The sequence below is a fragment of the Megachile rotundata genome, chromosome 4, assembly GCF_050947335.1.
Source record: "Megachile rotundata isolate GNS110a chromosome 4, iyMegRotu1, whole genome shotgun sequence".
In the NCBI taxonomy this organism is placed as follows: domain Eukaryota; kingdom Metazoa; phylum Arthropoda; class Insecta; order Hymenoptera; family Megachilidae; genus Megachile; species Megachile rotundata.
The window spans coordinates 1,287,281-1,359,369 of NC_134986.1; the positions used below are offsets into that span (position 1 = coordinate 1,287,281).

Consider the following 72,089-nt stretch of genomic DNA (forward strand, 5'->3'; position numbering starts at 1 on the left):
ATTATTTATTACAAATCGTTGTTTTTATAATAAATGGTATAAAAGTAGTAAACCATTGATTTGTATCTAAATGAAGATATTGAATAACTGTAGGATCATATAACTGTTTTCAAGAAACGACAAAGAATTAGAATATAGAGCAATATAAAATGAAATTAAAGAAGAGATCATAATAATCTTTTACACAGAAGTAAAGTTATGAATTTTGTCCCAAACGGTTCACTATAGAACATATCAATTTCTATGATAGTACGCTATAAAAGCACTCATGAACCAAAGGAATAGAAAGAGAGAAACGTGTTTGCTCTAAAATATCCACGTGCACGCGCACTTTATGCATCATTTACGACAACAAGGGACATGCACACATAATGGTCGTATATTTCTGTCACTGACACGCGCTCATTAGTCTAGTCGTTTCAATCGTGGCATTGTTGCCTTGGGACTGAACGATGTCAATAGGAAGTTTAAAAGAAAAATCCAGAATAAAGAATCCTCCCTATCCATGTCATGAATGGCAAACCTACAATCTGCTACCGAAATGTCTTTTAATGGGGACGCCAGTGTCTCGTTTCTTTTTCGCGCTGGCACACTAAGAAAAGTGAAAAATAACTTGTCCCGGACAAAACTAATAGGAGGCCTGTTACGATCGATCCATTAACGCGTTGAAATATTTGCTGCCACGAATTAACTTCGGAATCTCTGAAATCTGTATAAAGAAATCGTTAACTATACCAATAAATATTTTATAGGAAAGTTTAACGCGATGAAGGAAAACATATATTGACGCGATTAAGGTTTGTTTGAAAAAATCAAACATTTTGGTAAAGTATTTAAAAAAATTCAATTTATTTTAAAATAATATTTACTTATATACATACATCTTAATGTGCAATAATTATCTACTTATATTATTTACCAATTTATTTGGTCATATTACATTATGTCATTATAACACACTCAATAATAATATTTAGTAACAATAAATTGCACGTTGTCAGTTAACGTTATCATCCCCTTTTAGTCAATCATTATGAAGTAGGAAGATGGTTGTGGTACTATTTGACGACCCTACATATTTAATAATATAAATGTGTCGAAGTAAAATAACTTTTTCTACAAACTTTGAGCCCTATTTTATATAATATGCAAAAATCATTGACTATAGCGTTACAATTCTCATAATTAGATGAAGTTAGATGAAATTATTCCCTCATTTACTTAAATCATTATGAAGTAAGTTTAAAAGCGATGATTTTACACAACATTGTACAGTAACATATTTGTGTGATATAAGTATTCAATTGTAAAAGCCTATAATTATACTGTTATTATTAATAAAATTTCCACTCAATTATTAATTATCAAATGCATTGTTGTTTGCATGAGCGTGTATATTACAATATTGCGTAATGAGTATGAAAGTTGAAAGAAAGATAAGGCCTATTCATACTCCATTAATAATGCTGAGGAGATCAGACAATGTATTCGACAGGAAATGTCTAAAATTATAAAAAAGGACATAAGTAATGTGTTGTGCAACGTGAAGGAGCGATTAAATGATTAGATTACAATGGAGTGCGGAACACTTGCTGAGAGACCGAAATAATTCGGAGAACTATTAGCTGTAATAAGTTCCTAACGAATAGATCTAGGGCATAAGTATGTTTTATATGTTTATGTAGAGCACAAGAAACTGTATCGATTGGTGCAGTCAAAAACATAGGTTTCCATTTAAAAAATGAGTACAGTTACATTTTTCTGATTACACCGATACTTAAAAGTGTATAAAATTAGTTGCACATTATGCATAACTTAATACCATTTAACTTCTACTTATCTTCTTGTATTCTCAGCCGGTTAGAAGGTACATACACCTAGTACATGTATATACATATATTAACCGTTAAAATGTTTCAAGTGTGCCTCTCAAGCACCGCCGAGAAAAACTCGTGACACGTTACAGTTCAACTGTAACAAAACTAAATCGTATTGCATAAAGATCGAGTTTTGAGTATGGTACCAATTGCAGTTTATATAATTACTGATCGATAAATCCAAAATATACCTAACATTTCAACATTCTTTATTTACCTTAACGTTGCAGTAATAATTACACAGCTTTGACTGACGCACCTGCCGAAAAATTTATAGGCTAAGGGGTTAATACACATAAATGTTGTAATAAAAATTATATTACTTCTGAGATAAATAAATTGTTTCTAATTGACTTTAATATTGTTATTTACACGTCATTGTAGCATTTAAAATCTGAGATTTAAAAACTTGCAAGTTGAAATACGATGAGAATAAGTAGGAATTGCCGATCGATATTCATAATTAAAAGTCAGGCATTAAAGGTTCATAAATAACGTGACTGCTTCCTCAATCATTTGACCACTGGAACCTTTACCTTATATAGAAACAGATATATCGTGCTCAATAAAGGGTTAAGCAATTTATTCTAAATACCTGCATTTTGGATGTAGTATAAAAGAGGTTGAAAATGTGAAGTACAAAGTTAATCAGTGAATTTCTTTTTCACTTGGATACGTTCGTCAGCTTCAATTTCCTCACGGTTCAGAAATAAACGAAAATTCGTGCAGACAGAAACGAGCGCAGTCGCGCAACTTTCCTGACTTTTCTTCGCCGAATAGTCCGCGCACTTGCTGTTTCCCTTTAAACGAATTACGACGCTGTATTAGCTTCACTATTCAGAAGTGAGCGTGAATCGGGAACCCTTTCGGATTGTACGTGAATACAGCAATTAACGCGTATACTTCGGATCGGCGGAGCCAGGATCCTAGGGACAGAACGGCAAGGTTGGTAGTAGCGGGACGCAGTCGGGTAAATATCCAGTAAATAAGCGTGGCATACGCGCGTTAATAGGGTTAAACGGAACCGGCGCGACCTCTCCTCTCTTTGAAGTAACGAAGTTATTCGAAGTAACTGCCGGAGCAATCCCGTCTATAGGCACACACAACTTTATATCTACGAAACATCCTAAAACACTTAATACATCAAACCATAGAGACATGATAATGGTTTAAGATTTCTAAGCAAGATAATAAAAGTAATCTTATTATTTATTAGAAAGACAAACATTCGTGTCATTATGCGAAAGGTCATTTGTCATGCTATTTATTTGTCAGATGTGTCAGGCACCACTAACTATCAGGCACCACTGTTACAATATTAAAATAAATAAAGAAAGCTAAAATATTATTGATTATGCGTATTATAATTCGATTTAATCTTTACATTAAAGCGTTTTAAAAATTCGAGTAAGATACATCACATTTGAACTATCAGTAGACCAGGAGTAAGACTCGTCAAAGGAGTTAACCGTAGATGATTCCGTGTAATACGAGGTATGACCCAAAAGAAACAAGACTCGATGTGTATCTTAAAAAAACAATGGAATTGGCAGCAATTGTTTTTGTGGCATCATCCCACATACCTCCTCTATCCATGTTGCAAATTTCGATTGAATCGGTCATACCATTTGGAAGTATTGTGTTATTTAGTGAACACGTGCAACTGTATTCTGCCGGAAAAATGTCTAACGTAAAAACCGAACAGCGAATAAACATCAAGTTTCTTGTAAAATTTGTTGAAATCTGTTGTAACATGTGATGAGACATGGATTTTTACCTATGACTCACAAAGTAAGCGCCAGTCGATGCAGTGGAAATCTTCAGGATCCCCAAAACCCAAAAAAGCACGCATGTCAAAATCAAAATTCGACATTAATGGAATTGTAATGATTGAGTGGTTTCCCAGTGATCAGACTGTTATCCAACACTATTACATTGAAGTACTAAAAAGATTTAGTGAAAAAATTAGGAAAAAAAGGCCACAGTTGTGGAGCGATGGATGGCTGTTGCACCAGGACGATGCACCCGCTCACACGGCACTGTCTGTCAAGCAGTTTTTGACCAGCAAAAATATTACTGTGATGGGGTATCCTCCTTATTCACCTGATTTGGATCCATGCGACTTTTTTTTATTTCCTAAAGTTAAATTTTGCTTAATGGGAACCCATTTCACCTCAGTTAAAGAGGTTCAGGCAGAAACGGAGAATCTCTCGAAAGGACTTCCAAAAACCTGGTTCCAGAATTGTTATACCAGCAATGGCAGCGCCGAATGCATAAGTGTGTGAATGCTGAAGGGGACTACTTTGAAGGTGATAATGTCACGGAGAACTGATTCTACAGGTACAATGATTTATTGGACCAGTCTCGTTACTTTTGGGTCACTCCACGTATGTATATCATACATGCATTATATGATACAAGTATTAGGGTAGTTTTAGATCTCATGTTGCAATTGTGTGTTGTACAACGATACAAAGTAATTTATCGTATAATACATGCGATAGGATTTCGTGGTTTCCTGTAAAATTTCGTTTTATTTTTCTGTAAATTTAGAATTTTGAGGATTTAGGAACCTGCGATTTTTCGATTGTAGAAAGAGAATTTACAGAATCAAATTTTTGGAAAATAGAGTTTTAGCGATGTAACTTGGGAAGTTAGGAATTCAAGAAAATATAGAAAAATTTGGAAATTTTCCGATTTTAAAAATTTGGGAATTTTGGATTTTGGAATTAAAATATACAAAAATTGGAGCATTTAAAAATTTTGTAAAATAAGGACTCAGAAATTAAATAATTTAGAAGAATAAGTATTGGGGAATTTAAGAATTTGATAATACTGAAAATTCGGGAATTTTGAAAAATAAAGATTCCATCATTCGAAAATTTGTGGATATAGGTATTCGGGATCTCTGGAAAACAGGAATTTGGATTTACTTAAATTCAGATATTTCAAAATATTAGGTCCTTTAGAAATTTGGAATTGTAAAAAATTGGATATTTAAGAATATGGGAGTGTGGTAACTTGAAAATTTAGCAATTTCATAATTTTAAAACTTAGAATATCAAAAAATTTCAGAATTTTGAATTTCAGAAGTTTAGAAGTTTGGAAGTTTGAAAGATTGAACGTTTAAAAAGTTACAAAGTATGCTTAACATTTTTACTATGATTTGATCATTTAATTATTTAAGCGAATGAAATTATAGATATCAATAGAATAATTGTTGTTTATTATCAAGTTCGAAAGATATTATAAAAAGGTACTGTTTAATGTAAAAAATGTTTAGAAAAAGTTTCGGAAGAATACATATATGTTATTTTGTTATGTATGTTATATGTGTATTCGTCGTTTTTCTTATGCATTTAGTTATAATTACAAACCAATAAAAACATTTTTGTTATATAGTTTTTATTGTTGGACATTTATTATTATATCTACTTTGTGTGCAACAATCATTCCCACTTTTAATTTTATTACTGTTCCTTATCATAACAACTCTTATTTGATTTTACTACCATTCTCATTGTTTATCATTGTAAAATCAATTATTCAATATCATTGTAATCGCTATTGTTGTCCATAGTTTTATAAAATATCAAATGTTAATGTTTTAGTACCTTTAATAAATCAAAATAAATTTTTTGTTAAATATCATAAAGTCACAATTGACAATAAATATCATTTTGGCAATTTTCGAGATTAAAAATTTCGTATATTTTTTATATTTCTTATATTTAAATTAAATTATTCAAATAACTAAATAATACATAATACGTAAACCAGTTTATACGATGAAGGTTAACATACATTTTGAAAAAAGCTTCTTAATAATTTTCGTAAATAAAAGTAAGAAATCTAAGATCCACCATTTTGGTGGGTTTCGTAGGCCCATTGTTAAATGAGTCACCATCTTAGTTTTATAATGCACAATTAAGTTAAGAATTAATTAAGTATGATTTTAATGATTACAAAATTACATTTAAGATTTTCTGCAATCCCATCTTGCAGAATTAATTTAACACAAATTTTCTAATAAACAATTTTGTTAAGGTTCTTAAAAATTAGATTTTAGTGAAACAACGAATGCAATATGACAGGTATGAGAAAGTTTACTTTCAGTTTAGTTCAGTTTAATTTAATTATTTTTTAAAAAGTCTTCTAATCTTCCAGATTTTGTAATAATTCCAAATCTAAATGCTTTAATAAAATCATGTTTTTCTATTTTACAAAAAATATGTGTCCAATATTTTCAATACTTGATTATTACAAGGAGGATCAATTTATGGTTTTACTTATGTCTTGATTAAGTTTTTAGTGTAAATTTATATATTATATACGAATAATTATTATACAAACAGAGAAAATTTTATTATTTCAAGCAAATATTTATTCTATTAATATTCTTATCGACATATCCAACATACACAATTTTATAATATGAATTAATTCTTTTTTATCAATCATAAGAAAATAAAATTTCATTTTAAATATTAGGATCGAGGTTTTTGATAAAGTATGGTGAAAATAATACATTTATTTGGAAGATGTATTTAGGTAAAATTATTTAGTTATGTATTCTGTTTTTCGTCTTTTACTCTAGAACGTATACATATGTATATCTTTTTCTGATATTAGATGAAGAACACTTTGTATTTAACACTTTTCCACAAATTCTAGAAAAAATTTATTTAACTTTTACTTATACTATACGTAAGGTACATTAAACCATTGACACTAATTTTTAATCATATAACACGTTACTCAATAAGTCCCCGGTCTGACACATATATGGCGATACTGGTGACAGACCCACGTTATTTTCGAATAATACTAACCTTCAAACAGTACGTGTCAAAATTTCAGGGTATTCTGACCAGTAGTTTAGAAGTTACAGTCATTTTAGTACCCCCAGTTTTGTAATTTTGAAGACAATGGATAGAAAGGAATTTCGTGTGTTGATTAAACACTGTTTTTTAATCGGAAAAAATACTGTTGAAGCCAAAAAGTGACTTCATAAGCATTATAGGGACTCTGCAGCAGGGAAATCAACTATCATTGACTGGTATGCTGAATTTAAACGCGGTCATACAAGCGCCGATGATGCTGAACGCTCTGGTTGCCCAAAATCAGCAGTCGTTCCGGAAAACATAAAAAATGTCCACAAAATAGTTTTAAAGGGCCGTAAACTTAAGTTGTGTGAGACAGCTGATGCCTTGAAGATATCAGAAGGTAGTGTCTTCACTACTTCAAATTGCTTTCAAAGTGGGTGCCGAGTTTGCTGTTTCACGAAGGCAATGCGCCGTGTCACAAGTCGATGAACACGATGGTTCAATTGAATGAATTACGTTTTGAATTGTTTCCCCACATACCGTACTTCCCAGATTTGGACCCCAGCGACTACTGGCTCTTTGCAAATATGAAAAAAATGCTCCAGGGAAAGAAATTTGGCTCAAATGAAGAAGTAATTGCGGAAACTGAAGCTTATTTTGGGGGCAAAGACAAATCGTTTAATATAAAGGGAATTGAAAAGTTAGAGGTGCGTTGGAATCAATCTATCACACTGGAAGGAAAGTATATTGATGATTAAAGTGGAATTTCTAAAAAAAAATTTGTTTTTCTTAGTTAAACCGGAGACTTATTGAGTGATGTGTTATGTATAATATATCTATATAAAATTGATGAACTCATGAAAATTATTACTGTTATTATTAAATAATGTATTAAAATATAACATATACATCTATGATAAGGTACACATTGAATTTTTATCTTTTTAATGTGTAAGCAGCATTGTTTTTTACGGAAAGTTATATCAGTAACAATAAGATAGAACGTTCAGTATGCTTTACAGAAATACAGTCAAACTGTTTATCTTAAGAAATGACTTACATATTTATGCAAATTAATTGATGAAGTACAATTACTGGATAAATGCTAATCAAACCTCTGAAACCTTTTTTATACTTCTGATATGAATTCAAAAATTTATTTTCAAGAACAAGTTTAAACAATCTTGACAATTTGTGTTCGTTAATTATGAAACAAAGAAATGAAAATTATAAAGTAAAATATTAAAATAATGATCTCTAAAGTGCGTCAATACCTTTATTTTAAATTCAGTACCAAAATTCTTATTTTTCTGGCAACTTCCACTTAAAATTTAAATTGATGCTAATCAGTGTAAAACAGCATTAGAATTTATCCAACTACCTGTTTAAGATCGTTTAATCAAACTCAACAGAATCAACCGAATTGAAAATGCGTAAGAGAACGTTGAAAGAGAATGTAATAAAATTACCGAGTTTAACCCCTTTTCAATGAACCCTTGTTGTTCGTAACGATGAATCAACTGGATGGCGTACAGTCAATCCGATCAAATATGTGGGAAAGACTTTAAAGTGAGACAGAAAACATTTCTCTGTTCGTCGCATGTTTATACAGTAAGGTCTTGTTCATTTATGGGGTGCTGTCATGTAGTTTCGGTGAGCTCTCACATTTATATACATACGGTATGTCCATATTAAAGGGTTAGTCCACCTTGGCCGACCGAACATTGTAGGGAAGATTGGGGCAAGTTGAATACGAAAGAGATTGATACAATGAAATTATCTCGACACTGTATATATGTAGCTTAATCTGAGCAATACGTATGAAACTTGTTTAACTGTTTCCTACTATGATGCTTGGTTTACATAAAATCCTGGAAAATTTGATACGAGTATCAAGGTAACACTTCACAGTTGCACTACTACGAAAAAATAAATATTTATGATAATTTTTTACATAATATAATTACGATTTCTTACTTTGTTTGTGTACCTATATTTTTTTTATAGAAAATTTTGTACACGCATAATGGTCTTATATCAAATATGTTGAGATGTCTTTTTTGGAACATGTTGCAATGTATTACGATAGATTCTTTTCTAATATTATATATATATTTTCTTAAACAATTGTGTATTTTCTTTACGCAAGTCAATTTATCTCATTATTCTGTGCATAAAAGTATTAGGGTAAGATTATTGAAAAATGAATATTTTGTAAGATATTTTGTAATTTGTCAAAATATTGGAACTTTCAAACCTTAATAACTCAAAAAGTTTTTAATCAAAAAATACTTTATCATAGTGTTTTAGAAAGCTCTCGAAGTAAGCTACAAGAATATGCAAAAATATATAGGGTGTTCCATTTAAAAAAATTGATGTGACCTTCACGTGACCTTCCAGTGACTCTTCAAGGTCAAAATGATATTACCAGTAAATAGAACTTTTTAAACCCTACAACTTTTGTCTGAAACATTTTTTGATAAAACTTATATTTTTCGAAATATTCAAGGGTTCCGACCTTTTTTTACACCCTGTATGTATAGAGTTGAAACTTGATACACAATATCATTTTTTTAGTAACCTATCAAACGTTCTATTCCAAAGTAAATTCGGTTCAAGGACACTTTTAATCACCATATTCTGTTATAAACTTTATTAAATACAAATGTAATCTAACCTATTTTCTTAAAAACAAATTTATTTTAAATATGTTTTTGTTTTAATTATGTATTTATTTTGTTGCATAATTAAATGTCTCCAAATTAGCAAACAATGTGTTGTGTTTCCAATTTGCATTTACATTTTTTAAATATACCTATCTTAACACTCTGTTTTCTATATAAAATAATATAATAAATAATTAATAATATATAGTGGATGATCACAGTATTTTATTGAAACAAAATTCCAATTTTATAACTTTAACTGATAAAATATAATAAATATTTGTATTGTAATGGTACAGCATGTTATTTTTAAAATATATAATATATTATACAACACAAACCACAATGATTTAATATTTCGTCACTCTGCATTTTTATTTACATTGCTAAATACATAAAAATCCAGCACCAAATCAAGTTTCAACGTCATTTAAATTGAAATCGTGGTTTTCGTCCATCCACTAGTAGAGGCTTGAGATATAGGGTACTTAACATAATTTATATCTAAATTCGCCTTTTATTCTAGAATGTATCAAGTATCAGTGACATTATTAAACTAATTAAAGTGTCGTCAGTCATATATTTGTACAAAGAAATTGTTTAAACATAGTAAGAAATTTATTAAAGTATGAACTATAATTCAATACCATATATGTATATACATATATGATAAATTTCATACTTATTGAAAATAAATTATATTTTGACTGAATATTGTAGTTTTTCCATTGCGAGCTTCTCTTTACTTGACAGAGGCCCAGACTGGGTCATAAAAGCCATGGATCCGCTGACCGTTCGAAGAAGCCAAGTACTATAATAAATGTTTTACCACGTTTTAGTTAATTGAGCTACAATTCTGAATTGAGTAACGAGTTTTCACTAAGGTTTTCGCCTCCGTGTACTTCATTTTTATCAATAAACAGTTGTATTAATAAACATTTTCTTGTAATCGATTGAATGCAAACTTTATGCGCTAATCAAAGATCCTCAATACTTCTGCTAAAATGGTACGCAAAGGCATACATTGACTAGCAAGTGTATACATTTACTAAACTCTACGTTTGTACTATGGCCTATACATTGCGTAGGCCTGGGTCATGCTTAACCTGGCCACCGCCCTCAAAGTAGCAGCGTAGGCATTTCAGAATGTTAATCATTCTGAATCGTGTGCATTACTCAAGGATTCTACCATGTCAACATGTGCTGTTTTGAAAATATCAAAGGTGGAAGTATATGAAGCGTGTGAAGTATCTTCCTTGCTTCTATGTCATTTAGCTAACATTCTTCTCATCTCTATATACGCTGTACTTCACGGAATGCACATCCCTCTCGTTCTGTCTCTTTTCGTTTTGTCCATGCGTTTCTTGTGAAGCCTCATCGAGTCAAACAAACGATTTTGTACTTTGGTGGCACACTATAATGGGCCGAGTCCACGCCGTGGCCTATGAGTCAGTTTCTGGCTTCGGCAGTATGTACTAGCGCCGTCTTGTCGCGACCACATAAACTCATGTACATACCATATATATATGTGTCCAAATATATTTACACCATTACATTACACGTTTTTTACGCTAGAACGTGTACGAGCACACGTCGTCGACGCCAGTGCCCAAGGCGGGGTAGGGTCATTTCCTTTGATGTCTTCTGTTGATTTTGCCTCGCGGACGAGAAATTGCATTGAACTTCCTGTGTATCGGATTTCGATGTTACCGGGATATTATGTATATCGATACACTTTAAAGGTACGTTTCCACGAACAGCAAAAACTAGGGATGGGTTTCTCGAAACGTCGAAACTTCAAAAACACTCGAAACATAAAAAAGTTTCAAGTTTCGAGAATTCGAAATTTTACGCTTTTTCATGACTCAAAACTCTTGAAAGATACATAAGAAAACATGTAACATTAAAAATAAAGAATTAATCGCAATGTGCCCTGGGAATAGTTGATCCATATATTGTGTATCCTGAATATTTGATGTGCTTAGCGAATGCTCGACGATTAGTTTCTATTTTTAAGGATGTAAGCAGATTGATACTCGATCGTGATCATAGAACTATAAAGCAAATGCGGGTGATACATATGTATGATGTTGGCAAATTTTGTTAACATGGATTTTTATAAGATATTTCAGGTTGCAAAGCGAAAGTGCCACTTTAAATTTTGAGAAGTTTAAGTTCCAAGAGTATCCAGAGTCTCAAAATTTTATGAAGATTCGGAGCCATATTTCGAAAGTTAAAACATTCAGTTTGAACATGTTCCTAGCAGAAACCATGACATATTTTATATTCTGTCATCATGAAAGTTGAAAGTCACGAAATCGAATTCATTTTGATTTTTAAGCGATATTTGAAGGCAGCGTTATGTTTTACCTTATTTTCTTATTTCCCATCTTATAGCAAACACATTATATTCTATTTTAATTACGGATTTCACAATCATAATGGCAATTTTTTATAAAAATCAAATATAACAGTTCATTTACTGGTGAAACGTCTCAATGTTTAGGTACACTTTGCTGGTTTACAATATGAATTGTGGCATTACTTACGCCTTATCATTTATACTATTTTGTTTTCCTAATTCAGTTGTATAGTGTACAAAGAGATATCATAACTTCAACTGCAGTTTAATCCACTACATAGATCCTGATTTCGTGAACATATAAGCTCGAGTTGTAAGTATTTTAAATGTATTTTCTGATAGTATTTAGGTTAGACTTTAGATATAATTCTAAACTCTATAAACGGTTCTACCATATATCATTAATTTTTTATTTGATACTTATTTAGTAATTAGTTTACCATGTCAATTAGTTTAGTAAAATATAAATAATAGACTTTATCAGTTTTCAATGTTCAATTATTAATTTTTATTGTTTCAGGTAAATAGACTAAGTAATAATTAACAAAGTGTTTGAAATTCCATCTCAGCAGTAAAGGGTTAATCTTTGACTGATGAGATACTAATAATTAAAATTTAATTCTGAATTAAACATTTCTACCGTATTCAAAATTTCTATCATAATTTCTACTTTTAATTATAGACAATATTATTTGTAGAAGGGTTGATTTTTCAATAATAAATTTCGTGCAAACTTTGTTTTTATAATTTGCAATATAGTTTAAACACTGATAATTTACGTATTTTGCTACATTTTAATATACAGATCAATTTGAAACAAAGTTTAAAGTTAAATTATTTAAACGATAAGAAATGATGGCTCAATCATTGTTCAATAAATCTACGAAAGTCTTTATAATAGTTCATTCATTACTACGATAAACAGGAGTACGTTCTACTTTCTATTTCGTTTTGAAAAAAATGAAAATTCATTACTAGATTATGATTTTTGACCATTTTTATAAATCGCACCTACAAAATTAAAAATAAAAATAATGTATTTCAGTTTAGCATTTAAAACCAATTGTAAGTTGTAATTGCTCCTATATATATATTATACACTAGTCAAAAGAATTAAGGGAACAGAAAAATTCCTTAAATTTTTAGGTTATCTTCAAATTGCTCTGCCTCCATTGAAATTCATCACAGGAGACATCAAGAGGAGACGTCAACGCATTAGCCGCGGACAGGAACAGTAATGGCATTTTCTTAACTCTTTTCGTACAAATTTCAAAGTTTGAACCATCGGGTCATAGGGAATAAAGAATCGAAGCCATTTGAAACTTCGCATACTTCTTGTGGACACTATGAGCTTAAAAAAAAACCTAGGCATAATCATTGCGATACCTATTTACAAAGATACCCGTAACTTTTGTAATTTGAAGACAAAACACCGTTTTTTTACATTTCTTTACATCAATATTACGCATCAAAATAAAACATTTAATCAAAAACTGATATACCCATCTTAAAGGGTACATTCTTCGCTTTCTGGAACCGTCCTTACAATTTTTGTTCAATGATGTGTTCATGAGATAATGACTATCAGAGGAAAAAGCGTCATTTCGACTTTGGTAGCTCATAACTTTGCGACCGATCACCGAAACGAGCTCCATGGACGCGCAAATTATAGGGGAAGGAACAGGGAAGAGCAGACTAGAAGTGGCATTAATCCAAAAAATTTTCCTATGTCTATATAAGCCTTAAAAGAAAGAAAAAAAATTCTAAAATTTTTTCTCGCGATTTTTTGTATGTTTCATTCGTGATAAAAGGCCCAAAAAATTTTTGAGATAAAGGGTCGAAAACTAGAGACCTAAAGCTTCAAAATGACTATTCTGGATGTCTCCTGTGATAAATTTCAACGGAGGCAGAGCAATTTGAATATGACCTAAAAATTTAAGGAATTTTTCTGTTCCCTTAATTCTTTTGACTAGTGTATTTTCGATTTATGAAAATATTTATTATAGTTTAAAAATTTGAATGTGTATCTTTCATCAATTTATTGCATTCGTTTCGAAGATTTGGATTGTCGTTCACCAGATTTTATTAGAATGATGTGCTGCTCACATTGTCTGTGGCCATGATTTAATGGAATAACACCACATTGCATGAGGACAATTGCCACATACCACGGAAACAAATTTTCTAGAGTCCATTGTTAAACGTTTGGATTCTCTGAACGTTCTGACACTGTACTAGCAAATTTTCAGCTAGGAAAAGCATTGAAGGGGAAAGAAAAGCGTTGAATGCAGGAAGCTTCGTTAATCTAGTCGGAGGTTGGCCGGACACGTGTCATGCACGCGTCGAAATCGCAAATTTTCTGCCTTCTATGGCGCATTGTGCTCTCTGTTGTGCCGTGCCCCCGTCGTTCCCATGATGAGGCAACCATACACATACATATATATACAACCCACCACGTACATACGTACACTGATTCACGATATTCGAGCCCATCTCCTAGAAGTCCCTGTGGAGAGGATCACGTACGCTACTCGGTAATCGCCGAAGACCAAATGTACGTACTGTAAAATGAGGTTTGGCCAAGGGTGACGCTGCGCTTCGTCACCTTGTTAATCATAGCTGCGTGATAGAATATTGTTTTACCGTGTAAGCCAGTTGACATACGATTAAATTTCAGGTAAAAATTACACGGTAAGATAAATGTCCTGTTCATCAAACGGGTCCTGGTAATTAATAGATGAATGGGTATTTAATAATATTTTTCCTCATTTTAGACGTTTAAACCAATCCACATGTGATAGCAAAATGCATTAGCTTTATATGGATGTATATCAATTATAACGCAAAAACACTGTTGTTCAATATTCTAAGATTCAACATTTTTAATTAATTAATGTTATATGTTACAATTTTTTGAATATTCTTATTAATTTTGTTCAAACATTGCAACTAAACATTGTATTTTTCTACTATCAGGTGAAAGCATGACACTGGTCATTTATTATACTGTGATTTTAATCATTTTATTCTTTACATTATCTAAATGTAATACAAACAGCAATTATCTTAACTACTGCCTTAATTGTTTGATCACAGTGATATTTACTTTTAAGTAAAAATATTCTGATGAATATGTGCAGTTGAATAAATCCTATTATCTTTTAATTAATTCCTCTGATTTTATATATGTATTCGTTTATTTTACGAAAACCTCCTGCATGGATTAGAAACGCATATGTGTTTTACGTAAAATATCAGAATGAGTGCAGTAATGGATTAATGAACTAAAGTATTTGGGCACTAATGGATGATAAACTTTAACGGTAAACTGTGTTAATTATGGTGAAAGAAAGCTCAGAATTGTTTTTACCGGTAGATAATTTATTCTATTTAGAGACGTGCATATTTATTTTGTTGTCTAATATAACTGTACTATATTAAATTTAAATTTATTTCGATTATGGCGTGCGCAAAATGTTTACACTCTGAATAAAGTTAATACTTGGAGTACATCATTGTTTGTTGTATGGGCAATTGTATGTTGCCTTATCACCCATCAGATGGTGGAATGTATAATTCACGTTACTTCTCTACGATAAGAAAAAATCTTCATTATAATGTAACCAGAAATATTAACATAAACTATATTTAGTGTACAGTGAAAAGTTAGTCGTGTAAAGTTTCGCAACGCTCCTAATAATCTTTGATGTTTCATTATTTTTGGGAGCAAAATTGTACATTCATACGTAACTGAAAATAATCATGATCAACTCTCTACGCAGAAAATATCGTTTGTAGAATCTTGGAAATCACATTGATTATTGCTAAATAAAATAATATATTCATTCAGTGATACTTTATTATTCTGATGATTTATAATTTATTAAATTTTGTAATATTTTTATTATTATTTTTTGTTACTATTGCTGGGTAAAAATTATCCCTTTACATTACGATTTAATCTTCAGGTGCGTAATAAACTATTGACTGCTATAATATTAAACTTGAAGGAAATTAAAACACATATGCCGACTTTTACTATTCAGAGATCCTTGACTTTGAAAATACAAGCATACTAAAAATATGATAAAAGTTCATAATACTTGGACTACGAGTGTGTCACGAGCACAGCTTGTTATTGTGGTGCAAAAGATAAAACTTCAAGTAATTGCATCTCTCCCTTATAATGACAATAAATGAAATAAAACACCTTTATAAATGGTTGTCATATCTCCATACGAAACGAGTCAAATTTTCGTTACATTAAAATTTCTTCAAACTTATTTTCTGCAAAGCTAGTCGGTTCCCATGAGGAACCGATGAGTCCCGGTCTGCAGAAACATTCGAGTCTCAAATAATACGGGGTACTGGTCCCCATGATAAATACTGGCACTGGGTGCATCTCGATGACACCGCTTTTTAATTTCGTTTAACAGTAATATTTGCAGCACGTGTCGGTGCGCCTCAAATGGAAACACACCACTAGACGTGGCTTCCTTTTTATGGGGATGCACAACGCGACGAGAGCGAAACACCGACCATGTAAACCAATTTGCACACCATGAAGCCCCTTTGATAGCAATCTGTTAGACGCAGGAGGGTGAAGATATTTCCCACAGGAATTGGTGGTTGTGCACATCGCTGAGGAGCGTGTTCCCACAGGAGCGCTGATTCTATGGGAACCCATGGAGATCGAAAAGTACCGTTTGAATGCCTCAACGGGCTCCATAAAACAAAGGACGGTCCTTATAATTGAAAAGCTCATGACAGACCGCACTAAGATGCTGATGAGTACGCCGGATGATGAAAAGATACTGCTTTCCGACACAATCGGGGATGGAACTCATTTAAAAACTTGCTTTTCCGTTTCTGTTCTTGACAAACGATCTGCTCATTTTCGGCTAATTGCTACATGAAACCCGGACTTTTAATAAGAATATTAGTTCTCCATTATATGTTTCATTTTTTAATATTAATTAATTCCCATCATTGTACATTACATAGGTACTGGTAATCAAATGTTACACAATATTTCCGATTTAAATGTATGTGTCATAGTAAAAATGAAGTGTTTAGTAAATATACATATATCTACACTTACAAAACAATATTTACATATATTTATTACAACATATCAGTAGTAACATATTACTGAGCATATAATTTTGTTATCTATATTTAAGGGAATAAAAATAAAAACATCTTGATGAAACATACCCATTAAACATAAAAGGAAAGTGAATTCTTGAGAAAGTTACTATGTGCTACTAGAAAAATACAATACTTAATTTCAATATTTGAATAAAATTAGTAAGAAATAAGGCTGATTTAAATTCTCTGCTTTCTAATAAATCTAAAACAGTTTTGCTATTTAAAAAATTACAATCCCTGACCATCGAATTACGGCCTCGTACGAAAATTTCGCTTTTATGGTTATGTCATTATGTCATATATGAAAAATTGTCTTAGGTCATCCAAAATTATTACTAAATGCATTGATAAAGATATGTACATAGCAATTGATTTGTTACTATCGTGATAATAATAAAATTGTGTAGGTGACGAGCGATTAAGTATCAATAGCGCGTAAGGTGAAATTTGGTGAATACCATAGAAAATATCTGAAGTTTATTCAAAAGACTAAACACCACATTATCTCAATTGAAAACAAGAATTGCAGACATTTAGGAAAATAATGGAAATATAAAGCATATGATCAAGTAATTTATACGGAGCATGCCGGAAAGGGTACAAGCTGTCACCAAAACAAAGAGTGAAAATACAAATATTAACATGTATTAATAATATTATGTACAGTAGTAGTGTATTATGTTAGTAGCTAATAAATTATATCATTACAAATTAAACAGGCCTTTTAATTTTACGGAAACCGTGCAAAATATTAAAAATTTATAGTGGTCCTAATTCGATAACTAAGGACTGTATACATAACGTTAATTAATCACAAGTTAAGCTAAAATACTTTTGCGCTTACTACAGTTATTATAAAATATATTTAAAAGCATAGAATTTTGAAGTATTGTGAAATAGTGTTTTTGTGTGATATAAACATTAAATTATAAAAACTTTTAATTATATCTAAATTCAAAATTAGCTGAAATGTTATTTTTAACAAAATACCTACTTAATTGTTAATTACCGAGACTTATTTGAACTTTAGGATATTTGTCTGACTAGACACAAATGAGTTAAATAATGCTACAGGACCAAAGTAATGCAGATTTAAAATCCATATTCACTTTCGAACCTTAAAGATATCGTTTGTGCTTATCGTTCAATAGGCTTACAACGAGAATTACATTTCAGATAAGACGTCGCGACGCTGTTCAATTACAGGGGGGAATGGTTTAACCAGGCAATCGCTGGCCCGGATAATGCTTCAACATCGTTCGAAATCGCTGTTAAAGTTGCAGTCTTTTCCCGTGGACCCTCTCCATCTTTCGTCATGTGCTATTACTAATTGTTACCACATAATTATGTGACATTATAGCGACATTCTGCTTTCTATGCGTGTGCATTTCGCATAACCAAGCGGAATACATTACCCATGATTAAGTATTTTAACCATACAGTGCCGTTCTTTTACATCCCTCGAATACTGTCGCTTTTTGCCAGTTTTTTTAATACGCGTTTAATCCTATCGCCGATGCAGTATGCACGTACGAAGAAATGTGCGTGCTTGGTATGCCAGTTTGATATGAAATAACTGTGCTTTTTAACTGAAACTGTGACTCTTAAAATGCTTACCTCTTTTATTTTTCCTTTTCTATACTGCTCAAATAGTAATTGAATTTCTTATAAGTTTTTTAAATTTGAGTTCTTTTAACTGAAATGATTTTATGGCTATACAATACAAGTAATTAATATACAAATAATTAATGTATATATTGGTAATATAATTTTTATAGAAGGGAATGTCTGATTTTAGTAGGAGTTATGTATTATATTATATAATTGTAACCTTTGTAAAATAAGAATAATTCACATCCTTTTCAAATTTGTATTTGTTCATTAAGAAAAAATGTTATTTTAAAATTTGACTACCAAGGTATCTATGTCCTAATTTCCATAAATATCCCTAAATCCACTAATTTACAACTGATTCTCATAAACGATCAAAAGTTTTTCATAATAGACAAACCTCAGTTATTTGACTGTTTGTTATAGACAATTATGGTCCATTCTCATATTAAACGTTGCGACCATCTCTTATTCTTACGACGACGTATAAGTCGACATCGATTCATTACATTTTAATTGAACTTTTAATCACATAAGTCCCTAGAATTACTTATATCATCCTTCTCGTATAAAATTATGTACTTCAACACATCAGTAGCATTAAGCAATTGAATATATCTTACAATCAGTGAAAAGAGCATGTTACGAACAATGCTGGTCTGGTATTTACCGTTGGTCAAATATGTATATATCAATTGATAAAATAAATTTCATAATTCAATTATATTGAAATATAATTTTGATAAATATTGACGATAGAGGACCCACCTCCAATGATTTTGACATATGTTGTCGAGGTCATCATCCTAAATAATTTTTCTCTATAACTTAATTATTTTTTTAATTAGCTCGTTATTTATTACAAAGTAATCAGCAAAAATATATTTGGAAAATTTTAATCTAAACTAAAAATATTAATTTAAACTAACATAGCCTAATATATTTTATAATTCATGGTACTCATTTTCCCACATTCATTTTTAATTGTACTATAAAACATGTTAAGCTGCATTAAAATAGTAATTCCCCAGTAGTCGCAACCCTAAATACTAAATCGCTATCAAAATTGTCGAATTTTTCGTTACGTTCGATATATTACGTCAGATTACGTATAACATAGAATATACATACATATAAATATTCTATGGCTAAGAACTTTTTACTGAAGAATAAGTGACGATCAAATTACGGGGAAAAGTTATTGAAAAGGACGTCTTTAATAATAGAATCTTTCTATCACCAGTTATCAAAATTTATATTGCAGTATCAGCCTCAGAATTAGTGATTTATACCTTATGTTATATATGAAAATAACAACATCGATGAGTTCTGAAAACAATTCCTTTCATTATTACTCTACATTATAATATTTATTGTTACACCTTTTATAATGTGTTTCAATAACTTACACTTAAATAACCAAGTCGAATACCGCTCAGCTGCAATTAATGCTATAATTAAGTTGTAATAAAATGATAGTTTAATGAAAGACTAGTACAGAGAACAACGGAAGTTATTAGCTCTGTCCCTCCAAACTTCAACTACCCACATCACACCATTTCCACATGCCATGTTTGTTTCGAATGACCTAGAATATGCTAATCTAATATGGGTTGAAAAGGTTAATTAAGTTTCAGTTATTCTTCTATTAAAAACCATTTTTAAACTGTAAAATTAATTGGTCAATTTAAGATCAATTCTTAACATAGTTGAAATATTTGTATTTAAGAACAAGTGTAAAAAAGGCCCAGTTGATTATGATTAAAACTGTTTGAGGTTTGCAAGTGCCTGACAGAAAAATATTTCCGACGTGGAAATATAAAATATTTAAAGAATGATTACTACAAAATTTCGAAGGCACTTACATCTGAATAAGATTTGTATTCATCGATTTAACGACTCTTATTACTATTCGGACATTATAGCATGCCATCAATTACTATATACTACATATTTGTACATACTGAAAATTTTATTTATTTAAATTTAATTTGTCGTACAGCAAATAATATACATATTAGAAAATATGGTATTCTTACGTTGCAAAGGTATTTGAACATTTAATATTTATCCACGTTTCTTGACTATGCTTCTTCATCGAAACAACACACATTTTATATAAAATATTTTTCGTAATGTGAATAGTTCGAGAAATAACTGTGTATTTAAGTTAAGAGCAAGCAGTCAATATATTGTAATGAAGTCAATAACATCGAAGTAATTAACAACAAAAACACTATCAGCAAAATTAAGAATAAAAATTACCCAAGAAATTAAATGAACTAAAAAGTAAGAGAAATTGTTTGTCGCAAATGTACCAAAAACAATATTATATTTTATAAGTCTGTAATTAGAAAGCATATTCATGATTTAACACTACACCTTCATGAATATAATGTAAAATTAAAAATAAAATTTATTATTTATAAAAAATAAAAATAAAAAATAAATAAAATACAAATTAACATACCTATAAATATTCATCTTGATAAAATCTCAAGTCATCTCAAAAAATATTATGTCCAAAAAATAAACTTGTGAACCGATCATTAATCGCTTTGGTAGTTTTACAATAGTAGTAAATATTGTCGATGATAAGCAAATTCACCATTAATTAAATTAAAAATACAATTTTATAAAGGTAAATAATATAAAATTACTTATTTTCAGTTCAAATTTTGAACTGATAACCTTGGAATTGTTAAATAGTTTTCCGAAGATTAAGTGTTACATTTAAAAGATGATTGTTAATTTTAACCGATAAAAGTTCAGGGATTACGTTTTGAAAATCAGACATTTTCGTCTGCAGGAAAGAAAACTTCTTTCGACAAAAATTCGTTACTCATAACGACTTAAATCTAACAAGATGTCCGTGTGACGTCATTAAACACTTTTTCAAGTGAAAGAATCAATTCCATGACCTTAGAAGTGACGACTGTAAAAGCCTAACCAAAGTACTCACTTACGGAGGTACGTGTATCGAATGAAAGGGCTATCACAAGCAACGGCTAACACGAGCAGTCAATTAGCAAATTCTTAGGAAATTGCTTGGCATTGCAACCATTGCACGTTCTGCGTACGTAATCTACATGCGAGGGCGGACTATATTATTCGCGCTTACACTTCAGACCTATACACTGTAATTTATTGAACGAGCTGATGTAGATAACAAAAAAAGGATAATATCACAAGCTATGCTATCGCCAACTATAAATACTGCCTAACCCAGAAACCTGGTATTAAAGCGACGAATGAATTATTTAAAATGATTATTAAAATCGTGAAATCATCTGATTTCTTAATTACATTTTTCTAAACTTCCCAATACTGTTATTAATACGAAAACGTGTCTCACATAGTTATTTGGTCCAGAAGGATGAATAATTTCAGAATTTTTTTAAGCTTTATATTGAGTTTTTAACATTAATCATTTTTTCAGTAATGCTGACATAATTTTATTATGACCGACAAGAAACCTTTTTAATTACCCTATTTACGATTAACTGGTTAGATAATAGAATTTTTTAGTAATTAATAATAACAATAACATTGTACTTAGTAACTGTAGCGAAATTTCTTTTCTAATAACCTTCTTTGTTCATTCTCCATCTTCTTAAAAAAAAATCAGATGTAAGAACACATAAAAAACGCAGACGAGAAACAGATACATAAAAAACTGTAGAAATACAAATTTCAATCCGCCATATTCCCTATCCCAATTTCATTCATACGAATTTTAATTATAAAATTAAAAATTACAAATTTTATAATTTAATTTACAATATCAAATTTCTGATGTGAACTAAGCCATTGACATTTACAATAATTATCTTATGTCTTCAATTGACTAATCATACATCATTTTGAATTTTGAAAATTTAACTTTAAATTCATAACCAAAAGGAGATATGGTTCGTTCTAAAGTCATATATTTACTAAATGAAATTAGCAATTGTAAGGATGGCTTATAGAAATATACAAAAAAAAAAATAGTAACCTCCTCCTTTTTCGAAGTCGGTTAAAAAATCGGCGTAAAGCATGTTTATTCAAGAATCCGTTAACGATGGACGACCGACTTCCGGTCGTCCGTTCGCTCGTGCGTTAAAACAAAAGACGCTCGGTACGTTTGCGCAACAATTCCTACAATGTATAAATATATCGCATACCGCACGCTTACACAATCAAATTGAAAATTCGAATTGGAGATCGATAGAGACTTTAAAAGAATGTGCATTAAGTAAAATTGCATTTCATCATAGGCCCTTAAAGTTAACCTATTAATGTGTAATGCACCTATATATTTGGACAGATTTTTTAAAATTAAACTATTATGATGTTCATATAACGAAAAGAATAATAAAAATCAATGGTCGAACTACAACGACCTTAAAAAAATAATACATTGTCTAAATTACTATTAATACAAGATATTCTAAGATATATTTGACAAATTTGCCTTTTGTAAAACTTGAGTTTATTATTTTATGATATGAAAGTTCTGAAGTGGCAAACGACAAACATTTTCGACGACGTTATTTAAGCTTTTAAAATAATAAATAGCATTGTTTTGCTGATTAAATAACTGCTTCACGAATAGCCTGGACAAAATATTATAGTATGGATCAATTTCTGTGGAGAGTTATGTTTTAGTACATTTAATATATTGTGAACAAAGTTGTAAATCATAAAATGCGATGCATGATATGTCGGCGTTGGTGTGGACTATATCTGATTTCTCGACAGCCGTAAGGTGGACGGTTACGCTGCTAACAAGTAATTTTCAACGAATTTATTGATGTATGACACGTACTTTATATTATTCATGACTTTACATTTTGGTTCTTGTACAGTTCTTAGTAATCAGTGCAGGAATAAATGGAAACTGATTAGTAACTGTTGTGTTGCACAATTTAATTTGGGGAAAGATTTAACTTCATATTTAAAATAATATTTGTGGAAGAATAGTTACAAGCAACATGAACGGATTAATAAATTTTTTGAAGAAGTAATCGAATTTCAAATATCTTTACGCAAATTTAAATATCGCTATACAACAATATAAATGAAAGTGCAATTATGTCGGTATAGTGAAAATACAGGCAGTATACCTGTTTTATTTTTTCAGAGATTGTTAAGGCCTGATTACTGATTTTTATTCCTTTATTATAATATATGTGATACAACAAATTAATTAAAGGAAAAGATCATCAAAATTCATAAGAACATTACGTATTGATACCTTCACCACTCCTAATATTGAAAATAAAATCAAAATATTTGAAGGAACTATCGTATGCACGAAAGGTCATAAAATCATAAGATACTACTTTAGACGAAGAAATTAAGGAGCGAAAGCGGCAGAAATTCAGTTACGATAAATCGGTTAATATCAGATGCATTCAGTTCATATCGGCTAAATACCATTGTATAGTTGATATCACGAGAGTTAATGCGATGTTCTGTTTATGCAAACTTGGAGATGTTTAACTAAACTTAAATAACTTACCCTAACTGATCTTTATCTAACAAGGAAACATATCGAACCGCGACACACCGATTTTAATGAAACTTATATGGTAGATAGTTCTTAAGAAAATATTTGACACTTATTTTTTTTTATCGGCCATCGTTCACATTAAAGAGGTGAAAATAGCCCTCGAAGTTGGGTGTTGGAATTATATTTTTGGGAATATCTCCGGTATTAAAGAAGATAATTGGATTCTTTTTGTTGTAAATCGTTGGTCTTTAAATAGGAAATTTTTGTGCGTAAAAAAATTTCAATAAACTTTATTTGTTTAAATAATATTTTGAAAATTTATAATTTTTGTTTAAATTTTTGCACTAAATGTTGATCTATTTTTTTGCAACTTCGTGTACGTAAACTATGGATAAAAATAGAGGATACGTGGTTTTGGAATTTGTTGTTTGTTGCAATGTTTATTAGATATATAATTCAAAATCACCTCCTGTGAAGAGGGGCAATCAGCATTTTTATTAAAAATATCATTATTTCTACAATCTTTTACAATATTTTAGACATTTTATATCTCTTCATATGTCGTTAATTGATTTCTGAATAATTATTGTAAGCCTCGCAGGTATGAGCGTGACGCGGTTATGATCAACGCCGTAAGGAACATAGGCTTTTATGGCCAATATTGTTAAAAAATAATTTAATTTAATTCTATTTTCTTAGTTTCTTAAAAAATCCTAATGTTTTCAAAAGTTCTAAATATTTTATTTAGATTGAAGACTTTACGCCTGTAAAGGTATAAAAGCAGAAGTGGCCATATGAGCCTATGTTCCTTACGGCGCGGCCGTAATGAATAAATTCGATATGTTTCCTTGTAAGCTGAATTAGAATCATATTTAAGAAAATAGTTTCCTGAGAAGGGGATGAAATCGTGTGAATTTAAGAGAATTTAAATTTACTACCTGTTTTATATAACCATTATTGCAAATGTAAGTACGAAAATATTTCTTAAAGCAATGTTTTATACTATTGTATTTACTGACTTTATTAAATATATTTATATAAACATATTAGATATTAAAGAAATAAAAGTGTTTCAAGTCTTCTTTTCCCTTTTTCATTCTGATTTGTCATCTTTTTACGTATTCGTGTCTTTCTCATAATAACTTCCATCAATTTTTTCAACTGCATTTTGACATTTCGGCCACATAAATCTATAACAGGCAGTCCATGGTTTCGACTGCCACACATATTACGTGATTATTTGAATAACACCGAAAAAAACGAAATTACCTGATGTATCGCTACTCGTTCCTTCACCACAAATCTTACTATCTCGTTGACTTTACACTGCGTCTGTACATACATATGCATACGTCTATGTGTGGAAACTCTGTCTATATGTATACGTCTTGGCAGCTTCGGATGATTAACAGGACTTACTGTGGACTAACAATAAGAGTAAATAGAATGACTGTTATGCCTTTCCCGTCAGAGCAAATTCAAGTCATATTTTGAATTTCGTAAGAGATAGCAAAAGACTATTGAGGATAAAGTTGAATAGTATAATATCTATTTATCTATAACTTTATTTTTTCAAGAATGCTACGATGCACTTAAAAATACAAATGCACTTTTTTTAATGGAATTGTATATTTTTTTGCTTTTCTAATATAATCTCTAAGTATAATTCTTTCCCTGAATTTATTTTTTTCGCTGAATTCATAAATATGCAGAACATGCCTCGGTGATTGACATTGACAATCTTGTTCACTGCTTCAGTGTAGCACGGCAACTTCTAAAATCAAGCTCAAACATGTGAGCAAATTTGTAAAGCTGTATCAGCTCTTGGATAGGCGAAATAGGTGTTAAAGGACAAAAGAACTTTTTCAGTTAATCATTTTAGTAACCACTCACAGAAAAATTCATTGTTGAGGTGTTAAAATTAAATTTTTTTAAAATGTGTTAAATCATGCTAAAGACATGAGTAGTAATGGTCTCTATTTTCTGTATAAAACGTATTTAACTCATCCTTTACTTTCTATATAAAAAATGCTAGTTTTCCACTTCCTATACAAAAAATGTTTAATTTGTCTTGCACTTCCTACATAAAAAATGTTTAAGTAGTCTTCGCTCTAAAGAATGTGTACTTATTCTTCCACTTCCTATATAGAAAATATTAACTGGTCCAAATTAAAAAATAGTTACCTGATATTTGTGTAAATTATTAAACTAAAACAACAATCAAGAACCACTACTCACAGGAATCACTAAAGTTGTAGTCAAGGCAGGTATCAAATGACACGGAATGAGGTGAGGCTGTACGGATATCTCGTGCCGTGGAAACTTTTTTCTAGAGAGGTCACACGAAGCATTTGTCCTCAAACTTTGCCCCGTGTCGATCCTGATAAAAAGTCTGAACACACTTCGCTTATAGCAAAGCCTGGTTGCTCACTAAACGTTGAATGTCGTGAGAAACGATATCGCAGTTTTTTTATCTCGAGAAAACCGCCGCTCGTATAAAGAAAAAGGTACAGTTGGAAAAGAGATATTCTGATTAGAGAATTTCATAAAAAAAGGGATTATTTTATTATCGCTTTTGACGTCACTTTGTTGAATGTATTTAATTCTTTAGTATACTCATGTCAATCTTTTTTGAATTGCGTATTTACTTATGGTATGTTATAATTGCATTCATAGTTTTTATGTCTACAAAAATCGGTGATGAGTTTCATGGAATAATACTACTGTATTAAAAGTGCAAATGAATACTTGATAATAAATATTTGAAAAAATAATACTTTATATCGAGTAAAATATTCGTAAAGTTTATGTATTGTATAGGCTGCCTCATAACTAGTGTAACTCCCGGAAATGGGTGGTAGAGAATATCATTCTAAACAATGTTTATTTAACATTGAAATATTACTACAAATAAATTTGTGAACTAACCATTTTTAAGAATATTAACTTCTCACTTACAAGTAAACCTACCCAAGTGTCACTCTCCGATTTTTATGAAATTTGGATATGTTATAGTACATGGAAAATTAGGGGACACGTATTTTTTTTATCTGCGGTAAAATATATTTAGGGTATGAAACAATCTCCCAAAGTGTGAGGGTAAAATGGAAAAATTGCGATATTTTCGAGATCAGTAAAGCAATTTTGATGATTTTTGGTATGAAAGTATCTTCCGATAGAAGACAAAAATTGGCCTAGGTATATTGGAAGGGGAGTGAAAATTAGGGGGTGAAGTACCCTAAAGCGACTAATTTCTTGCTGCAAAAAAATCAGTTTTGATCTGATCGAAATAAAATCTATTAAAACTTCAAGAGGAAAGTTAATTAGGGAACACGAATTTTTTTTTTTACATAAATATTTGGGACGTAAATAACTCCTAAATTACCGCGCTCGTTTGGTACTACGCATGAAACGCCTTGCAAAACTGTATCTCTTAACTGTTCGATCTTTTTAATATATCGGTTTTTTACATTACTGAATGGAAATCTGAAATCAAAGTTCAATATAACGGATCCATTATGGCGGACGAAAACTCGAAAACCTACTTAAATAGACTGTATCTGTGACATGCGATTTTCAAAATATAATACAATTTCTGACATCCATTGTTAGGTGTGTAAGGTGAATCAAGCGTGTTAAGAACATATTTTGGGGGGTTCTTTTATACCCTAAATATGTTTTACCGCAGATAAAAAAAAATACATGCCCCCTAATTTTCCATGTACTATAACATATCCAAATTTCATACAAATCGGAGAGTGACACTTGGGTAGGTTTACTTGTAAGACATATGATTTTTATTTGATTATAAAGTTAGCATTACATAATAAATATTAAATTTCCCCTTTTGATGTTTTATGGAAAATCTCTTATACAACAGAGCTAGGAATCCAAATATATTTTCAATAACATCACATTGAAACCATTTACACTTAATTTGCTTATTATAAATTTAAAATTTAAATTGTTTAATATTAGTATCAGACTGTTGAATTATTAGAAACTTAAAAACAGACATGAAATTAGTTTAAATAATGAAGGTTATACAATACTACATAACAAAAATAGTGGCCTAACTTAAAAAGTCTTTTTAAAAATGAATTTAGTCATCAAATTATTATGCATGAATGAGAATGTTTTAATGACTTCAAATAATAGAATTTCTACTACACAATATTATAGTATTATTTTTAAAAATCGAGATATATTTTTGAATATTAAAAAATTGAGTCATTACACTTTTCAACATGTATCGATTTTATTACGTAAACGAAATCCTTACTTGGAAAGTGGGGCATGTTCATTTTTTAAAAAAATGAAAATAATTAATAAAATATAATAGATAAAATATAATGTGATATCCACAATAAACAAAGCACAAATATACAAAGAGTTTGTCTATTAATGTTAACCTTTTTTTTAAATTTATTGAAATGCACGCCCTTAAATATCTCACAATAACAAAAAAATAAAATTGTTCCAGTTTCAAAATAAATAATAAAAGTTAGGTTAACCTAACTAACAATAAAGATTGTAACCAACGATAAAGGTGCAACCAACAATAAAGGTTGGTTATCAAATAATTTTAAATCAGCGAAAAAAAGAATATTAAATCAATTCGAATAATGGAAGTTTTGCTATACATTAGATCTAATAATGTTTTACTATTCGATAAGACAAGCTTATTCTGAACAGCAAAAAATTACAACTTGCTACAGTTCATTTTTCATCGGGACCCATGAATGTGCACGAACGTGTCAAATCATTTGTAACCGGTTTCGTGGCAAACGCGATTAACTTGTAAAATAAAGACTTTGCACGCCTGTCAGAGTGCACGGTTTCGTGTCGGTTCAGTTCTTTGCTTGCACTACTTCGATCTTCCTCTCATCGTGTTTCATTTCTTTCTCTTTCTTTCTTCTGTCTGCCTTCTTCACGCCCCTTCGTTTCCTACGGTTCACCCTAGATCCCGTTTGCTCTGTTATCGTGCACTTGTTGCTTCGTCACGAAAGCAAACTGTCCGAAATTTTAGCCTCAACGAAAGATGTACATTTTAATAACAAGGGATTTGAACCAAACTTTTAAATTGTCGAAATTTGAATTCGAAACTTTATAAAATTTCGAAGCTTTCGAACTCTCAAAATTTAAATTAGTAATTCAGATTTGCAGGAAAAATATCCCACTTTAAGAACTGTGTTTAGAAAAACTTTTCAAATTCATGCGCATTCGCTTTGCAATTCTATGTATAATCACGATTGAGTATCAACCTGTTTATGTCTTCGAAAACAAAAAATATCACACATTGAATATTCAGATACATTGTCAATGATTCTTTATTAATTGATTGTGTACGTTTTTGTTAGAAAAATAGAAACCGACAAATAGTCAAAGCAAACCATGTGCCTTTCAGTCCATTTGCCATACCTAAGGGAATCTTGTACTGGTTTTTGCCGTGAGAAGCCGAAATTGAGAAACCTGAAATAAAGACATTTATTTCGAAATAACGAGATAAGGACGAAATAAAGACATTTTAAACGCGCCCACGAAATTCATACGATGGAACCTAACACCTTTATCGAACAATTTTAATTAGCTTATATTTCCTTATGTAACTTTCAAGAGTTTCAAATGACGAAAAAAGTGCAGTTTTGAATTCTTGAAACTCAAAACATTCTTATCTGGAAATGCTACATTGTTTCTATGGATGGTACTGTTTGCAACATTTACTTTGCAATTATCTCACAATTCAACCAATGACATTGTCGAGTTAGAAGATAATTGTAGAATTTTACTTTCATGTCGAGAAGACATTTTTGAAGGCAACCTGAACTTTTTCCCATCATTACGTCTTTCATTAACATAATCGACAACAGGTCTTGAACAATCCACTTGTTTCGCAGTATAACCTTTGCTTTTATTGCATGAAACATCGATCATGGCTTTTCCTCTCTCTGAAAATTTTTTCCACTTTCTTAGTTTTAGCTTTATAAAGAAATCTAACGAATATAAAATGAAACAAATGAAAATAACATAATCGATTTATTCATGTATGAAACTTAACTTAATAATTACGTTAATACATTAATTTCCTTTCTTACAATTTATTCTTTACACTCGACGAATTAATATTTGAGAAATACTGCAAAGCAGCTAATGTAAACATCTCTATTACATCGCATTAGATGTCAGACCACGTGGCGCAGTTTATAGTAAAAATGATTTAACTTTAAACTTTAGAAACAAAAAACCAGTCACATATCGTATGAGTACAAAACATAGATACAAAAAATATGGGATCGTCTCCACAAATAAAAATTATTTCATAATTGTTATCTACTAAGATTTGCGGCACTAAATAAAAGTACAGGTAAGACGAATTGCTTCGTTCAACAGCGGAAACATTCAGCGGATTCAGATCATTTTTGGTTATCGTTAATAATGAGAAAATTAATAAGTAGATGGCTGATAGGGAATCTGAAACGTGAGTAATAATTCACCCTGTGCAAAGCGGAAAAGGAACGTAGATCGGAAAGGGGCACAGAGGTGAGCTATATTGAATGCGTGTACTAACTACCTGGACTACGTGATGAAGCATTCCATTGCACATGACTTAACATCATGGCGATCGTCGACAGTTTCATAGAGAGAATTTCATAGCTCTCCATTAGCTCCTTTGCCAGCATCATAATGGGTCTTTAATTACAGAGACGCAAATGCAGTTAGCTACCGTGTCCCTGGAGGCTACTACACGAGATTTGATACGACCACGATGGTGCTGAACGACCACCCTTCGTTATCGATCATTTTTGATCGGTTGTCAAAGACAATAGATTTTCTCGATATTTTTATTAATTTCATTGACCACTGCAAAACTAACATGTTATCAGGTATGTCATTTAATATTTGTCTGAAACAACCGATAATGCACAATGTGTATCAGTTAGCATTCTTTCAAAACACTCTGCAACACACAAGGCATATTGTTAAACATGTATATAATAATAAAATTCTGTATTAGGTGTATTGTCAGGAAATTGTTGTTGGTTAATATTGAAAAGTTGAGATATAGCATTCTATTAATGTGGGTACAGTAACAAAGAAAGCAGAAAATAAAATTAATTTTTAACCGACTTCGAAAAAGGAGGAGGTTACTCAATTCGATCAGTATAATTTTTTTTTTTTCTATGTGTGCCCGCCGATTACGCCTAGCTGGATGGACCGATCGGAACAAAACCTTTTGCATCTGGTAGGTTCTGACTCCCCATTGGTACCATTATCAAAAATTTTTCATTTTTTAATTGCAAAGTATTGTTATTGCAAAAAAAACCGGCAACTTTTGAAATAAACTTTTCTCGATTTTAGTGCGCTTTTAATATGTTATCACGGACATGATTCTGAACAATTTTGTTCCTATACAAATTTCGCGGAAAGCTTTTGTTTTCAAGATATTAGCGAAAAATTGTTATTAACTTTTGAAATCAACTTCGAACGATTTTAATGTCCTTCGAATATGTTGTTAGGGGCATGGTTCTGGACAACTTTTTCCTCTTGCATAATTGACGGAAAGCTTTTGTTTTCGAGATATTAGCGAAAAACCATTGTTATTAATATTAGTGGAACGCCCCGTGCTATGCACGGGAAAGACAAGAAAGGGCGATTACAATGCACTGTATCAAAACACTAATTTACCGCTCTGACACGCGACTTATACAGCAAGATGAGTTCACGTTAACGTTGGTGTATTATTCTCATTGCTTGGTACAGTCTCCGTATCGTTCTAAAAATGCATCTACTTGATTTGTTAGAAAATTTGTTGCGCAGGATCTGCTATTATTTTACGGATACTTTGAGCCTTGCGCAGTTCTAGACCGTAAGAGATACACATGCGCAGTAAATTTTTGCAAAAAAAGTTAACAAAGAACGAAGAGATGAAGCACCCTGAATCATGATGTAATTAGATTGTACTTGTCCCTCAAAGAGTGTCTCTTATTTTTTTTTCTATGTCTCTATATTCGCCGGTTTTTCCTAGGTGGGTGGTCCGATCGGATTGGTACCATTACCAAAAATTTTTTCATTTTTTAGTTGCAAACAAAATTGAAAAACGAATATCCATGTTGTCCTTTACTTAATTATGACAAAAAAAAGCCCGGAAGAACTGTCTCACAGTATCCTATATAATTCTCCCCATTCCACTAAAAAGCGTGAAATAAAATAATTTTAAGAAAAAAAATACGCCGACTTCGAAATGCACTAAAAAGTATAAAATAATTTCTATTTCGTAATGAAGTAATTTCTATTTCATTCAATCATACAATTACGTAACAGATATGAATGAAATCTATTCACTCGTTAGGTAGTATATTAAATACATTTCAACCTTTTCGGAGGCGGCGCAAAATTAAAAATACCTCACTAAGCGTTGCTGCCAATAACCAGTTGATTGTGGTATGGCGTATTGGAAATTAATAAATCCTGAGAAAGAATACGAACCATTATAGATATATCTGGTAATATACGTAAATGTAACGACTGCATCTTCATTTCGCAACGTTTCTGATATAAATGAAATTGAATCGACTTCGCTCGCATGTGGAAGCCATGGATCTAAGAACCTATAAACGGAGCCCACGACGCGGGAATTACCAAATTTGCGGCAGATGGGTTCTATCTTTATAGTATATGCGGCGATCGAGTCTTTCCGTCGCATACTCTATGAATCTAAATTTCGAAGTCGGTGTATTTTTTTTCTTAAAATTATTTTATAAATTCTACTAATCTCTGTTTGTGATTACGTTTGGCCATTGGTTTCTAATAAAATGCGTCAGATGAGTCAATTTTTGTTCATTTTAATTTCAATGCTTCTATCTAATCGCATTATTATATTACAATAAAAGACAGTATTTTTATATGATTTTCTATATTGTTTTATATTGTCTTTATCCGGATTTATTATTAATTATTATTCATTTTTTTTTTTTTTTTTTTTTCATAGCTATAATGCAGCTACGCGTAAGATAGTCCATTTCCTCTTTAGTATTTGTCTTTAACATTAGGTTTTAGCCGTTCGATAAAATGTTACTGTTACATTAAAAATAAAGTACAATAAATAAATAAAGATGAAATATTAATTACTTTATATTACTATTTTTCATCTTGACAAAAGTTAACGTACATCTTATTAGCAGCATCAATTTCTATAAAACACGCTGCAATTTAAACTAGGTTCTGCAAACCTAATGTTAACCGCAATTGGTTTCAAACTATATTCTTTTAATATTTATAATTTTTGTGTATAAATAAAATGATAATAGTAGATTCCTGAAATGTTTTATACTTCGTATGTAAAAAACTAATTTAGCATATTTTTGAGAACATTTTCTAAGGGAAAAACACTTTTAACTGATGATTTAGTTGATAATACTGTATTTCCTAAATTAAATTCGTAAGAAAATTATACAAGTTCTGTAAAATCTTTACGTATTTAAATTTGTATATAATTTATTTAAAATAATAAAGTCAGAAGGAACTTTTTGTCCATATTTAGAAATTTTATTTTATCATCATATATTGCTTTTCTGTAGTACATCTATAAGTCGAATCATTTTTATTCGATTTCAAAAGAAAGATTACTCAATTTGATAAGAACCTATCTGTCTTATGTTCATTCGACGATCATTCTACATAAAATGGATGAACCAATAGAATTATTTTTTAAGCTGACTTAATCGTTACAGTGAAAACACCATTTCAGTTGTCGTTGCACACCCGCATAAATATAAATGAAATAAAAATTATTCGTTAGTGTACTTAAAAATCGATCAGATATTTTATTAATTTTTTGTTGGTTTTAATTTGTTATTTATGTTCACAATTCATTTTTTATATGATAAACATTAAACCGATTCGTTATAAATGACAATAGAACCATAAGTGCAATTCCAATTTTCTACGGAACATAACATATCGAATAACGTATCATATAGGTACCAATAACTGTTGTATTAAAACATATACGCTTGATATATTGTTGTTTCATATTGTGTTGTTTACATGTGCCAGATTTAACCGGAAATACGAGAAGCAAGTCCTGCGTCATTTATATACAATTTCACGTAGCTGCATCTCTAAAACAATCTATATAAATTCATTTGTCACGATGGGTTACGTTCAGTTATGTAGTTGGAAATTTGATAACGGGCAAAATGTGATATCATTTATCCATGAACTAACCTCCGACCTTACTCAAACAATAAAACAGGAATGTGTTTAATTCACTGTAAGTGCTTTCTCAACATCAATTAAATTACTATGGTCGAAACATTCAAATTTATCGATCCGTAGTTGACGTAAACATAAAAAGACCTTAGAAAGTGTTTAACATTTAAGGTTAAATTCAATTTCTATCAATTATAAAAAAAAATATACATTTAATTTAAGAGATTAAGGTTTAATAATAAATTGATTTTTCATTGTATTCAATAAATTTTTATTTAACTTAATGCAAAATTTATTAATACTCTCGGTAGTACAATTAATTTATCAATATTATTTGATTTAAAGTGGACAACAAAATTGTAACAGAGCTTAATAATATTAAATTTTTTATATTTTAATATCAACAGCATGAATGTTTCAATTAATTTGATTTGTTTATTGTTTTTAAACGTTATTTCTCGTATTAAATCCTTGTGTTTTAAACGTTAAATCTTGCGTATATATGTTTGCTAATATCTTTTAAAAAAAATTTGTAATAAATATTTATGTTCTACATTATTTTGCATAGTTAAATGTCAATTCTGAACAAATGGATGGTATAAAATTCATTTGACAAATAGATGCTGATCCATCATAGTGGCCCATCATTAAAACGTTATTATAGCCTATTCTAAAAGCTGTATAATGCATAAAGTTCAAATATATTTTCACGTATATATACATTAATATCAGCAGATTTTTTTTTTTTTTTTTTACATTAGATTTACAACTGGCTCTAGTGAGCCAACCAGCAAATTTGATAATTAGTATATCGCATGCGTGTGAATAACACTCGGTAGTGTTACTATTCCCTATTCTTCATTGTCTGTCGAGTAGGTCATGTGGTTTCGTCCTCTTCAGCCTTCTGATTTTGGGTGTGCTTTTTAAGTTTTTAGCCAGTTTGCTAGGATGAGTTCCAAGTTTGTTGTTGTGTGCTGTTGCGTATTTTTTAATTTGTTCTTTTACGTATTTTATTCCTAGATCTTTATGAAGAGTCTCCCCGCTGACATACCATGGGGCGGCTGTAATTGTTCTTAAAGCCTTGTTGTGGAATCTCTGTATAATATTTAAATTACTTTCTTTTGCACAGCCCCAAAGCTGGATGCCGTAAGTCCATATTGGAATGATCGCCACTTTGTATAGCAGCAATTTATTTTGTAAAGAGAGAGGTGATTTATAGCCTAGTATCCAATACAGTTTTTTCATTTTTATGTCTAATTGTTTTCTTTTCATTTTGATGTGATTTTTCCACGTAAGCCTTTTGTCCAGATGCATGTCGAGATATTTTACACTGTCCCTTGTAACAAGACTCTCCTCATTAATTTTGATTTCCGTGTCTTCGACATGTTTTGTTGTAAAAGTGATGTGACTAGACTTTTTTACATTTATTTTGATTTTCCATTTTTGAGCCCATTCTGCTATTTTGTTCAGAGATTCCTGCAGCAGTTTTGCTGCTTTTGATGAGGTTTTATGCGACGCTAAAATTGCTGTGTCATCGGCGTACGTAGCTATTATTACATTTTCGGTACATGGGAGGTCCGCTGTAAAAATCTGATATAGTGTGGGCCCTAACACACTTCCTTGTGGAACTCCAGCTAAAATTGGGTATATTTTGGAAAGACTGCCATTTTGGTTTACGTGAAAGTATCTTTCACTTAAGTATGATTTGAAGAAGGTGTAATAGTTGTGAGGGAGGTTCTGTTTGATTTTATGTAGTAGTCCTGTATGCCAGACCTTGTCGAAAGCTTGGCTTATATCTATGAAGGCAGCAGAGCAAACTCGGTGTTCCTCAAAACTAGTTTCAATTTCGTTTACTATACGGTGTATTTGTTCAATTGTAGAATGTTGCTTACGGAACCCAAATTGGTGTTGAGGTATTAAGTTTCTTTCTTTCATTATAGGTTCTATTGGTTTCAGGAGTAGTTTCTCAAACAATTTTGACAAGATAGGCAGCAAGGAGATTGGTCTATAGGAGGTTACGTCGGATGGGGGTTTATCGGGTTTTTGAATGAGAATAATTTCGGCAAATTTCCATTGTATTGGAAAATATGTTAGTCTGATAATTGCGTTGAATATTTGTGTTATTGCAACTATTGCTTTTTTTGGAAGTTCTTTTAGTAATCCCGCAGTTATTAAATCATACCCTGGTGCTTTTTTATTATTGAGCACCTTTATTTCTCTCGCTATTTCTTTGGGACTGAAATGTTTGATGGGATTGCTGGGTTGCGATGGAGTGTTCTGATGTTCCGAAGAGGTACAGTCTTCATTATTTTTGTTGTTCGCATGCGTACTTATGATAGGAGACATGTTTTCATTGGGTTTGAAGACTTCAGAAAGATGTTTAGCAAACGTTTCGGCTATATCATAGTCCTCCCTGGCCCACGTATTATTTTCTTTGCGAATGGGGGGGATGTATTTTTCTGGCCTTTTAAGTTTTTTTGTAATTTTCCACAGTGAATAGTCGTCTTGTGGGTACGGGGACAGACCTTGTATATATTCTTGCAATTTATCATTTTTCACTTTGCTAAGCAGTTTTTTCAGTTCTTTAGATAGCTTATTTAGTTTTTTCTTGTCATCTGGGTGTCTATAGTTTTGCCATCTTTTCCTGACGCTTCGTTTTTCAGCAATTTTTTCCCGTATGAATAGTGGATAGTTTATTGTATTCTTACCTGTTTTTATCTGCGGCGTGAATCGATATGCGGCTGTTTGAATTATTTTTGTTAATGACTGTACCGCTTCATCTATGTCTTCCTCTGTTTTTAGTCGAATTTTCAAGTCTACATTTTTATCAATGTACGTTCTTACAGAATTCCAGTCAGTTTTTGTATTGTATAAAGAAGGGCGCTTTTCTTTTTCTACTATTTTTGAACTTAATGTTAATATAACTGGCGAGTGATCTGATGAGAGATCGAAGTTTGGATAGATATTGAGATAGTTTATTGAAATACCTTTTATTATATAGAAATCTAAAAGATCTGGGATTTTTGCTGGGTCAGATGGCCAATAGGTTGGTTTGCCTGTACTGACATGATTGTATCCTTTAGACAACATTGTTTTTTGCAGTTCTCTACCTTTTGGATTTATAAGCCTTGAACCCCACTGTGGGTGTTTCGCATTAAAGTCCCCTCCTGCTATGAATCGTTCTCCTAAAGTGTTGAAGTAGTTATCAAATTGTTCTTTTGTTACTTGGTGTCTTGGTGGACAGTACACAGCGGCCAGGGCTATTGTACCACAAGCGTCCTTTATTTTGATACTGCTAGGCTGAAGATAATCTTTTTCGTATTTGTCAAATTCGTAGTGCGAAATTCTCTCATTTATGATTATTGCCGTACCTCCGCGGGCAGTACCACTCGGATGTGGAGTATGGTACGTTTTGTATCTGAAAATGTTTAGATAGTTTTTCTCTGTAAAGTGGGTTTCTGAAATTAATAATATGTCTATTTTTTGTGTGTTGAGAAAGGATTCTATTTCCAGTTTTCGTTGCAGTAGACCGTTGGAATTCCACAAACAAATTCTGAGATCACTGTCCATTGTTTTATGAGATTTTATTTTTGATGAGAGATGTTAATAGGTTTATGAGGATATTATTTTGATTCATGAGTTGATTTAAAAGGACTTCAAATTTTTGTATGAATTGATTAAGCATTGATTCAGTGTTATTATTGTTGTTATTGTCGTCGGCTTTCTGCGTATTACTTTTTGTCACTTGAGCATAGCTCAGATTTTCCCTTATTTTTTCGTATTGAGATGTTGTTGCTCTGTCCTGTGTCTTATTTCTAGCTTTTTGTAAGTCTTTGTATACACTGCATCCCTTATAATTTGCAGGATGTGAACCATCACATAAAGCGCATTTTGGTGGGATGTCCCTTGGTTTGATGCAGGTATTAGTGGGATGGTTTTCTGCACACTTTACACAGTAAAAGGGATTTGTGCAATAAGATTTTGTGTGACCATATTTTTGGCATCGAAAGCATTGTGGTAGCTCTTTCTTTTTACGTGGTGGTTCTACATCTATTACAGTGTTGAGAAGGTGTTTCAGATTATAAATTTCTTTATTGTTGTCGTTTGGTTCTTGGTCCACGAAAAATAACGGTAGTGGTTCTTTTGTTTTCCAGCTACGAATATTGGTAACATTTCGAATTTTAAATCCTTTCTTTTCTAATTCTTGTTTTATATCTGCTGTTGATACAGTGTGATGCAAGTTTCTAATGACTACTCTGTAAGCTCTTTCTTCTTTTGGTTGGTATGTGTGAAATGCAACTTCATTTAGTTTCAGAAAGTGGATTATTTTTCTATAGGCTTCCGGAGTATTTGTATTTATTTTGACAGAATTTGCTGAGATTGTTTTGCAAACGAATTCTTCATCGGATAAGATTGTTTTTATACTTTCTATCATAAGAGGATAATTGGTAATGTCATCCATGAATACTGGGGGCGGTTTTTGTATTCTTTTTTTGTTATTATTATTTATTTGAGTTATTTCGGGGTCGATATGACTTAATACTGTAAATCTATTAGAATTTTGTGAATTATGAGTATTGGAATCGAGAGCTTGTTTCTTTGCAGCAGGTGTACTATTTTGCATCGTTTCCCAATTTCTTTTGCATTTTCGTGTTTGTGTCTGTTGCCATGGAATATTTGAATCTGTAGTGTCCATATTGGTTTGTATTATATCAGCTAGTATTGACGGATCTCCTGGAATTATCCGTTTGCGTGTTCTATTTGTATTGAGAGTTTCGAAAGTGGTCGTATCTAAATGAGGTAAGTTGGTATGTGTGGCTCGTGTCGACATAATAGGTATAGCTTGTTGTGTATACTGTCTATTTCGATAAGATGTTGAGGTCGTAGTTGTTGTTATGACATCGGCAGTGGTAATAGTATATATGGGTGAGAAGGCTGGTCCTCCACTGGCTTGAGACATCGCTAGTGTTGAACACTGTGGTTATGAGTGGTTGTTTTATTATGCAAGCGACACCCACGGTTCGCGCACTGACACTTATACACCAATCACAGTTCTCACAAGTAATCTGGATCTCTGTACACTTTGTTCATATTCGGGGCTCACTACACGTCTTGTCTCTTCGACGGTTTGCGAGCGAATATCAGCAGATTTGATTAAAATATTGTGATTTCTTTAGTTTGATGACATTGTAAGATGTAAGAATATTTTTTCATTGCCCATACTATTAACTCATTTTAAATGTAAAAGTATTTGCTACTCAATATCAATAAAAATTCGATCTTCGATAAAGGTCCTGATCAGAATGTTTTAAATTCGAATGTTTTGTTTGCCAGAAAAACTCGTAAAATAATCAAGAAGAGATTATAAATATTATTTATATTAATTATTATACATTATAAGTGAACCAATATTAGTTTATTTAATAACGAAAATCTATACTATATCAATTTATTATTTTCTTATATAAGTTGGAAGTGAGGAAAGCAGTTAACTGGTATATTTGAAATCATGTACAGAACTTGAGTTTGATTAAAATAACTCATGTAATATAATATACAATTTCATTACTAAACACACTTACAATATTGTGCAAGCAAAATATAATAATTCATATTAATTACAATTACGTTCTGCACTATTTAATGAATTTTTGACTGCTGAAGTATTAAAATTCAAGATAAAAACCCTGATGAGAACCCTCAAGAGCCAAAACATTCATTTCATTTACTAGTAAATACTTTTCACATTCAAAATTATTTAATAAAAAGGATAAAGAACAATTATTTCTTATATGATTTTTACAAATGCATCTTACAAATATACAATTTCTTTTGCAATTGAATGAATTGTACATATTTTATTTCAGTAATTGGGTTATATTGATCTTTCATCTGCGGTATAAGAAGGAAAGAATATCTCACACTAATAATAATAAAAATGTAATCGATATAAAACAGATCAGAAAATATTATATTTAGTATTTTTTAAATTTAAAAGTTTTACTAAATTATTCACTGTTTTTAATTTTCTTTTTATTTTATTTTCCTTTTGACCTTGTTTTCTTTGTAGGTTATTTATACTTTATTTTAATTGTTCTTCTCTCTTCCTTTATTACTGTAGAGTTAAACTTCTATTAATACATTGATTGGTACAATAAAGTAGTTGAAAATTTGATTAGGCAATACTTTTATCCTTAATAAATCTTACGAAATACCTGTAAAATTTTGTTGTGTTTATTATGCATAGTTTCAAATAGTTAATAGGAGTATTTTTAATTTGATAAGTAAAAAATTTTTAATAACGTAGCTAATAGAGTTATTTGCCGAATAACGCTGCTATCAAAGGGTTAAACGATATTTAAAAAACATTGAAATTATCAAATTTTATAATAGCAATGACAGAACACATTTGAAATGGCGTTCTTCTACACCGATCAATTGAAGAGTGATTTCCAAACAGCAGAACGTTTCATTCCTCGCACAAACGATCGTGAGAGTTGGTGTTCATGGTTTTTAATTAAGCTCTTCCACAACCAGAATCGTAAAAAATACTATTCTAAAGATTGTCCAGTTAAGAACATTTCCACGAATTTCATTCCAAAAACACCGAAAATTACTACTATTGGTTTACGAATGAACTGTGAAGATACAGAAGAAAATGATCAACGATTTTGGAAAATTGCTGATATCAAGAATTATTTGAAGCAATATTTCAACATGTTTCAAAGGTATTTTTAAAAATTATGAAATTATAGCATTTTAATAATATCAGCATTAGTAGTATTAATTTTTTTGAATAATATCTTATTTGTAAACAATAAATCTTTTCTAGTTTGGTTACATTAATATTTAACTATTAAGGATAGACGAATAATTTTACTGTTCAATAAAATTTCAAAAATACTCTAAATTGAATAAGTGAAACTAATTTCACTTACTATTGGTTATTTTTTTAAAAATGAAACTGTGAATTCTATTATATGAACGATTAACGAGGTATGGAAAGGGAAGTTGGCGAACTGCTATTATCCGAACGTTCAGTTATGTGATCTGACTAATTCAGATAAATGGAATTTTATTGTATACCTATCTCCAGATTTATACGGTACTTTATTTGCCTGATTTTACTTTTACACAATAACGGATTTAAAGAAAAAAAGTGGTAATAGTGAATATTTTGACAATATCAATACAAGGATAGAACTTTTATATTTTTGATTCTTTTGTTATGAAACTTTCACTAAAATTTTGACATCTATCTGGTTAAAACGAGACCAGACACGATTCAGTTTGGTCTATATTTACTGCTTTAATTGACGATAATTTTGATTTAAACGATTTCTATTTATACGGTTTTCTAAGGAACTTATTTTTAGTATAAGTCGGATGATAGATTTGGATTTTAAATCAGCATTCGAAATTATTCCAATTTTTATGCTAACGCTTTGCACTCAAAAATATTTTTCTGATTGACGAGTAACGACTCTAAAACTTTCTTTTTAAAACGTTTCACAAATTTTCTTGATATTATTATTTTTTTATTATTGATACCACTTTGCCTGTGTTATTATGTTGTGTACATCATATGCGTAACGCTATAGATTTAATTACGAATTATTTCAACTTATTTTATTCAAGTGAACGGTGAGTGTGAGTTATTTTTTGAGTGCAAAAGACTAACAGTATACTCTTCACGAGACATGTATGCGAATATTTCGGCAAGTTTCTTTTCGAGGTAAGTGAAACCAATGTTGCATAATAGATTCTCGCCTGCTATAGTGTTCTGCATTGTGTCAAACAAGAAACTCAGAGACTACATATAAAATGTAGCTGCTCTTATCCTTCAACTCTTTCAATTCGAACACAAAAACCTAATTGGTATTGAACTGTTACCAAGCTGAGACAAAAAGAATCAAGACGAATCAAACACAATAAGACCCTTGATATGGACTGTCTTTGGATGACTTATCGGGACTGTATTGAAAACTACATGCCATGACTGTTATAGCGTTATTTTACACTGCTGGCTCGATGAAAACCCGTAAAAGTTACTTATGAAATTCAAGTTTAAATTCTTTTAATATTATATCGTACAGTACCCTTCCGAAAGATAAAAAGTCTAAAACGAATTTAATTATTTCATTTAAAAATTGTGTTAACGTTTTATTATTGATAACTCAGTATGAAATAATAATAAGTGATTCTACGTGAAAAGATGCATGAAATGCTGGGTATAAAACCTAACACTCATAATGACTTTTTCATCTGACACTCACGATTTTGAAACATTTGATTCGGAAGACTCATGAAATACATATACGATTGAATGCAGTAGAAAAAAATAATATTTTATCTACATAGAGTCCATATTATGCTTGCACTAACACATTTCCTTCTATCGGCAATATCAGAGCTAATTATCAAAACAATATTTCAGTATTGGATATACATTTAAAGTGTTTATAGAATTACATTAATAATGTCGTTTGTACGGAAATGCATGATATTATCAATTGAAACAAAACATGAAATTATTAAGAAAGTGAGCAGCAGCAAGTATGCAACTAATACAAAAATGTGGTAGAAAATTCTCAATCAGTACAGAACAATAATTAACTGTAAGTTAATTAGTTAGCCAATACGTATAATAGTGATTCTCATTTACTAACAATAAGTATAACATATCGTTACTACCAAGATACTGTTTCTTTCTACAATATTTGCCAATTGAACATCGCTAATATTCAAACGTAACTTTTTTTTAAAATTATTAATTATTACGTGGTATAATTGTTAAGTGTCGTCTCTACCTATCTCGCTTTATAACTGTATAACTCAATATCATTCGCTAATTCTCTGATATTTATATTTATTTTTCATATTTCCATATATATGACTGTTAACTGTAATTCTAAATCGTTCTCTAATTAATTTAATAAAGCCTTTTTGTTGGGAAGTCTACATAGACTCATATATCACTATATGTACATACGAGGTGTGACACAAAAAAAAAAACGAGATTAGTCCAATAAATCATTGTATCTTCAAAATCAGTTCTCCGCAACATTATCACCTTCAAAGTAGACCCCTTCAGCCTTCACACACTTCTGCATTCGGCACTGCCGTTGCTGGTAACAATTCTGGAACGAGGTTTTTGGAAGTCCCTTCGGGAGATTCTCCGTTTCTGCCTGAATCTCTTCAACTGAGGTGAAATGCATTCCCTTTAAGCAAAATTTAACTTTAGGAAATAAAAAAAAAGTCGCATGGAGCCAAATCAGGTGAATAAGGAGGATGCCTCATCACAGTAATATTTTTGCTGGTCAGAAACTGTTTAACAGACAGTGCCGTGTGAGCAGGTGAATTGTCCTGGTGCAACAGCCATCCATCGCTCCACAACTTTCCCTAATTTTTTCACGAAGTCTTTTTAGTACTTCAATGTAATTTTTGACATGCGTGCTGTTTTGGGTTTTGGAAATTCTGGAGACTTCCACTGCATCGACTTGCGCTTATTTTCTGAGTCATAGGTAAAAATCCATGTCTCATCACATGTTATAACAGATTTTAACAAATTTTACAAGAAACTTGATGTTTATTGGCTGTTCGGTTTTTACATTAGACATTTTTCCGGCAAAATGTAATTGCACGTGTTTATCCAATAATGTAATACTCCCAAATGACGGATTAAATCGAAATTGGCAGTATGGATAGAGGATGTGTGTGGGATGATGCCACTGAAACAATTTCTGCCAACTCCATTGTTTTTTCATACTACACACGTAATCTCGTTTTTTCTGTGTCATACCTCGTATGTATAAAGTCAAATACGGCTCACTCAGTTAGATCAAAACTGCTCTCTCACCTCAAAAGCGTAGTTAACGCCTAAATTCAGAGTCAATGACGGTTACACATCGAGTGTTAATACTTTCTAGAAAAGTTTAAAGTTATTAAAACATAATAATTTAAATATTGTACTTCGCCAGCGATGTATTTAATATAAATAGAAATATAAACATACAAAAACAGAAATAAAAATATGGGAGGCATAAAATATTATGTAGTGTTTAATCGTCTATTTGTATCACTTGGATTGGAATATTTGATATTTCGTATAGGAAAAGCAATTGTTTTATCGTTACAAAATTTTATTATTCGAACGCATTTGTTTTCCTACTTGCTTTGGACTCCTCTAGTAGGTGTACATAAAATTAATATTCAATGAATTTGAATTACGGACGATTTATTAACTTTAGTCGACGTTGGTTCACAATAAAAAATTCGGTAGTAAAAGTGACATGGATTATCGAATTTATGTATTGTCGCATAAACTAAAATGATTTTGATCGCGACATATTTATAATTCGACAAAAAAATATAAGTAGGCTGCGCTTGAAATAGATACTGGTCTTTGGACTGTTTATTGCAAAAGGAATGAACCGGTTGACTTAAGGTAAACCGGATTTATACTTTTGCATATTATTTTATAGAGAACATTGTTCCTTTATGTTTTCTATATAAGATATGCGTTTCTCTCAACCTTTTAAAAAATTTAACCACTTACGGTTAGCCTACGGCCAAAGTGTAAAAATTTCTCAGATCGGACAGGCCGTTTGGCCACAGTGAGGGAACATAGAAAAGTGAGCACAGACATAATAAACTGATAGGCTTCGTGCGAATCCAAAAACTAATATAAGTGCCGAAAACATGTAACTTCTTGGGAACTAACCCACCTAACTTTAACTCATCTACACCTGTGTTAAACTAAACATTGAGATATAACACTATGTTCTATGTAACAAATTTAGAATCATAATTTATAAGGACACATTTGTTTCAGGTACCAAAGTTTCTTACGCACTTTATGGATACCCAACTGCTACCAAGGAAATACCTTCTTTTCCTCTTCCTTCACTTCGATGATTACAAAATATTCGGGGAAAGCTAGAAATAATAGTTTCGTGTCAAACTCAGCCGATTCTATACTGATACATTCCGAAGATGAACAGCAGTCTTGCTACAATTCATCTGAAATCGAATTTCCGTTCGAAAATCTTTCAGACACAACAGAATATTATTTAAATCAGCAAAATAATGAAACGAGATCTCACTCTCAGGAACATCTCGCAACAATCGAAATAAGTGAATCACGACGTTTTAATTATAGCCCTAACGACAACCGAATTAAATTAAAGAAAAATGTCTCTGTTCAAACTTCAGACAGAAGAAAATTATGTTATAGAAAAACTAAGAAGAAAATTGAAAAAAGGTGCAAAGAAAATGTCTTTTCCAAGGATATTAAAATCATCTTTAGGACCAATTATCCAGACTTCAATAAAAGCAGCAAGACCAATATAAAATGTTTAGAAATAGCTACTCAGAAGCAAAAGCATAGAAGGATTTCAACGAAAAACAATAGCAAAATCCATCAAAATATATCCACAAATATAAAAGAGCATGTTTGTTGTTTAGAAAACACTTGCAAACCTGCCGATGCAAAAGAAATGTTCAAAGATGTTGAAATTGAAACAAAACAAAATATTGGATTAAAGAAACAAACTTTATTCAAAAATAACAAAGAAAATTATGAAAACAATAATTTATTGATATCTTATCGACAACGTTACAGTAGAATTAAGAGTAAATCTTTAGTTGTTTTTAGGGATAAGCATGAAAGTTATGAATCCAAAACACATTCAGCCAGTAAAATCTACGACACAAATTCACGTGAATTCTGTAACAATTCACAGAGTCTGTTCAATGAAAAACATTTTGGTGGCGGGGGAGAAATTATTCAGTCGAATGTCACTTCACCAGAAATCACTAATATATCATGGGAACCTCAGAATTTTATCGTCGAAGATAAAACTTCCGAGATGATGATCCTTGGAAATGTTAAAAAGAGGTTAGAAAAGGACTTGGATGATTATTTTTCAATTACCGATTGTAATTTTGACAACGACTTTTTTCCAAATGCTGAAGATTCGAACGAAATCTTTGAGAGCGGTCAGTCCTCTCCAAACACTAAACAGAATCAAAGTGTCTCGCATGATAGTTCAAAAGCGAGTTTTGTGTTAATGGCAACATCGCTAAAACACCGAAAATTAAAACAATTTTGTCAAAATGTAAATGATACGGTAAAGAGAAAACAATCATTTCGTACGAATTTAACATGTGCTTCATCAATACATTTTTCAAATTTGGATATAAGCCAGTCTCAAAGCAGTTATCACACTTCTTTTCGAGAACAAGAGTGTAGTCCGAGTTCTTCGACCGAGTATTGCACCGCTAGTAATATTTCCCTGTCGGAAATGCACAACTTGCAAAACAGTTCATTCGACTCCATGTTTCGAAGTTACACGATGGATACCCGCAAATTGCTGGCCGACAATTGCTTATCAGATGACATCTTGAACGAGGAGAGACAAACGTTTCAGGACACTAGTGAATTATTTGATCGGACCTTGATGAATTCTTGTGCAGTGTGCCGTTATCAAAGAAACTCTACGCCAAAATTGAAAAGTCCGTCAAAGCAAATCACACGATCATTAGATTCCGGAATTTTTGCCGATTGTTCGCACGACCAGTTGCGAATCGCATCGGATGATCTTTTAAGGGGGAGATATTCGCAGGAAAATGGACAGGAAGAAGAGAGTGAAACTAGAGAATTGGATTTGTTATCGACTTATGATTTCAACACGGACAGTAGTTATTCAGACGAATCTCTTAATCGAAGGGTCGACATCGCCGTGGAAAAGTTCACGGAAAAGCTGATCCTCACTGAAAGAAGGGCGAGAATCAAATTGAAGCGTCTGGAAGATCCAGCGAGATACAGACAAGAGAGAAAACGGTGGAAGAGCAGACGACAAGTATGTCTAGAGATTATTAATGTTTCGTAAAATTGAAATTTAAATGAAAATTTAGTTTTAATTAAATATTTACTTACAATTGGAGTTAAACATAAGCTAACGCAGTTTATCACAGAGACGAACAGTAAAACTTATAAAATCTAACAAAGGAATAATTTTTCTATTCAACGATTTCAATGAAACTTTATGGGTTTTTATATTTATTACACAAAAACTCATTTATTTATTACAGTTATCTGGTCGAATGAGAAGTTTTGTTGGGATGCATTTTCTCCGTCTGCATCATCTGAGCAGCCTGTATTCTGTATAACTCTTCAAACAATATTTTAACACTCCTACTTTATTTAGTTTGATCTAAATTTGTATTAGTACATTGATTATTTCTGCAAGGTGTGTACTGACCTCACTATTTTGTACACTCAAGCTATGTATTCACTCGAATGTTCGTATAAATAAACTTGTCTTGTTGTCACATGTCCCTTTTCGTATGTATAAAACTGTACTGCTGTTCGCTGTAAATCAATAAATAGCGAAATGCCATTGAAAAAATAAACGTAACAGCTGTAGTACATTGTATACTGCATATCGTTATCAAATAAATACCCTTCTGTATATTAATACATATTTTACTCTTTGCTTTCTACGAAACAATTCTAGTAAAATGATTATTTTTATTTTGTCATAACTGTATCCACTTTCAAGTTGTTTACTACTATTTTCCAACCATAGACCCTTTTATTCCTTGAAAAACGAAATTCGCGTTTAACAGATCACAATTGTTCAAACTTTTCGTGTTTATTTATTAAGTGAGAAGTTTAATTTCCTCACTGCATAATTTCAGTCTACTGCAAATTTTTAGTTTTGCAAATAAATTACATATGCACCGTGTCGCACGTAAATTTTCTGATAAATGGAAGAATAACTCACGCAATAATGCTTTCATTAGTACGCACCTTAACACACGTTGATTTTTGTTAATTTTCACACCATTCAACCAAACGCTCCTTGATTATCATTTCAAGTTCACACACTACGAAATTATATGCATTTCAATTTCGTTATTTATTTTAATTTTAATCTAATAGTCAAGGAGTTGTACTTTTAAATTAATTAGCATTGAGAGTTATACTTGTGTGAATGAAAGTGTGCATTTTATTTTTGGGTTAGTTTTTATGATGATAAAAAGTGATTTATCACAAATTAGCATTAAGTTCTTGCTTTGGATCACACTAAAAACCCAAAAAGTTTCATTTAAGACTGAATAGAAAATATGAATATGCAAAAAGCAAATGCATCGTTTTCATTAAATAGTACAATTGCAATTGTTAATACATGTAAATTCAGATCAGTTTATGTATAAAAATATTAAGATGCATAAAAATTAACAATTTAGCAGATATTTCACATTTTTTTTATATGAAATATATAATAATTGTTTGTTTGAATATTATATCTTTCTGTATAACAATAAATCAAAGAGTTAATCCATGTAAAAAAAATGATAACGAAATTGCAAGGATTATGTATCGAAAAAGTTTTATTTTATATATTATAGAAAAATTAATCTTTTTTTCATGTACACAACAGGTAAGACAACCATCTTTGTGGTCAAACGATGATGAATGGATTTCAAGCAGCCCTTCGCCTCCCTTATATTCCTTTTCTGATTCAGAAATTGACCATTTGTAATTTGCCGAGAAGTAGAGAATAATCTGAAGGATCTTTAAGATACACAAAGAAGACGCTAAACATTGGTTGACTAGGTGCATACACGGCTAGGAATAAACAAGTACATTCAATTTATCTTATTTGCATTGAGAAAACTTTTTATGTGGAATAGTTCTTCTTTTCTGTTCCCTCCAACATCATCAATATTTTTACAAAATGTATCAGAAGAAACTTATTTGTTTACAACGAAAAAGTTTATAATTTCTTGTAAGGTAATCTTCGATAAATCATCGCCATTTTTTTAACAGCGATGATATATTTTTCTTTTCATGTTGCGACGGTAACAAAAATAAATTTCAGACCTGACATACTGATTTTCAAACGGCCCAATATAAACAACTCATGACAATTTGTAGAAAAACGATTTATTGAATATTTTGTTATTTCTATTTTCAATGTTTATTTTATGTAAAATGTTTAAGGTGACAATTTAGTATCTCTCTATTAGTTAATGTGATTATATATTAGATAATTTAAAGATTTGTTTGAAGGTCGATGTATGCATCATACATACTTGAAATCTTTTTTTTGCTACGATAATAAAGAAAAAAAAATGTAATCACAATTTAACAACGACGATGATTTTGAAAACTCGAAGAAATATTCTTATAAACAAAAACGATAAAAAACAGTATTTGCTGTTCCAAACTGAATAAATTTGTTTTGTATTGGCAGAAATAATGAAAATATTTCAGCGAGTAAAATAAAACACATGCTTTGCTTAATTGTAAAACAACTGTGAGCTTCTAAAGTCTTGCGCAGGAAAGCATTAGCTATTAAATTGATGTATATAAAGAAGTCGTTCCTGAATCTTTCTAAAAACTGTGTAGATTCTTAATTCTAGGTTATGAAAGAAATAACAGTCTGTAAATGAAAGCTCGACAAGATAATACGTATGAAAAACAATTGCACACCTCAATTTTACACAATTTTTTAATACACTCGTATTACTATATGTGGTTTGACAATATTGAAAAACAATACCATACCGCGTTGTTTAAGTTGCAGATTTTTATATACATCATGTACTCTCTAAAATTAACTACAATTTGTAGTATAAAATGTTTAAAAGATAAATGGGTCAGCCTTTGGTCCAATACACATTGGGATATTGAACAATTCTACTATCTTTTTTCTACTAAAAAATCAAAATCATCTTAAAACCGTAAAATCAAGTCATATTTTAAATTGTTACGTATTGCATTTGTTTTATATTAACAAAATTGTGTATATACTGTTATTTCATGAATAATTTATTCTAATAAATCTCGAGTGAAATTTTTTTTTACATTAATAATATCAAAATTATAAAATTTTATCGTAAACTTTCGACTTCATGAAGTTTTTATTCCAAATAATAGCTTAATGTGTGTGTGTGTGTGTGTGTGTAAAATGTTTAGTCAATGCTCTCAGTATGTTCTAATAATACTGTTTCCGATTAAAAAATATCATTTCAATATGAACACGTTTAAAGTTTACCACTCATTGTCAGTAATGACAGATTTTAGGAACTTGTTCTTTTAAATCATGCCTCGATGCATAGATAGCGTTTTCAAAAATGCAAGAAAAAAAAGAATTGAAAGCAGATGTCTATGAAAAAAAATGGAAATTATTAGTCACATGACTATTTACCTGCCGTAAAATTAGTTGCCTGGCATGCAGATTGTTCTTTATCGTTTTTAACAATTTCTGTTTACCGATATTATTAGAATATCCCCTTAAACCCACCTTCAAATACAACTGATTTCTGTCTTGCTTTCTCATATACTTTGCTGACCGTTTTTTACCCAGATCTTATCCGTTTATATTTTTACAAGGTCACAAATATATGCCACTTTATGTGGCATATTTATTTATTTATGAGGCTATTATATGTGATCGTTACAATTTGGTTTGTAACGATCACTTGTAAGCACATCTATCAAAGTATTTTAATATGATCAGCAATCCTAAATAGCTATTGTTAAGTTGAAACGAAGAAGAAACGAATAAAAACAGTAAAAAACAGTATAATAGATTATAATTATAGTAAAAGACAAAAAAAATGAATGGTAATATATCGCAATAGAACGCGCGCTGACCGATCATCGAAAGGTTTCGAACATAAGTAGGAAATGAACATAGAATCGCTTCCTCTTCCTAAATAGTGCACACATTTTAATTGAAGAGTATACCATATAACGCGCATTATTTATTTGAGTTTTATAGAGATGTCCAATGAAATCAGCAACTTAAACTGTTACCGCTAATAATATGAAATCGCAGAGATGTGTCCAATAAATGTTGCACTTATAATCGAATTACAATACAATAAATTGTAGAAAATTTCATTGTGTTTGAAGAGTAATTAATTACAGAACAAGTTTTTTCTCTAAGGTACTGAGGACGATGAACAATATAAAGGAGCGATAAAAAGGCAAAACTGCGATTGTGCAAAAGAACGTGAAGCAAAGGCGAGCAAAATACTCGGGGATCCAACAACAATCACAAAATGTGTGAAGATACGTCAATTCTCGCCTGGTCCAACAGAAGTTCGACCACATCATTAGACGAGACTGACCGTTTCTGTACTGTGGTTTCCTTTGATGGAAGCAGAAACGAGCGTGCTCGATACCCAGCCGAGCGGAAATGCATAAACGACCAACAGACGGGGACACACTGGACCTTTTCCTCGTTCCTTGTATCGAAAAGGAAGAAGACTGTCTGTATCAGTAGTCTGACAACGGGCCAACCGTTTCCCTGTCAAACGAGGAGTCCTTCTAAGGTCTGTTAGAAAAACTGACGTTGCCAGTGGACAGCACCGATCAAAAGAAATCTCTCTTTACTTCCGTAAACTGGCTGTTCTTGATTCACTGGAAATTACCTTCCCTTCCTTTACCAATGCTCTTCCTTTTGTCTCCTACATTTCCGCCCAATTTCTCTGTCCCTCCCTTTACAATAATAGGTTATGTAAACGTTCTCTCTTAAATATGTCCAATTTTCACGCACCTTATTTAGAGTATTACTATTGTTGAAATTTTTAGACATACTTTGTGATTATTGTTGAATAAATGGAACGTTTATGTGTTGATGTATTTTGACATCATTAGTTAGAATGTTTTTAAAAAACTCTTAATACTAACGAAATACAGAAATGTTTAAAATCAGAAAAAAATCCGTTAGAAATTTTTCCAAATACCTGCTAGGCATTTCATTAACACAGGATATTGAATTTCGATAAGATCTTACCTCGTTCGAATGATATACGTGATATACGTCGTTTTATTTACGTTTCACATGCATATTTGTGACATGCTAAATACGAACATCATATCCCTTTGGCGGAGGTTACATATTTTCAAGATGTTGGTGCAAATGTTGTTGAACGTTTGTCCGTGGTAACATAGAATACGTAGCTGACATCTTTACAGCGACCGGATACAAAATTCTGTCCAAACCAACCCTTATATCCGGTTTACAGTAGGTACCTAAATTATTATACATAAATACAAAGTTGCATATTTTATAACTTTAACTAATGGAGTAACACAAATATTTTTATTGTAATGTTACAATATAATATATTGCATATTTTGTTATAACGTCTGATCTCTTATCGATAATACATGTAATTAAAAGCGAAAATTGAACACTTGAAACATAAGTCGAACATTATATTATACAAGAAAACACAAGTATTTAATATTTTAACACTCCGCCTTTTTTAATTCTAAATTTATACATATAATTGATAACCAGCACTTACCGAATATAAATTGGAGTCAAGAGCTTCGTCCAACCAGTAACAGTACTTAACATACGAGGTGTGACCCAAAAGTAACGAGACTAGTCCAATAAATCATTGTACCTGCAGAATTAGTTCTCCGTGACATTATCACCTTCAAAGTAGTCCCCTTCAGCATTCACACACTTTTGCATTCGGTGATGCCATTGCTGGTAACAGTTCCGGAATGAGGTTTTTGAAAGTCCCTCCAGAAGATTCACCGTTTCCGATTGAACCTCTTCAACTGAGGTGAAATGGGTTCCCATTAAGCAAAATTTAACTTTAGGAAATAAAAAAAAGTCGTATGGAGCCAAATTAGGTGAATAAGGAGGATTCCCTATCACAGTAATAATTTTGCTGGTCAGAAACTGCTTGACAGACAGTGCCGTGTGAGCGGGTGCTTTGTCCCGGAGCAACAGCCATCCATCGCTTCACAACTGTGGCCTTTTTTTCCTAATTTTTTCACGAAGTCTTTTTAGTATTTCAATGTAACAGTGTTAGTTAACAGTCTGACCACTGGGAAACCACTCAATCATTACAATTCCATTAATGTCGAATTTTGATTTTGACATGCTTGCTTTTTTGGGTTTTGGGGATCCTGAAGATTTCCACTGCATCGACTGGCGCTTACTTTGTGAGTCATAGGTAAAAATCCATGTCTCATCACATGTTACAACAGATTTCAACAAATTTTAGAAGAAACTTGATGTTTATTCACTGTTTGGTTTTTACGTTAGACATTTTTCCGGCAGAATGCAGTTGCACGTGTTCACTAAATAACGCAATACTTCCAAATGGTATGACCGATTCAATCGAAATTTGCAACATGGATAGAGGAAGTATGTGGGATGATGCCACAAAAACAATTGCTGCCAATTCCATTGTTTTTTCAAGATACACAACGAGTCTCGTTACTTTTGGGTCATACCTCATATACTTATATCTACACCCGCTTGTCATTGTAGAACATACTCATGTTTGCCGATAATTTAATAAAATCGCATGAAGTATGTCTTGCATTTCTTACTTTGACAACATTCACAACTGATTTTGACCAAAAACATTACACTGTCATATATAGGTGACTCAAAATGTCACAACCAAACTTATATTACGTATTAATGAGATCAAATGAGCAAAGAAAATTCATATCAACTGATGTATGGAAATGTTATTGATAAATTGTAAATGTTTAAAGATATCCTGGAAAGTTGTACTTAACACTTCATTGTACGTTATTAACATGCTTATTAAAATATCAAATTATGTACGCTGTTATTATAATATTGTTTATTACGTTAGATATTATTTGCCGATATTAAAGTTTGTACAAATAAAATACATGAGAATAAAGCTATCGAAATTTATTTTGGTTTAATTCTTCTTTTTAATTCAATTATGAAAATATCCAGTCAACAATTTGTTAAGATGCATTGTACACAAATATTAGTACATATCATTCTGATTAACAATTATTATTAACATTATCTGATCTAGAACTTTAGGATCTCTATCGTTTATTTTGTCGTCTTTTTGTCCTTTTTGATATTTGTTTGACGAATGCGTATAATTCGAAAATGTAATGGAAACCGAAGACCGACTTTGTCAATGTATACAAAATGCATTAACTGCTATGTCTACAACTGCAGGAATATTTGGAAGAGTTCAACGAATAAAAACCTACATTCTTGCAGGAGAAAGAATACTACGAGTCTTTAACCCCCTATAACTATTCAATATACCCCTTTCGACCATAAGTTTATCTACTTTTTATATACTCAACCTCATTAACATGTAGTACAAATATGATCTCAACCCTTTAGGAACCTATATACATTAATATAGGTTTTATTGTAAATTTAAATGTAAGTGTAATAAAGATTTGATGTGGTATTTGCACGTCTATATGTCGCGGCGTCTAACGAAATTCTGCCACGAGCACGTGTGCAGGTTTGGCATGTCCAAGAAACAAACGACGATCGCTTCGACGCAAAATTCCGTTGAGCACGCAAAAACCGTGATATGTGTACTACTTCACGAAATACGTTACTCTAACTATAATATGAGGTCTGTCCCAAAAGTATCCGACCTTCCTTCATATTTCTCTGCTGGTGTTATCCTGCGTCATCAGGCTGGTGGCATCCTTCGAAGTAGTCCCCTATTGATTGTAGAATACTCTGCCAACGACCTTTCCACTTATGGCAACAGTCCTGGACGTTTCTCGGAATAGCCTTTAGAGCTTTCGTCGTATTAGTTTCTACCGTTCCTTTATCGTCGAATCGGTGTCTTTTGAGTGACATTTTCAATCTTCGAAACAACCAAAAATCGCAGGAAGCTACATCAGAACTGTACGGAGGCTGATGGAGCTGTATGACTTTGTGCTTCGTCAAATATTGTTGCACAAGATTCGATGCATGCGCTGGTGCGTTATCGTGATGAAGAAGCCAATCACCGCTTGACCAAAACTGAGGCCAAAACTAGTTTTCGGTATTGCAAAATCACATTCTAGTTCTCGCACAGTCAATCGACGATTTTTGTTGATCGCAAGTCGCACACGTTCGATATTATCAGGTCTTGTTGTCGTGGAAGGCCGCCCAAAGCGTAGGTTATTATCAACAGATGTGCGGCCATCTTTGAATCGCTTATACCACTCTTTAAGTTGTGTGTTCCTCATATACACATCCCCAAATGCCTTCTTCATCATATCGATGGTTTCCGCACAAATTTTTTCGAGTTTTAAGGAAAATTTGATGCAAATTCGTTGCTCCGATCTTTCCCTCATTTTTCACAACAGCAGAATGCGACGAACGTAAAAAACGCTTCGTAAAGAAATGCACGTTGCACATGAACTAAGGCGTCCCGACGAAAACTGCGATATCGTGGGAGTTCGTAAAGCTTTGCAGTTGATACTCATACCCGGCAAATGACGCTAAAATTGTCAGGTGCGAAGAAATTAAAGAAGGTCGGATACTTTTGGGACAGACCTCGTACATTGTATGTTTGCTTACAACCTATGTTACACTCCCTACATTAATTACAACTCGTGACAACTCTTTAAGAGATTGTAGTGAGATAACTTTTTATTAGAAATAAAACTTAGAATAAGCAAATGCGTTACACGGAAGCGACCAGCACACCCCAAATCTCAGTGTACCTACAGGTAGTAAATACCATAAAATATCTACGAACTAAACGAAGGCGAACTAAACCGTATAAAAGGGATCCAAAATACAGAAAAAGTGCGAACCATTCTAACCTGCACCTAGACTACACCACTCTCGGAACATACCAGAGTTAGAAACTGTCGTACTCTCCGAAAGACTTGAATTCTACCAGTCACGAATTGACTCCTGCTCGGAAACCCAGCATATGACAACCAGCCAAAATAAAGACCATAATATGATTTATTTCTCGAACTTCTAAAATATATTGAATAACAAAAGCAACCCGAAGAGAACACCTAGAAAGTGTCTTTGCCAATAATAGTAAGATTTAGCAATACGATCTGTGGTTAAGAAATACCTTGAAACTTGGAACTTACATACAAGTTTAGTAGGCGCCCCTCTATCTTTGGTATCTCGAACTTTTTATATATATAAAAATAGTAAATTGCAAATTAAGGAACGTGTCATTTCTTACGAAAGATAAGTCGATACTTTTTTCCCTAAAATGTCAATTTTCTATTTTTTAATTATTTACAACTATACTACAGACGATAGACACATTCCTGCACATTAAGACTTTCTGTAACTACCTTATTTCAATTCCAATCTCAATTTTACAAATAATGTTATATTTCTATAAAAATTGTTACATTTATATTATAAAAATTCAACATATTCAATGTTGAAATACAAGTTTCAACTTTTTATATTTTCAAAATGCTTCTATCCATGTTGTTAATAACATCAATATATGTATATATGTTAATATATATGTTAATGATACATATTAACAATTATGTGCAAACAAATCTTTTTTTATTTCAAAAAATTCGATCGACAAGATTGATATTCTTTTTTCAGAAAAATGGATCGACAATTTTAAGTTTGAGATATTGTCCTTAAAATATATTTAATTATCTGGAAAATATATAAATATTGCCACATGATGTTCTACAATATATATATATACGACATAGACAATTCTAAAAATTCTTAATATTTTTTCTATTCATTTTGATAATACAGAAAAGGAAATTGAAATCTTTCTTGATCTATTAGCAGCTCTTTGCATTGTCCCCTGTTCATTCCAGTCATAATATACATATGCACGTTCAAATTTTCACTCTTGCAATCAACAGTGTTAAATGTCTTTTTTATTTCTTTATAACGAACTGTCAGATATTTATGTTGAATAGCACTGGTAATTATACTCTAAGCTTGCTTCATAAATATGCATTAGTGTGCTATTTAAAAAGCTAGACAAAATTCACGAATGTCGTCGCTCATTAGTTATTTCCGTTCCAAAGGCGTAGAGTGTACTGTAGACAGCGTTAATAAAAATATTGAAAAAATTTCACAAACCATGTAAAATATGAAAAATCATTTGACTACAACATTTCCCATTTTTTAAAAGATTGCAAGTTTTATCTTTTAAAAGTCAAATTTCGAAAATTTCTCAAATTTTGGAGATTTGTCAGGTTTCAAATTATAGCTTATTATTTAACACTAATCTTTCTTGTTTTGTACTCACAATTTTTGTTTTTCTCTATCCATAGAATATATTAATGAATCTTGACCAGGTAATTGTAATACCGAGTAAAGAAGATGTCTACACAGTCGTAAACATACGAAATATGTACTTATATGCAAAATGGTGAGCTAGACTATTTGAAATTAGTACTTACGTTAATATATGGTTACTTTTATATTTACTGAGATCTTTTTATAACAGGAATACGCTTAGAAGTGTGTTGAAGTACTGAAAATAATATCATTCACTATTAATGTAAACATAAAATGGTGAATATTAACTTGATCAATGTCATTAAGTACTTCATTTTCTTAAATAACCTTTTTCTTGAGAAATACACGAATTTATGTGTACATATGCAAATGCTCATAAGTGCGCATACATTACAAAATTTGATAGACGCTACAAACAAATGATTTACAATTTATAATGTAAATTAATAGCATTACTTTTAAACACGCAAAGAATAATTAACCCCGAAGGATTGACTATACCTTTATATTAATTGTAAAATTTTAAAAGCAGTCATGGAATCTAATCGAATAAAGTAACCACATCTAGTTCTATGTATGTAATTTACCAAAACGACAAACAAATTGTGAAATATCTACTTTTTATCAATGAAATTAAAATGAATCCAAAAATAAACGAAACCAGCCATCTTCTCTACACTATATTGGCCTATTGAGGAAAAAAAAGATTTGAATCTGTAATTCAGTCGATGTTACCGTCAATTTAGTGTCACACAATTTATAATATCTTCTCGCCTTTTTAATTATATTGAAGAAAGTTGGTAGAGATTTTATATTAAGAATTTGAAAATTCATGTTTATGTCAATCAATATTTTTATTTTATTATTTTATTTAATTGTTAAATTTCTGAAAAAGCAGTCATTGAAAACTATGGCTATAATGTGAAATTAGAAAATCTCGCAGTAAATTAAAGTAAAATTTTGACAAATTTTAAGGTCGGAACGTAACACCCTTCTCCATAATTTTATTAACACATCCAGTAGTAAAAAAAGGATATAATTTTTAAAATATAAGATCGATTTCAAAGTTCGCTAAAAAACTAGAAAATAATTTCCATTTCATTTATAATTATACAAATATAAAACAACAGATAGCCGATATATTTTTCATGAAGCAGCATATTTAATTGTGGTATCGCAAAGTATAGCAAGATATAGCAAGGTACCATAATTGTGTCCGCAAAACTCCACTAGCAAATCCATAATTAAAGGCAAAAACAAAATGTTGTGTGTAGAGTAAAAGTTATGACACAACGACTTCAAATAACTCATTATAATAATTCACCGAAGAAAAAATTTTTTCTAATAAATGTTATATGGTTTCTACGAGTAAATATAGTGCTGTAATTGCTTTGCAGTTGATTTGTATTTTCATCGAGGTATGAAAATTATTTTCAGTGTTTTAAGTAGAGTAGCTAATATTACTTACTGAATTTAAATAAAGCATAAAATTATGTATAAAAAAGTATTAGAAGAAATAGTGTTTAAAATGTTGTGTTACATTTAATACACTTTCCTAACCTGATTATGACTGAACGATAAATTCATTCAGAAATTTCTGTAGTTATATTGGCACATGTAGAAATAATTCGTTTTCATGTACTTTCAACTAGTAAGTAATTCATGATAAACTTCACTTTAAAATACAGTACTGTCTCGAAACAAGCAGCACGCTCGATCGGTCACTTACTTACTTCGAAGCAGGCATATTGTTTGGCTTGACTTTGTTCCTGAGCGCAATGAAAGGGACACGAAGAAAAAACAGGGAGTTCGGTAAATTATATGTAAAGCAATCGGTCCAGCAACGATGTTATTCGTTAGACAAGAACAAAACACAACTGTTCTGCTTGTAGTAAAATCGAACGAATGAAACACACTCCTATTCCTAATTCGTATCACACTTCCTCTTACTTTTTCACAATTTTGTTAATCTTAACATACAGCTACGTATCTATGTAAATATTTTGTTATTATTGATATTAGACTTAATAAGTTACAAGCCCTCAAATAACTCGCGCATTGATATCGTATTATTCGAGGGATGCTTACATAAATAATACAGTTTTGTATCGAAAATAAATCAATGTGTTTAGACCAAAGGGTCCCAAATCACTATCCACTCTTTTTTATCACGTATTTTTTACAGATATGAAAAATCTGTAGAAGCAAGAAAATATAAACTAAGTCAAAGCAAATAGCATTCCTGCTTCGAAATAAGCAACTGAACAGTCCCAAGTTTGTTGCTGTTTCGAGGCAATACTGTATTCTCCAAAGGAAATAATCAAGTGGTGTTAAATCTGGCTGCAGGTTAGACAAGTAATCCTACTATTACATCCTATGTGCCGGATATGTTAATACCACATTTTTAAACATATTAAATGTAGTACATCTCCTAATAGACTTGGTATGTACAGGGAAGACGCAGTAGCTGATTGGGTAAACGGACGCAGGCTACCCCTAACAGTTCGTAAAACATTGTACAGCATTTGTGATTCATCGTACAGCATTTAACCACAGTTCAGAATAATATATCTAAGTACTGTATTTTGCACGTACTATTTTTAAGTATTTTTAAGTACATAAATGTTAGAATATAGCAATCTAAATTTACATATTGACTCCAACTACCGAAGGTGTGAGGCCTGTGAGGGCAGCACTTTTTTTATTACGTGACCGTGAAAGGTTAACTTCCGAAGAACGTATTACTGAACTTTCATTGCAGAAGCAGCATATATGTACCGAAAGCACAGTGAATTATTATTAAGAAGAATATTACTATTTTTATTACAAAAGTCTGTCTAAATATATCATTAAATAGTAATTAACAAACTACAGAACATTTTATAGTATTTAAAGTGTGTAAAAACTATTTGTATCATTTAATCGACATCGCTTTGTGATTGTATTAAATATTCTATATCTGATATTACACTAATACAAAACATATTTAGATGAAAAATTTAAATTATCTAAATGTATCCCATATCCAAACGTGTTCCGGTCTCTCTTAGTGATAATAGGTATGAATGAAATTTCTGCGAATGAAGAATACACACAATACTACTTTGACTGATATACTACGTGAGATTTGTCGAATATTGATATGTGGATTATGGGCACCAGATAATTAAATAAAAGTTGAGTATTCTTCGTTAATGTTAATGTTTACACGCATCATAAGAACCATATTCTTCTAGCACTTTGAAACAAAAAATTGAGGGCGATGGCAGATTTCGATTAAAATATTTAGATTCATATGATATTTCCTCATATCAGAAAAATCATTCATATGATTTTTCTTGCACGCATTCGTAAACGATATATCGTCTTTTTTTATTTTTATTTTTATTGAATTTCGAGTACTGAACAGATCTTAGATATTGAAAATGTCTCAAATCTTACAAAAACTGTATTTAGAACCATCATCAGTTATCATAAATAAAAGTGCGTTATAATCGCGTTTATTAAAACAATTTTTTATAACATTAAATTTTAAAATATCTTCGTTAATACTGTTTTACATAAAATTTCATGTTTTAGTCAAATTCAAGACTCTAAGAGGGAACATATTTGATTAGTAAATTAACAGAAAAATAAATTATCCTAACTATTTTTATATTTCTGTATAATCATAAATGAAACAGAAATATTTTTTTATTATTAACGTTATTAATTAACGCGGCCAATTTTCTTAACCGTTTTTGGACACCTATGTAAATACATACAAATAAAACTGAAATTATTTCTATTATTATTTCTATTTAAGATAAAATTAATTTAATTCTTTCAATCATTTTATGAAATATTCCAATTTATCTTTAAATCGTTCTTAAATAATTTTATTAATCCATTATTACATTATGACGTTGTATTATACTGTATTTTACTAGATTATTAATTGTAATTATTATTATATTGATCATTAAGTTATAATTTATTTACTATCATATTAATAATAATAATACATTATCATACTCTAATCCATTACGTTATTAACTCTACTGTTACCAAGGAAGAAATACCTCACTACTATGGTATTATACATATGTGATACTTTAAATTATCTGAGTGACGTTTAAATCACATAAATAATAATGCTTGCAATTTTTATTTATGAAACACTGTAGACGAAAGATCTCCCTTATCTTTATTGTTAATTCGAAAATGTATAGTAATTAATTCATTTATAAAGGGCTTCAAGATTAATTTATTTTTAAATAATCAATGATTAACACTATTCCTACCGACACTTCACGTATACCTATTCCTACCGCAACCGGTCAAGTGACCGGTAAGACAGACTCATTTTTCACAAAAAATAAACAATAAAAACAGAAGTAAATATTGAAAAAAATATTATATGCATGTTTAAAAAAAAGTCATAAAGTTTAAAGGCGTATCAATTACGTTCTATACAGGAAATTCTAATTGAAATTTTGAGAACGGTTATTTGACCGGTTGCGGTAGGAATAGTATTAAATGTTTTTATTTGTATTACAGCTTTGATGAATGCGTAATTGTTTAATAAACTTTTCAGTATAATACTAGCAATTAATGTAAGTAAGAATAATAAGTTTAGATTGTAACGACGATATTATATAATTACAACGCATACCGGTTTAAAACAAATGGTATAATAGAATACAACTGGAAGAAAAAAGATACAGGTATATTGTAGTGCCTTAAAGAGCAAACGTATACGATGAACTCTCATGGCACACGGAAACATACCAAAGATCTCCGTGTGTCCCACATAGCGAATCTGAGATTACCGTGATATTTATTTCTTCCTTTGTATAGATTCTCTCTTGTAGCAGCAGCACGAACTGATGTGGGTACCTGCACACATGCATACGCAACACACATATGTATACAGATACATATATATACTCCCGGGAATTAGATGTCGTAGACTCGGTGTAAGATGCTTTTCCACGGCTGATCCTCCTTTACGTGAATGCGGATTTCCGAGATGGTTGATTCCAACCGCTATTCTCCCTCATTCCATCTCCCACCCCTCATTCACCCATCCCTTCTTTCTGTCTCTTTCGAACTACCGCCATGTACTCGTGTAATTATGCTTCTTCTGACGGTAATTTTTATTAAAGCACCGCGTATTCAGTTCCAGTTCCACCTGGGTAAAAGGATCATTCGAGATAGGATGGTGGACACTGCAATGTAAGACATCAGCCAGACGCACAGTGTTTCATGCACATGGCTTTTTGACACAAAATTATTTCTACGAAATTTTCTAATAATTTCTTTTTTGAATTTAATTTTATATTGTTGTCCTTTTAACCCTCAATATCCTACTTTGTTCCGTTTCTGGAAAATAGTTTATGATCTACAGATATCCAATATGGATACAAATCAATAATTAGTTTACTACGTTTATGTGGAAATTTGGTGATTCGGATATTTAGAAGCTTGAGAATTTAGAAAATTTGGGATTTAAAAAATTTGAACACGAGCGTTTAGAAACTCAGGATCTTGAAAACTTAATTAAATGGTAATTTAGAAATTTTGAAAGTTTAAAAATTGGTAAACTTGCAACTATTGAAAAATGCAGGAATTTAGAAAATTAAAAATATGAAAATTTGGAAATTATGAACTTAAGCCATTTAAAATTTTGAATTGGAATTTGAAATTTGCAATTGTTCTCCATTCCCGTACCCGTAGATCACCAAATCCTAAAATACATAACCTATCTTCAAATTCTCAAATTCCAAACATTCATAAATGTAATCGAGTTGTCGGTCTCTTAGTTGCCATATTTTTCGTAAAGAAAGCCAGATTTACTCTTATTGTTAGTTGTATACATTTAAATCCGATTTCTTCGAAAACAAGGTTTCAGATGAAATATATTATTCTATCTTTTCAATATATTTTTTCGTGTGAATTCAATTTCTATTGCGTATCACCAGTTACATGACATTCAAAATTCATACTGATGAAAATAAAAAAAAACATTGAAATATAACCATTTTCTAGAGCTATATTTACTTCATGTTATCTTTTATGCTATAAATTTTGATTCGAAATTACCCATGTGATAATTTTGTTAAAGAGTGTATTTACCCTATATTAGATTCTACCATACTGTTTAACTTTTTCTCAACTACTGAATATCTGTTGAGGAAAATTTTTGACTCTTTCAGCCTATAAAGTGATTTATATTCCCCTTAAATTTTTCGCTATTTGTAAATACTTAGATATTTAATAAATTTTACTATAACCTGCAAAAATAAAAATATACTATGTGTTGCAAATTAAAATGGTCTGGTTATTTGCTGGATAATCATAACAGTATAAGACTGAATATTGTAATGCTGAACAATAGTTTTCTTAATAATCGCTAAATCAAACCATTATTTCTATCTGCAATGATTTTGTTACATAAACACTAATAGTTACGTAACATAAACACTAATAAAACTTCCACTCATTTACAACTTACATAGCGATTTAAATAACTAAAAACAGGTAATTCCTGAATTTTTTTTAATCGAGTCCATTAAGGAATTAATTAATCAGTATGCCGAGTAAGGAGGACCCTCATTCGTTGAATTTTAGGAATCATTGCGGATTTCTAAATTTGGGAATGGGTTAAGAATTTAGTGACATAGGATCTGGGATACTTCGGAATTGGGCAAACTAGGAACGTGAGAACCTAGAAAATATAAGTTTGTGGAAGTATTGTGATTTGAAGCTCTTGAAATTTAGGAATATAAGAATTTCGAGATATAAAAATTTGAAAATGCAACGGTTTAGAGATGTAAAAATTTGAAAATACAAGAATTTGGGAATATAAAATTTTGAAGATATATGGATTTGGGGTTATAAGAATTTGTGAATTTAGGGATTTGTGGATATGGAGATTTGAGAATAGAAACATTTGAGAATGCAAGATTTTAGGAATATAAAAATTTAATGCCTATAGAGATTTTGGGATATAGAAATTAAAAGGGCAGAAAGGGGATATAGAGATCTGAAAATGTAAGCATTTAAAGATATAAGAATTTAAGGATATAGGAATTTGGAGATGTGAGTATGTATAATACTTTAAACATGAATGATATCTTGTAAACTATCCTTTCATTGCATCTTTCATTTCAATAAACACGATGAATTTCTATGAATATAATTTAGTAAACAATAATATTATTTCCATGGATAAGATGGTGCACTAACTTTTAAATTATTCTTAATCTTATATATTATTCGTTAAGAATTGTTATTTTCTAAATTATTGGATGAGGTCTAGTTACTATTTTTCATATTTCCCAAAAACAGTTCCCTCTATATTATAATGTTATTAGTAATTTTCAGCTAAAAATATCCATTTATCTCCGTTAAGAAACACTATCGCAAACAATATACATACATAATAAAGTAAATGATAATTTCATGTTTTAGCAATATGATCAGATCGTTTTTACTTTCTGAATATGACTTGAAAATGATTTCAAGTATTAATACAATGTTCTTCTTTTATCTTATTCGATAAAAAATTGTAAATGTTATTTAGATATTCTTTCTAATTAATACAGCGTACAATGAGTTGATTATCTATGTACAATGCCTGTTTTAAGGAAATTACAATTTGTTTATATTTCCGTTATCAGCACGTTTCTTCTCATACACAATTACTCACTTTTGTGGGTACCTTATTAAGAATTTGTACTCATAGAGTAAACAATTATCTTTTTATATTCTAACGGAGTTACGAAATTGTTTTTATGAAAGACATATCGAATTGGGCTTAAAGGTTCTTGTTGTACACAAATATTTTATCTCATAACGACTATCTTTACAAAAATTTCCTTACTGGTTACATTTCCTATTTGTGAAGTATTTTTTATTTTTCAGATCAAAATATTTTAACAATGCTTTATTTTTATTTTTCCGAAGACATCTACATGAATATGTAGAGGAGACCAGAAACGAAAGTAATATTCTCCACATTTAGTGTATTTGACAATTATCTTTTAAAGCTATAGAAATCAGAATTACACAATAGGGAAGAATGCTTATCAGCCTATTATTAATCCAAATTTACTTTTTTGTGATAAGTAGTCAAAGATTTATGACATTTTTCCCCAATTACTGTCATTATTAATTTCATGCAATTGAATCAGGATAAAATAACGAAAATGACATTAATCATTTTACAAATCGTTTTACATTAGTAGTTTTACTATGAATATTAACAAGAAATACAAAATGGTAGAAATACAAAATGGCGTGATCTGAATTATTAATTCAGCTTAACTTCACCGTCTGCAATTCAGTTCTCCGCTCAATGTCAATCGACGAAACTGTTGGGACTCACTCTTAAAATCGTAAGACGATATTTTTATTTTTCAAAATGTTCTTGAGCAAATAACCGGTACCTTTTGCAGCGATTTATTACGGGCAATTTGTAATTTCAAAATATTTATATTTTTGCACATGTTGTTAAGACCCAGCATACTTTATGGTTTATTATGGTTGAACCGTTAGGTGACAAGCGACGGCGTAGTCGACACTTCAGGTCAAAGTTGACCTCAGCGCAAACGTCTTGTAAGGGCAGTTCTTGTCCCCTTCTCTTAATATTTTTTCAACCAATCTAATAGATAATTTTAACAAGTCGCTTGTCCACCCCCAGCAACATGCCGGTCCCACTCCTCATTTTTAGTTTTCTTGAAAAACATTCTTTTTAGTCAAGGCAGATTCTCTCGTTAGCTCTCATCAAGTAAACACTCTTAAAAGTCTGTAATTACGTTGTGTCATTTTTTTAAGTATTACAAATCAAATATTCGTTATTTAAATGAAGTTTAACATATACCTCTTAAATCAGTTGTTCATTCGTTTTTGTCGAAGTAGTGTCACTGATCCACAACTAAACTAGCTTGCGTACTCGTTAAGTTGACGCGCCGCACAACAGGAACAAAACAAATATTGTACAGATACAACTATGAAAAACAAATTGTCTAAAAACTGTGGTACCTGGGAAAAGACATGCTATTTTCATCACGCCGGAGATTCTTTTTATATTTTGGATACACCGCAATAAGAAGTTAACTGCCAAAAGAATTGCTGTGAATTTCATGTCAATTTGCAGGGTTTCAATATTTAAAAGTACATGAAGTAATAAAAAAGATAAGCGCAAAAAGGAGGAAGTACATAAACATATATTTCGCATCAAAAAATAAAGCAGCGAAGAAACTAAGTAGACAAAAGTAAAAACACTTACTTCCTTTAATATTGATATTATTTATATTGTATTATGATTATATTATTCATATTTAGACACGAACTATTTTTAATAATTTATATGCCATCATTCATCATTTAATACTTTTTATAGCTTCTGTAAAATACTCTTAGTGAATAATTAACTGATGTAACTATAAAATAATTTTAAGAAAAAAAATACGCTGACTTCGAAATGCACTAAAAAATATAAAATAATTTCTATTTCCTAATGAAGTAATTTCTATTTCATTCAATCATACAATTACGTAACAGATATGAATGAAATCTATTTACTCGTTAGGTAGTATATTAAATACATTTCAACCTTTTCAGAGGCGGCGCAAAATTAAAAATACCTCAGTAAACGTTGCTGCCAATAACCAGTTGATTGTGGTATGGCGTATTGGAAATTAATAAATCCTGAGAAAGAATACGAACCATTATAGATATATCTGGTAATATACGTAAATGTAACGACTGCATCTTCATTTCGCAACGTTTCTGATATAAATGAAATTGAATCGACTTCGCTCGCATGTGGAAGCCATGGATCTAAGAACCTATAAACGGAGCCCACGACGCGGGAATTATCAAATTTGCAGCAGATAGACTCTATCTTTATAAAATATGCGGCGATCGAGTCTTTCCGTCGCATACTCTATGAATCTGGATAGACCATAGTTACATTTTATACGCACTAACACCTACTTCGCGGCGTGCTGTCGAGTTATATGTATAGAAAAAAAATAGCTATACAAGCTTTGCCTATGTTTGGCTGTCCAAAGGTTGACATGTTCAAGAAAATCTTTTAATTTTGCGCTGCCTCCGAAAAGGTTGAAATGTATTTAATATACTACCTAACGAGTAAATAGGTTTCATTCATATCTGTTACGTAATTGTATGATTGAATGAAATAGAAATTACTTCATTAGGAAATAGAAATTATTTTATACTTTTTAGTGCATTTCGAAGTCGGCGTATTTTTTTTCGTAAAATTATTTTATTTCACGCTTTTTAGTGGAATGGGGAGAATTGTATAGGATACTGTGAGACAGTTCTTCCGGGCTTTTTTTTTGTCTGCGTAAATGCCATGAACATAATTAAGTAAAAGACAACATGGATATTCGTTTCTCAATTTTTTTTGCAACAATAATCCTTTGCAATTAAAAAATGAAAAATTTTTTGATAATGGTACCAATGGGGAGTCAGACCCTACCAGATGCAAAAGATTTCGTTCCGATCGGTCCACCCAGCTAGGCGTAATCGGCGAATATACATAGAAAAAAAAAAGAAAAAAAAATACTGATGGAATTGAGTAACCTCCTCCTTTTTCGAAGTCGGCTAAAAACCTAATACTAATCGATTCAACAGATCAAAAAATTCCTGAAATATTATTTTCATACTAACTATTCTGTTCATAATATAAAACGCGATATTGTTTATTTTATCGGACTTTATAATCTTTAAATCATACAAAAAAGCCGTAAACCAATATTAAATTATACTTATTATATTTATTTATTATACGAAAAATTAATATTGCGACATAAAACCTGTTCAAACATCAAAGGTATATCGGATACATATTTATATGAACCTTTTCTGTCACTTATTTTTATTGGTGTACGTGGTAATGTAAGAACCGTACATTTTCTCTACGACCACCTTCTTACAACTATTACTGACGACTACCGACTTTCGTTAACACCCCTCACATAGCTACGACCGAGACAAACGAATCAATTGATCCATGGGGATGTTTCAAGGATGGTCGAAGGATGGATGAAACCTGGTGACGAACAGAGACATTCATAGGGTCAGGTCAAAGCAATTTTCGGCTTCGAAGGCAATCGTGCTCTAATACCCCAAGATAAAATAAAATCAAAGGCCGCCCGCCCTTCCGTAAAAGTGATTTTCTGGGAATGACAAATCTTATTCTTACGAATTTACTAAATTTTATTCTTTTCTTCTCAATGATATCATGTAATTCCTTTCTAAAACTAACAGCTAATATATTTATTTAAAATTTTTTTTAGACACAATCTAAAAAATTATTAAAACTCGTGCAATAATACCTACAATCTCTGAGAGGATAGACTTAATCTCTACACTTTTATTTCACAATAATATTTGAGTTGATATCGTTGTGTCTGAGAAAATGGTTTAATATTTAATTACACAGGTTCTAATTTTTCCGAGGAAAGTATGCTTTATAATATATTTTACAATACTTATACTTCTCTATAAAATGATATACTATACATCTCATGTTAAATATCTGTAGATATAGATTCTTTAGGGACATAAATGTCTGTAAATAATACATACATTATACAATATATAATCTCTTTGCAGACTCCATGGATCATAAATGAATAAATGTCCACTATTTAGTTATTATAGTAAATAAAATGACATTGAATAATCCTGTGTAGCAACAATTCTCATTTTTTATTTTATGATATAAAGCGAATTTCTAATAGTTTTAAGCACAACATTAAATACAATACATTACCCACTTTTTAGTTGTTTTGGCAAAAAAATAGATACATTTTTTACTAACTGACGAAAAATATTTTTTATTCGAAAAATATATTTTATTCTATTTAAAATATTTTTTAAATAGAAATCGACGAACGGTCGACACGGGCCATGTGCTTTTTGTCATTGCATTTCCCCTTCCTTAGGGAACTTCACTTGGCCTAAGTGCCTTACACAGCCATGCTAACGGGGTTGTCGTCAAGACGAGATCGTGTCTAGGAAGACACTCTTGTATTGGCATTCGCCGTAAAAAGTCACAGTAAAGCATTGCAGTATATTTTTTAAATCGCCCATCAGTTTATTTGCTACACCTCACCCGTTACCAATAACATTCCTGATTATCTTACAATAACATGCAAAAACAATATAACCATTTCTTTAAACAATGTAACTACTTCTTCTCTGAAAAATCTTTTGAAAGTCTATATTTTGTATATTCAAAAAAGTGATTGTTGTATTGAATTGTACTCCAATTGTGTAGCACTGTATCACCAAGCAAACAAATCTTAAAAATTGAACATTTCATAAATTGAGCCAATTTTATGGAGAACGTTAGTCATGTCATTTTTTATATATAATAGATTAATGTAATAAACTGTGCCCGACGTGCACTAGAATGTACTACAACTTTGTTGCTTTGTGACACATTCCAGTGCATCGTGTGTACAAGCGCACCATTACATCAGATGTCTGGGCTAACTTCATAGACATGACATCTCTAAGATTTCAGGTTGCAGGCTATTCTTGTTCTTTAGATTATTCTTCATCGAAAATTTGAATTTACATAAATGTCAAATGAAAGAGGGACAAGTGCTTCGATTATTTTTTGCGATAATATCGAATTCATTTCAATGACACATCCAAAATAAGACAACATTTTTGATTGAATGTTCAAATTTTAACCCTCTATATTAAACAATTTTTCATCCTACATGGGTTTTTCGCAACACATTTGTTAAAAATCTCTGCTATACAGAATTGCAGAACTTTTTGTATTAAAAATCAATTATGTACATTATACTGTCTGATCAATTGACGCATGTATAAATAATAATTTAACATTTTAGTATAATATTTTAAAAGAATCTTATTATTTAAGAAATGTAGTGTAAAATAAAGCTGCATTATTAAATTATAATTAAATTAAATTATAATCAACTAAAATAAATAAATCACAATTTACATCAAACGTACTTATTCTTCGTAATATTTGCTGTTCGCTCAATATAATATGTAATTTAGAAATTTTTTTAGTATATTTGCTTACTTAGTTTGTACATTTTATAAGTAGATACTGTTTACATTTCATTTTTAACTAAGAAATTACTAAAGTACAATTTTGAAGTCTGTTACGATAAAGGGAAGCGTTTTTTAATGCCCAGAAACCTTACAAAGTATAGAAGGAATCTTTACTACGTGTTTTGCTATTATTTGATAACAGATTTGCGCGGAGACTACGTGAATGAAGAAGACGGTCGAAAAGAGCTCGAGGCGAAAATTTCTCTTCCAAGAAATCCACTGCCGGGGCAAAGATACTTCAGACGCGCTTTCCCAAAGCTTTTACAGTTATTATCCCTCAGATATTTGTCGCTTACGAGATATCGAGGTGATATTGTGGCACAGCACAGCGGGTACTATAACTGCGATTGTTTACCTAATGATAAAAGCACCGTTTTCTGTTTGCCTAGCGCGTCTTTCAAATACAACTCGACCTTCCACTTTTCTCGTATCGTTTCCTTCTTCCCCGTTCCACGTAACTAAATCACATAACTTTTAACGAATTCTTCTAGACGGTGTTATTGTATCGAGTCCGGTATAAATCCTTCAACCGAAAGTATTATTTAAAATTGATGTCAATTTAACCTGTAATTAGAACAGTAAGCGTCAACAAACTATTCAATTCATTTTGAAAGAGATAACTTCCACACATATTCTATTAGAAACAGTCATCTTTTACTTAAAATGCGTCATTATTGTTTGAAACTTTTGAGAACTGTAACATCTTGGCATATTTTTATGAATTTAGACTAATGTACTGTTGTAAGTTTTAAATAGTAAATTTTTACAACTTTTAAGTTGTAATTAAAATTGAAATTTTAACTGACGTATTTTGAAATGGCAGATTGTTGTGACAATAACATTAAAGAATAATTACTAAATGGATATGTATGCACTATAATGACAGTAGTGAATAAACTGATAATGGTATAATAATTAAGAATATAATAAATCTTTTATGAATCCTACAAAATAAAAAAGGAAAGAAATTAATTAAAATAAACAATAACTCCTGTTATACAATTAACATATTTTTTTTTAACATACGCAGTATAATGTTCTACCCTCCACTTAATTGTTCAATCATATTTACACTACAGAATAGCTTTTTATTTTCCATTCTCTAGTATTTCATTTGTAATCATATACTTTGTCACTAAAATTTCAGAAAGAAAAAAGTGAAGATAATCATTTTGATCTCTAAACAACCCATCTACAAGATCCGACCGAAGAGTATATAAAACCAAAAACCAACATAATTTTTTAACGAGAAAAAAGAGAAAACGTATAGATTAAAATTTTTTCAACTTCGGCTTAATTTTCAGGAAAATCAAGTTTGAGAGTTTAGTGCATTCTTGTGCTGCTACAGCAATATTATTTTCTGTTGAGCGACATAAACATGCGTTGTGCTCCATCATGCTTCTATAAAAACGTAAGAAAAATTTTGAAGTTACAATTACGATTAATTATAAAGAAGAATCGTCTGGATTCCAAGATTTCCTGTTTTTGTAGCAATGGAATTTTGTTATTGTCAATGCATAAAAAAAAGTAAACAGTAAATAATTAATTATGTACTTAAGAAACTGAAAAGTAAAAACACGATACCGAATGTACGCTTCAGTAATTAAACGGCCATAACTATGTATTCAACAATAGAAATAACAAATTCAATAATTTTACAATTAAAAAATGAAATTTTTTCCACTAAAAATTTTTTTCATATTTTTCTGTCCAGTCAATAGAATCCACG

General features: G+C 31.0%; 1 protein-coding gene across 2 annotated transcripts; it reads left to right on the plus strand.

Moving 5' to 3' along the window:
- The first annotated feature begins 34,122 nt into the window (after nucleotides 1-34,122).
- On the plus strand, nucleotides 34,123-53,884 carry LOC143264267 (uncharacterized). 2 transcript variants are annotated; one of them, XM_076530671.1, is made up of 5 exons: nucleotides 34,123-34,263; nucleotides 40,596-40,930; nucleotides 45,037-47,065; nucleotides 48,653-48,854; nucleotides 51,170-53,884. In XM_076530671.1, the coding sequence occupies exons 2-4, from the start codon at nucleotides 40,617-40,619 to the stop codon at nucleotides 48,752-48,754; spliced, it is 2,445 nt and encodes an 814-aa protein (XP_076386786.1). In that variant the 5' UTR covers nucleotides 34,123-34,263; nucleotides 40,596-40,616; the 3' UTR covers nucleotides 48,755-48,854; nucleotides 51,170-53,884. The 2 variants fall into 2 exon arrangements, with proteins under 2 accessions (XP_076386786.1, XP_076386787.1); XM_076530672.1 differs by lacking the exons at nucleotides 48,653-48,854; nucleotides 51,170-53,884 and adding an exon at nucleotides 47,298-47,670.
- Nucleotides 53,885-72,089: the final 18,205 nt, after the last annotated feature.

Excerpts from the sequence above, each read along its gene's own strand:
- LOC143264267 (XM_076530671.1), top strand. The coding sequence starts at position 40,617 with ATGGCGTTCTTCTACACCGATCAATTGAAGAGTGATTTCCAAACAGCA. Across the intron at positions 40,931-45,036 it reads TATTTCAACATGTTTCAAAG|GTACCAAAGTTTCTTACGCA; the intron begins GTATTTTTAAAA and ends CATTTGTTTCAG. Across the intron at positions 47,066-48,652 it reads GGTGGAAGAGCAGACGACAA|GTAAGACAACCATCTTTGTG; the intron begins GTATGTCTAGAG and ends TGTACACAACAG.